Below are 72,089 nucleotides of genomic sequence, written 5' to 3'. Positions count from 1 at the left end.
CAGTCCAACCGTAAACCCAACACCACCATACCCACTACACCATGTCCCTAAGCGCCTCATCTACACGTCTTTTAAGTACCTCCAGGGATGGTGACTCAATCACTTCCCTGGGCAGCCTGTTCCGAGGCCTGACCACTCTTTCAGTAAAGAAATTTTTCCTAATGTCCAATCTAAACCTCCCTTGGTGCAACTTGAGGTCATTTCCTCTTGTCCTATCGCTTGTTACTTGGGAGAAGAGACCAACACCCACCTCGCTACAACCTCCTTTCAGGTAGTTGTAGAGCGCAATGAGGTCTCCCCTCAGCCTCCTCTTCTCCAGTCTGAACAGTCCCAGTTCCCTCAGCCGCTCCTCATAAGACTTGTTCTCCAGACCTTTCACCAGCTTCGTTGCCCTCCTCTGGATGCGCTCCAGCACCTCCATGTCCTTCTTGTAGTGAGGGGCCCAAAACTGAACACAGGATTCAAGGTGCGGCCTCACCAGTGCCCAGTACAGGGACACGATCACCTCCCTACTCCTGCTGGCCACACTATTTCTGATACAGGCCAGAATGCCATTGGCCTTCTTGGCCACCTGGGCACACTGCCAGCTCCTGTTCAGCGGGCTGTCAACCAGCACCCCCAGATCCTTTTCCTCCAGGCAGCTTTCCAGCCACTCTTCCCCAAGCCTGTAGTGTTGCATGGGGTTGTTGTGGCCAAAGTGCAGGACCCGGCACTTGGCCTTGTTGAACCTCATACAGTTGGCCTCGGCCCATCAATCCAGCCTGTCCAGGTCCCTCTGCAGAGCCTTCCTACCCTCCAGCAGATCAACCCTCCCGCCCAACTTGGTGTCATCTGCAAACTGACTGAGGGAGCACTCGATCCCCTCATCCAGAGCGTTGATAAAGATATTGAACAGGACCAGCCCCAAAACTGAGTCCTCGGGAACACCGCTCGTGACCGGCCGCCAACTGGATTTAACTCCATTCACCACAACTCTCTGGGCTCGGCCGCCCAGCCAGTTTTTTACCCAGCGAAGAGTGCACCTGTCTAAGCCGTGAGCCGCCAGCTTCTCTAGGAGAATGCTGTGGGAGACAGTGTCAAAGGCTTTACTGAAGTCCAGGTAGACCACATCCACTGCCTTTCCCTCATCCACTAGGCGGGTCACCTGGTCATAGAAGGAGATCAGGTTGGTCAAGCAGGACCTGCCTTCCATGAACCCGTGCTGGCTGGGCCTGATCCCCTGGTTGTCCAACACGTTCCTTGTGAGCGCCCTCAAAATGAACCGCTCCATGATCTTCCCCGGCACCGAGGTCAGGCTGACCGGTCTGTAGTTCCCCTGATCCTCCCTCCGGCCCTTCTTGTAGTGGGCGTCACATTGGCAAGCCTCCAGTCATGCGGGACCTCCCCAGTTAACCAGGACTGCTGGTAAATGATGGAGAGCGGCTCGGCAAGCTCCTCCGCCAGCTCCCTCAGAACCCTCGGGTGGATCCCATCCGGCCCCATAGACTTGTGAACATCCAGGCACATGAAGGACAAAAACACCGCTGGAAGAAACCACGCTGGAGTTATGAAGGGTAGATTGTGCCTTGACCAACCAGAATGCTTTCTATATTGACAGGAATTGCTCATGGACAAGAGGAGAGCTGTGAACCTCATCTACCCTGATTTTAGCAAGGCATTTGACCTGATCTTTCACAATGTCCTTGTTGACAAGCTGATAATATATGGACTAGACAGATGGACCGCTGATTGTGTGGAAAACGGACTGAACTCCCGAGCTCAAGGGCTAGTGGTTAATGGCTCAGAGTCAAACTGGCAGCTAATCAATGGAGCAGTTCTTCACTGGTACCTGAGAATATTCAGTAATACTCTGGTAATACTCAGTATCCTGTCAGGATGATAGGATTAAATGCCCTCTTACCAAGTTTTTGGATGACACCATACTGGAAGGAGAGGTAGGTATGCTGGATGGAAATGCAACCATTTAGAGATACCTCAACAGGCTGGAAGGTTGACCAACAAGAGCTGCATGAGGTTTAACAAAGATAAGTGTAAAAACCTGCACCTGGGATTGAAACAGCAGTACAACAAGCTAAAGCCTGACTGCCTTTGGGTCAGCTGCAATGGAAAAACTCTGGTGGTCCTTTGCAGACCCCTTGCATGAAAGTGAGTTGAGCATGAGTTAGCCACAAGGACCAGTAGCACCCTGGTCTGAACTGGTATAAAGATAGCCAGCAGATCAAAGGATGTGATTATCCCACTCCACTCTCCACTTGCCAGGCCACGCTGGGAATATTGTGCCCATTTTTTAGTCTCTCCTTTCAAAAGAGACATCAAAAAATTGGAGAGGGTCCAGCAGAGGGTCACAAAGATGATTAGAGGATTGGAGAACTTGGCATATAGGTAGAGAATGGTTGAAGGACCTAGGTTTGTCCAGCCGAGAGAAGAGAAGGACTTGGGGATAGAGGAATCTAAACCCAGTCTACCCATATTTCAAAGATTGCCATAGAGGAGATGGAGGTACTTTCTTCATAAAAATGCACACTGTAAGAGTGAGCACAAGTGACTTTGGGAGAAATTTTATCTACATGTAGGAAGAAAGTTCTGTAAAAGGAGAACAATTGGTTAACTACATTGCTTTTTTTATTTTCTCATTCATGTAGGGGTATATATGCCAAATAATCACAGGAGTAGTATTGTGAGGGTATTTCTGGAGTAGCAGTGTAAGGGTATTTCTGATCTTGCTTGAAAATGAGGTATCTCAAATATCCTGATAGTTGACTGAATTTGGTAAGAAGAAAATAGAATGCGTTGATGAGCTTCTGGATTTTCCTTTACTATCTGCTATTTATTTGTTTATCAATAATTGTTCAGTTTCACAGACTCTTAAATCGCAATGAGAGAAAGCTATTCAGCCATTTTTAATTTCATTTGGAAATCTTGTCAAGGCAGGTGTTCCTGGCAAAGCTGAAGCTGCTTTTGGAAAGGCTCAGTGGAAGAAGGGAAAATGTTTCTACTCTTGCTGATTGTGAACTCAGTCTACAAGCTCCAGAAGTTTTTGAATTTCATAAACTTTTGATATGTTTGGGCTGAGTGTTAAACAAGCCTGGTGGGAACAAGATAAAAATGTATATTTAGATTTTTATCTAGTTTCCATCATGTTGGTTCAACAGCTGTTGTGGGGAGATTTTTATGTTTGTTTGAACATAAAATTCCATGCAGATCTTACCAGGTTTGAACCTGCAGGAGATTGCTTTATTTTCCCAGTCAAAAATAGGATACCCTGCTGAGTGAAACGCCAGACTGAGCTGTCTTTGAGAGATGTGTTAGTAGAATATGCATTCATGGGGATTCAGATTCCTTTTGGACCTTAGCAGGATCAAATCACTGAATGTCATGGTGAGACTTTGACAGTTGTCCCTGTTATGACTCAGTCACCAGATGGAACAAAAAGCTATTTTCCTAAGTTTTTTTGAAATGCAGATGTTCAGTCACATAGCCATTACTTTTAGGTTTCTTGAAGACTGAATGGGTGACCAGGCAGGAGAGTGTAAGATATTCTTTTAATGTGCATTAAGAGCTAGAAGACACAAAATGCCCTTCACTTGTCCAACAGCACTGCTATAGCATTTTTAGACTCAAGGAACTAGAGTCTTTTGGTACATTGAGCACACTAAAGTTTGCAGCCTGCAGACAATCCAGTCTAAAAGCCACCAGAAGCAAAAGGATGTTGCAAGCAGCTTGTACTACTGTTGGTACGAGATCCCTGGTTGATACCAGTTCCTTGGGTACAGGTAGGGTAACAGCAAAGTTCAACTTTTCAGTTCAGTCTGACAGAGTGCATTACATGGTCCTCGCTATCAGATCCTAGGACTACGGTCATTACTAATTTAGCTATGGAAGAGACTCTTACAGAATAAAAATTAAAAATACAGGACTCTTAAAGGGACTTAAAGGTCTCCACTGTTATTGCGATTTGAAAAAACTTCAGGGTGTAATACTCTCAGGCCTTTTAAACATCTACGATTTAAGCATTAAAGATGTGACTGCTGCTGCCTACTGACATTCATTGAAATTAATGAGCCTGTAGGTAGACAATATACTGTATAGTATGGTTAGGATTGCAGAAGTGAGTTTAAATGAAATGGGAAACCATTAGCAATTGCAGCAACTGAACTATTGTATGTTGTCCATTTTCTTGTGTTTTGTAGTCATTCTTAGCATTGATGGCCATAAGTCATATTTCAGAAGGAGACCAAACAGAGCAATTTGGCATTCTTTATATGCTCAGTGCAATTGGGTGATTCTTTTCAGCAAATACATACAATTATGACAGCATATATTTGGAAACAGGGTATTCCAAAGTATGTATGATAGGAAGTGGAATGTGGGAATTATTTTTGGATGCAAAACTTGGAGGAAAATATGCCTGATTTCAAAATTTTTTCAAAATATTTTCAGGAAGTCTTTTGTTTCTGAAATGCATTGGTCTTTTCAAACCAATCCGTTACAACAGAAGATGAAAAAGGATATAATAACCTAAAAATTAAGCAGAATACTTTGTTTGAACTAAAAACCTCGTGGTTTATCTTTACCTGGTAATTGTATCTGGTCGTTCAATTTCACCTTTAATCTTGCCACTTGTTGGACCAAATACAGCTCAGGATTGCCTGGCACATATTTCCCAAAATGCAGCTTTTACTCGGTAGAATTGGAGTATCTTATCATTGGGTGGGAAGGATTTGGAAAAAATGCATAGTTGCTATAGCACATGCATGGTCTTTAAATGTCTTGTCCACTACCATTAAAAATCAAGTATTTGCACCAAAAGAAGCAGCAAAGACCTACATTCAATGCATCTGATTATTACAGTGCAAATACTTTTCTTCAAATTTACCTGTTATTTGCAAAGAGATGGGACTAAGAGCATCCAGTTATCGTTAGGCAGAAAGTCCCACACTTCTCACTCCTTTTCAACAAAGCACTATTATCATGGACCTGACCTAGAGTCCCTACTTATTCCCATTAGCTTCAAAGATGCTTAGAGCTGCAAAAGTGTTCAATTATGTCATTGAGTCAAGGTCCACAGGAACGTGTAACTGTTATTAACCTCACTGTGGGTAAAATGCTCACAGTCTATGTGATGCTGAATTCATTCTTAGATCCGTGATTAATTTATATCAAAGTTTTATTACTGCTGATGCTCCCTTCTGCCAGGTGTGAGTTGTCACTGAAATTCTTTTGAAGTATTTGCCAGGAATGTGTGAAGTATAATTATAAATCATATGGGACTATTGAGCCTTGAAAGAATAAAAATCTCAAGGACCATTAAAAACTAAACCAAATCTCCAAACCCTTAAAATATCAGCAGTAAAGAGGTCTGAAACAGAATGTAAACCTCTGGTTTTGAAATCTTTTTGTGCATGAAGAGCTTTACTTTCCAATGGGATGTTTTGTTATTTCTGTAATAAAGCCATTATTATTACCCATATAACTTTAGAGAGTCAATACTGTATATAGTTATTTCCTTGCTTTCTGAATTAAGTAAATGCTAGTGAAAAGAAACAGGGAAGGAGGGGATATAATTTCTTGCTCTTAACGATGTTGCAAATTATGCATATGTAAATTACTCAAAGAAACTCATGTCATGTTTCAAGGCACCAAGACATGAAGGAAGAACATATTCCTTCCATCAAGGTGAAGAGGAGACAGAAGTACGTCACAATTGCTTACCTAGAAAAGCCAACAGCCAGCTGATTAAGTGGAATAGCAGTGTGTATGTTAATGAGAGAAGAAGAGAAAATGAGAGAAGAAGAGAAAATGAGAGAAGAAGAGAAAATGTTTCTCTTCTCAGCAGAATTGTTCCTGCTGTGTCTTTGCACTATAATTATGCTCAGGGCAAAAACTTCTCTTGGTTGTGTTTTCTGTTAATGTTTTTCCCGTGTTTCATCTTTCTCGGTATGAGCATAATCAGAAGATGATTGAGTCTTGGCTTCCTGGACTAGTGGATGGGTAAGCACGTTAATGATGATAGAGCACTTTCCTTAGAATTGTGTCGCACAGGAATATTACTGACTTCAGCCAGGTAGCACGATCAGCTGGAACAGACTGCAGATCTGTAGCTACAGCACAGGTAAGACTCTCACTTGATTTGAAAAACAAACCAAAATACTTGTTTCAGATGACTATAGTCTGAAAGATTTAGCTCTCAAAATATTTAGTCTTTAGAAAACGATGTTGTAGTAAGTGGTGAGACCTTTTAAGACTACAAAATCATGTTTGATCTTAAAAAAGGTGTTGGTGATGGGTTATGGACATGTCTACAGCAGACTTCTCACCATGCCCAGGCTTTTATTTATTTTCTGCTACCATAAGTAAGACTGGGGTTATTTGTGTAGTAGTTTGGGGTGCAGCAGGTCAGATGCAGGGCACGCTGCCTCTTCTCTGCACGGCTGTGTGCCGGTACAGAGACTCTGGAAGCAACCAAAGCATCTTCCTTCTTATAGTCTTTAATTTTTCTCTCACTGCCTGTGCAGCAGGGCTGTCACTTGCAGCCAGTAGTCGCAAATGTGCAAGTGCGCTGTGCTCTTTCTTAGGGATGATTTCGTTATTCAGGGTGAGTCACTCTTAAACGGCACAGTACTTTCTTTTTTACCTTGACGACAAGGATACTTTCCCTACATTTAGACAATCATATTCAAGAATCCACTAATAAAAGTTAACGGGCTCACGTGTATCCGATCTCTCTCTATGCCAGGACTGGTCTAAAGTCCTCATTTTTCCTAGCAAGAGAAATTTTTTAAGGCTACATTTTGCTCCTGTTGCCATGGTGGTCATCACCTTTCTAAACAGGCCAACTGACCCTTGGCTTCAAAGTGTGTCTAGGAGTCAGACGTTGCTGTTTGCTGGTGGTCTGGAAGTGTGTTCTCTTGCATTTGGTAGCTGGAACCAATGAAATCATGTTGTTGGATGGTGATATTGTGTGCAAATTGCTCACCCTTCTTTATTCTTCCAATACAGCAAGAACTTTGCACAACTTTCTCAGATAACGGTCTTTGTACTTCTGATTTCACTTCTTCCACCCTCCTGAAGAAATACATCTGCTGCCCGAGGGGAGCTTCTCCACTCTGGGCTCGTCCTTTCCTTTCTGCAGTGAGATTCCCCTCTCCGACTCAGCTTCTATCCAGGCTCTGGAGATCAGACATAAGCAGTGTGGCCTCAAACAGGCCTATGCAGCCTTAATAGGTACATCCCTTTGTAAAGCAGGACAATGCATGTGGCTTCTCATACATTCTGCTCCTCCTACGAGCAGGAAGAACTGCTCCAGAGGGTGGCATAAACAGATCTGCATTTACAAATGTACTGCCTCTCTTTTAGTAGGGCATCCGTTCCTATTTTGCTGTATACTGTAATCTGGAGTGGAAATATTCCCTTGGTTTAGATGGAACAGCATTCATGGTTTTCATGCTTTCGGATGCACTGGGTGAAGCTGGAAGGAAGACCACGGGTCTAGGAGGAGCGATTGCATTTATTATGCCATAGGAACAGATGTTCAGGCTTTTTGTACACACACACAACAGCATTCAAAGAGACTGGTAGTTTCCCAAGTATGTGCTTCAATGAATTTAAACCTTTTTGTGTGCACACGAGGGGAATGCATAATATCTTGTTCAGGATACAATGCAGAATAGCAGGGATAATAAAAGAGTTGCAGTGAGCACCCCTGCCAGTTTTATCTTCCTTCCAGGCTTAATCTTCAGAGCCTTTTTGAAGCTTTCTGTGGCCAGATCCTTGGCTTGTGAGCACTGGCATAGCTACACAGATCTGGCCTATTTCTTCAAGAGGTGCAGGGTCTTATCACATCAGGTACTCTTGAAACTTATTCCGTGTCCGACCATATCAGAATTTTGAAAACGTTTTGGATTCCCCCATCCTAACCCAGACTATAGTCTCCTGATGCTTTTGCTTAATTGTTTGTTTGGTTTTTGAAGACAACTATAAAGCAAGTGTTATGAAAGAGCTATTTGCATTATTTATTATTGCCCAATAAAAAAAGAAAAAGGGATTGGAGAAAGGTGTTTCCCTCTTACTGGTGAGAAGGGGAACTATATGTCACTGTTTTTCTCTTGAAAAAAACACTAACCCTTTTAAAAAAACACTTTTGCAGATCTTTCCATGTAAGTCCGTTATCCCGTGCTGCGGCCTACAAACAAAAACGGAGCTTTAGAGCATGGTGGTCTTCAACACCCTGCAGGTTTGGTGTTTGCCTTGGGCCCTAAGGCAGCTGGAGGCAAAGGCTCTTCACAGCCGCAGGCAACAGCCCGTCTGCACCAGCACCGTGCCTGGTGTGATTTCCGCAGAGATTCCCATGCTTTCCAAGGATTCAGGCAGCCTTTCTAAAGCGGACTTTGTTGTTCTCCTCTTGGAATTGTGAGGCTGAATTATTGTTTTGGAAAGCCTGTGCTGACGAAGCACCTGCAGACTCTGACCTAGCACGCGTGCAGGGCAGGAGGCAGCACTGTGGGGAGTCTGGGCAGCACAGCACAACCAGCCCGCAGAAGGACAACACGGCAACGATGGAGAGTTTTCACCTTGAGTATTTGCATTAATTAGAATAATGTACTAACGGCTACAGGTAGAACCTGCTCTTACCTCATTTTCTGTATATGCATGTCCTGCAAAACACAGGTACAGCTCACGGTGCCAGTTAATTCACCAATTCCAGACCCACTCGTGCATGTCCTGTTTCCCAGAGCCGTAGCAATATGGTTTGGAAGAGTCAAAGCGATCCCTCAGTGGCCTGTCCTCTTTGGGCTTGAGGGCACATGTAGCCTTTGATGCCACAGTGACCAGTGTTTGAAAATCGCTGGTACTGCACCTGCAGCGAGTAATGAAGATGATTGATTGCAGCTCATGTGCCCACAGAGTACCCATGCTCACAGAGAACTGAATCTTACTGGGAGTACATTGTCTCATGTGGAAGTTCTTCAATTTTCCTTGCCTAAAAAGTTAATATAAAATGATAGGCTTTTTTTTTTTGTTGTTAATCTCTACTTTTTTAGCTAGTAAATTATTTTAGGTAAAGAAGTATGGAAGTGCATTAGATATATCTATAATCCACTGAACTTACTACACTCTAGAGTTTCAGCCACTTCCAGTAGTGTGTAGATTAATTAGTTCTTGAATTAATTAAACTTTTCAGGCAAAGGCCTTGTCAGTGTGCTATTTATTAGAATTTTTACCAACTGCTTACCTATTCTCTGATCTTGTAGTATTTCCTCAGTCATTTCTTTACCAGGAATGATGAGAAAAAGTCAGCAACGTCAGACTCTGTGTGTCTTCTGCTTATCTGATTATTTGTTTATTTATTCATATTATCATGTGATAAATCTCTGTCAACACAGGTTTTTGCTGACAACTTGGCATTTACTGAAGAATGTGTCTTTGAGGGATCAGGGACAAACTGCAACTGGGAGCCATATGCTGAGGCTTACTGAAGTGAGACTACTACCGGTGACTCCATAGGACTTGACTGTCACCAGCATTCCTGAACTAACTGGGCTGGCTGGTGCAGATAAGGCTCATTTCATGCACAACAGCATCACAGTGTTTGTGCAGCACTGGAGGTGAACTGGGATCTCTGAGAGTCCTGCAGCGCCTGAGGGTAGTTTTTGGCAGAGACTTGAGAAATTCATATGCCCAGTCTGCTGGAAGTCAGAAAATTTTCCATCTTGGCTCAAATCCTAGCAGTTTATTGCGCTTCCTTACATGGAACAATTGGGTTCCATGCATTTGATGTTAAGACATTGAATGCCAAACACAATTCTGTTTCGCATGAGCATCATAAACCCTGGAGCTGTTCCTAGCCCTATGCAGGGCTGGGAGTGCTGTGGGAAGGCACGTGAGCATTTTCCTGTGTGACTCTGCCAGTTCAGACTGGGACTGGCTTGAGATACCAATAGGTGTAGCATCATAAAGAGCAATTTTTTTCACAGCAGCACATATATTTCAGTAGGGATACAGCACAATCTCTGTTGATGCCATTCCAACTCTGCAGAGCACCAGAAGAATCCCCATAACCAATAAGTTAATGAGATCCAGATACTTTTGACATAAGTTTTCTTATAAACGTAGTTTGCTCATAGAAAAAGTCTCTGGAAAAAGATGTAGATATAAATTTTTATTGTAATGCTTTTTATTAAACATTTTTACCACTTGAATATGTTTTTCTTCTGGCATTGCCATTTACATTTATTAAATGTTTTCAATGAACCAAAAAAAAAAACCAATAATTTTGGATTTTAAAATTGTAAGGGGGGATATAAAGTCTGTTTCAAATTCTGAGATGTGAAAGCCACATTTCTCTTTTCTTTGTTGTGGTTTTTTTTTTTTTAATAAATAGAGGAAGAAAGTTGAGCGATCTTCTTTAGCTTCCATGACATCTGCAATAACAACACAGGACTTGTACAGAGTGATTTCGTATCCAGCCTCAGGAATGAAACCCATCCCCCATCCTGTTCATAAAGTCCCTTTTCAATAGAGCATTTGCAAATCTGCTCTGTCACACATGTAAACTCCCCATAAAGAAAGAAAATATTTATTTCCATGTATTTTGTATAAATATCCAGACTAGTATTAATAAAGCAGTTACAATTTAGGAAATCTTGTATGCCTGTGTGACTTCCATAGGTCCTGATTTTGTCAGAGACAGTCTGAGACACTGTGTTCTTAGTTTTCCACCAAATTTAGTGGGAAGCTGGCTTTCAACACTAGCACAGACTCTACCTGGTATTAGCTGCTCAACTCTAAACTTTATTCTTTAAAAAGTAAGCGGTGTCTGATTTGTTCCTGTCACCGTGTGTCGCTACTGGTTTGGGAACATACAACTTTTGTGATATAGCCTGCCTTTTAAAGGAATCTCTGACATTGCATCCCCAAGGCATACCTGACCTGCTCAGAGGTGTTTGCCACTGTTCAGCAAAAACGCATCTTCTAACTTCCAGTCTGAAGTGAGATGGCTTCAAGCAAGTAAGAAGAAGTTTTCCAGCCTCACAGGCTTTTCAGAGAGTGGCAGTTACCTCAAACTTACATATTTATAGAGGAAAAGCTGTTCTTGGGTAGAGACTTTGATATTTCGTTGGCTAGTTAAAAAGCAAGCATTCTTTAAACACAAGATATTCAACTCCTTTTAAAAAAATAAACATATCTAAGACTAAATAGTCTAACAGTGGTTTTGCTGTAATTACAGCAAAATGGAAGCATAAAGAAGTCAGAAACAAAACCTTATTTTCTGTTAGAGTATATACAATCTGCCAATTTCCCTATAAAAGACGGTATTATTCGTATTAGTGGTACTTTACAGATTTGAATTGCATTATACGATGAAAGAGGCAGGATACGTGTTTTTGCAAGGGAAGTGTTCTTGTACATCTATATCGAATCTGCAGAAGCGAAGAGGAGAGCTGTAACTTGTAGGAGTTTTCAGACAAAACCCTTCCCGGGGACAGCCTGCCTTGCTCTGTGCAATGAACTGGCAGTCGGTGGGGGTGAACTCCAGCCTGAAGCCCACCACAGCTTCTGCAGAAGGTGGGAAACAGTGGGGATTTTTAGGGAGCATGGATGTGCAGTCCAATCCAATGACTATGACAAGATAAGGAAGATGAGGAATGGGAGCTATAATCAGAAGTTTCAGCCCATATCCAAGTCTCGGGCCAAGCCGGGTTTCGAGATCAGAGTGGAAATATGTGGCAGGAGTAGCCAGAGGTGCACAGAAGCAGCAATAGGAGGGAGAGAGAGAAAAAGGATGGGCTGCACAGAGCTCTGCGCTGCTCACAGCTAGCCCTCTGCTGATATGTTCCCACCTCATCCCAAGTCTCAATAACAGGCATATTTCTGCTTAGTTTCTTAATGATACACACCCTGCAAAGCCATGGTCAGGATGCAAGCCTTTTTCCTGATGACATTGCAGAGCCGGTCCAAGGACGGATTAGGTACAGAAGTTTTGTAGGATTAGTCAGGGTACAGGAGCTGCACAGATATCAATCAAGGAGAGCTGCACCAGCCCTGCCACTGAATTTTCAACACAATTAGTCAGGGTACTAACTCTGCCAAACATCCAGAGAAAATACAAATGATAACACTGGAACTTCCATGAGGGTGATTTTTGAGGAGCTCAGAAATAGCCAGCAAGTGGTATGAGCATGCCATGGACAAAAACTAATAGGATCCGGGGAGAGTTGCAGTCTGTGCTGGCTTTTTGGATCCACAAAACGCAATGAAGCTCAATTCTTAAGTCTGCTCAATCGTACCCTGACTGATTGGATTGTATCAGTCCAAAATGAAGGTGACCCCTGTGCCTTTCATATCCTCTGGACTCCACATAGCAATAACAATGAAATTCTGGAACATACCACCAAGGAAATACCTCTGGCACCTGACCTCTAGCGTAGTTGGGCAGTGCGACCCGTTTGGGTGAGGGGAGAGACAGAAGTTTGTCCTACCTGCTGATAGGTATGCTGTGGTCCCAAAAATCCACAGTGGCTGGTACTGTGCTCCACAGCTTGATAACAAGGAGTAAATGCTCCAGATGCCACGAGCATTGGTCAAAAGACTGTTGAAAGTGATCGCTAAGCAGCCCTGTAGTGCGCAGCTAGCCTTCCCCCTGCAAAGCATCAGGGACATCACGGTCTGCAGCCCAGTGCCTCAAAGCCAACGGAACCAGCTTTGCAAGGACACGCGATGTTCTACTGCAGTGCAGCGCCAAAGTGATTGTTTCCTAGCTAATTTAAAATTAATCTTAATATTGCTGTCAACGTTCTCCTGAGGGGGGGGAAAAAAGTTGGTAGGTAAAAGGCTTCTTGTCTACTTTCTTTGCAATTGTTTTCCAAAGAGATATATTAAGAAGTATTATTAAATCACTTGTTCTTGTTGCTGTAGTTAAGGGTCTGTCATGGTTTCCATTACGAAACCATAATTTTAGGGATTTATAACTTTTTCTAAACCATGAAGATTTGCTTCGGGCTGCAATTTGGCATACCAAGGTCCCAAGGTAAGAACAAATTTCTTAACAAAACCTTACAAATATCCAATTTCCCTGCTTTTGATTTATTTTTCTGAAATGGAAAAAATAACACACATATATATGCATGTGTACATATCTATATATTTGCTGGTGCATTTTTGCAATTCATGAATTCAAATATTGGTAGTGTGTATTAATCATAATGGAGTCCAAGTGACCGTCCTGAGTTTCATTAATTCTTTTATTTCTAACAATATCAGGAACTTATAAACTGAAATTGTCTTATGATTTTTATACAGCCATTGTCAACTTCTGTTCCTTCTAAAGCTCCAGAAAGAAAATGTAAGTTCTCTCACAAACATATCATACTAAAGGTACTGCAGATTTGCAGTTCTCTGGGCACATAACCACACAAATTTTGTTCTAAAATTTCTTTGCATGGGTTTTAGTCGAGAGCATGTTGAAGCTGATGTGGGTTTTCTCTTTGTCTCTTACAGAGAGATGGTTTCTTTTTATCGCTCTTCTCTTAGCTAGAATTCACTAATTCTCCTAACAAGTAGCAGAGGTTACAAGACCAGTACCCTTAAATGAAACTTTGCTGCCAAAGGCTAAAACTTTATTTCCTCTGGGATGCTGTTACTTTTGGGGTTTGTGTACTCATTCATGTTAATTAAAAAGGGCTGTGAGTTAATTAAAAAGGAAAGTGAGCTCTTTGGAGCTCACTAGCACACTCTTTATCCGCTGTGCATATGTAATCTATCCCCACTCTTCTTTTCTCAAAACTATTTGTTTCCAATGTTCTTGATTCTTTTTCTTCCTTTTCCAATTACTTATTTTGAAGTTTGTTTCATAGCTCGCTATTTGCTTTATGAAATTTCTAGAAAAATTTTAGGGATGGAGATTGACTTGGGATTATTGACAATTAAAGTAGAACACATATAATGAACTTGCTTAGCAAAATAAATTGTGCTTGCACTATTCACAGGCAACATCCATGACATACTTCCATAAGCACTGGTTCTCTCAGCTACCAGTATTTTATCTATGAAGAATGATTGGCATAAGCCCACAGAATTCCTGCAGCATTGAAGATGTAGCTGGTCTTGATATGCTATCAATAAAATCTCAGGTTTTGTTCCATGAATGGTCGTGAATCCAAAGCTTGTGGATATAACCCAAATGACATATGCTTTGCACATATGACACCTCTGCTTGAAATTGCACTTGGCTTTGACAATACTGAAAGACACAAATTCTCACTCTTGCAGTTCTTCAGTCAAATACCACCTTAAAATTGGTATGAAGTCTTGAAAGAGAGTCCTGTAGGAATTACTACATCACAGAACTGTTATCCCAACTGGTAGCTCACTTTGCTAGGGAAAGAAAAGCTGTATTTTCATCAACATTTCAAGCTGATGCATTTGTCACCTCTGTTGAAGACTTAGTGTCATCACCCATTTTGAGACCAAGCTGGTGAAGTGGTTGTGGAGGGAAAGGATCTACTTGATTTAGGTATCATCAGCATTACGCTTTGCAGAGAAGCAGAAAAAATATGTGTATGCACAGAATTACTAGTGTGATCCGTGAGGAGGGAAAAAGCTGATATTCAGTGTAACACTTTTTTTATTTATTTAAGATTTGCATTAAAAATAAAACTCAACATCATCACTCTTTCTTTCATATTCACTACAGCTTGAGCTAGCGTTCCTCAGCACTCTCGAATTGCCAGGAAGATGGCTAATCATCCATTTCTTTATTCTTTCCAGCAACCGTACAGGATGGTACGCAACTGGAAATAAACTCTTAAAAATTATGAGTGTTCTCTGATTAGTGGGAATTAATGTGAATCGGGAGATTAAGAGCCAGCAAGCATATTACAGTGCAAAATGTTTTCAAAGGGAACCCGATGTCTGATGGGGAAAGAAGACATGATAAATGGTGAGCCTTGGACTACCTTTGCAGGAAGATCCTCCAACCTCTGAGCCATGGGAGGTGTCTGCTTTGTTTTCACTCATTCCCCAGGGTCTCTGCAGAGACCTTCGGGTGTCAGTTCCCAAACTGTGTGTCAGACCTGGAGGACCGACTTCATTTTGAGGACAGAGCCCTAGGGATCCTGGCTGAGTGGTGCAAGCATCCCCACATCGTTGGGCTTTCTGCAGCGGTGGGGGAGCGGTCCAGGGCCCGGCGCAGAGGAGGGTGCAGTGCTTCAGGGCTTAGGTAACCCCAACAGTCGGACTAACACATTGTTTTCCACCCGAGACCAAACTAAACCACTGCATTAAGCACACACCTTTTCACCCCAAACTTGTGGCCGGGAGCAACTCCACCATCACGTTTTGCTGTTGCCCTTGGTTCAGTTTCTGTGAGATGTTTGTGGTACAGTAATAGAGCCTGGTTCAGCCCATGGGCCATCGGAGGCCATGGAGGCTGCTGTTGACGTTGGAATAGGTGATGATATCCTGCTTGGGCACATGCGGACTAACAGAGCTTGCGATCGCTGGTTTAGCAGAGTTTTTGTGAAAGCGGAGGGAACAGCAAGATTTCTTGTTGACTGCTGTATTTGCCATCCTGTTGCAGTGGTTGTTGAACGCTATGAGTTACTTGGCAACAGGAAGTCTGGATACAACCATAATAACTCGTTTTAAAAATAAGTAGATGGAAGAGTAATGATGAAACAGGATAAAATGTTTCCTGAAAACACACCATCTAAGCAACCATTTGTCAGTTGCTTTCAGTTTCTTTTGTTAATGAGGCTTTTGTCTGGAATTAAGTGCTCCCCCGAGCTCAGAGTTGGCACTGGAAAAGCTGCCAGTTGGACAGGCCAACATGTGAGGTTAAAGAAATATGTTATTGCCTTGCACTACAGTTCCTGGGAAAAAACATGGCAAGTAAATCAACAGGGGCTAGACAAACATTCAGGAAAATATATCCCAGAGCATTAGGCTTCTAGTGCCGTCGGGTTTTTTCCTAACAACCTTGTGTCGCGCATCCAAAATGATCACATCAAATTCTGCAGAACATTTTTTGGTTTTCTCTTATTGGCAGCACGCACGTCCATGACTTGACAGTGTGGCTGACATGGGTGAGTTCATACGCCTCAGGTCACGGGCATTATAAGACAGGTCATTGTATTTTACAGCTGAGGAGCTTGGTCGGTCCTTGGACCACCTGGGTGATCCACTGATGTCAGTGGCACCGGCTCATAAAGCTGGTGGCAGCTCCTCTGCCTCCATGTCCCAGAGCATGGGACAAGCTGCAGCGTGGGGTGAGGACCTGAGCCCCTGGCGTGTTAGCTGCTCCTCAGAGATGCCTCGTACTTGCTCTGACTCCACACGGATGGCAGGTAGCTTCGCCTGGGAGGAGAAAGGGATGAGCTTCTTCAGGTTTGCCGGGGGCTGGCGACTGGCACGGCAAGAGGAGAGCTGGCGTGATACACCCACACGTCCTACCGTGCTGCTGGTTCAATGGTTCTGCTCCACCACCAGCCCTACACATCACCACGAGCGAGAGCCCCTGCTTTTGCCAGCTGCCTTTTCTCTCAAGACGGGCTGTTTGGTTAGGACTCAATCAACCCCCCTGGCGACCCACAGGACATCTCACTCCAAACCACTAACCACTTCTGATGTCATTTCTCTTTATTAGGGAACCGAGCGAATAGGATTAGTGAGAGGTGTTTCCCCTAATGAAAAAAACCTCTGATTTTTTCTCCTATTTCTTCTTCTTATTTTATTTCATTCAGCTACTTTTTTTTTCTTACATATTGTTATTTTGCCAATTAATAAAATAAAACACAAGTAATATTCAGAATGGTTTCTTTTTGCAGTTCGTCCTTTTTTTTTCTGTCTGAGAAAGAAAAAAAAAAAGATTAGGAACATTCACTTCCCAAACAAATCTTCCTTACTTATTCTTTTGCAGTTAATAGCAAATAATCAAGATGAAGAGAATAAAAATACAATAGATACAGAATTTAAAAAAAAAAAGGCGAACGTATTTGCATTAAAATGTATAATATAGATATATTCAAAATATAATTTTATTTATGCAGGTGTAAGAGGCACACTGCATATGCCCATGATGATACCAAATGTCACTTTTTTTTTTTATTGTGCCTATTTATTTTATAATAAGCATATGTGTGTGTGTGTGTATGCATATATAGGGACAGATCCGTACAGTGCTCAAAACATAAGTATCTAGAGAGATACAGACATGCATTTATATTTGGTTTTATGGTATCTTAATTTTTTTCCTAAATGATACATTTCATTACTACTTATGGAACAGAGCTCTTGTTTCAATTTTCTTGTCATTCTAAATGTCTCTTCTGCTTCCAGTTTCTGTCTGCTGTGCAGCATGAAACCAGTCTCCAGAGGATACTCTCCTTAAAACAGATGAATGTACAGCAAGAGGAACAAAGCTATTTAATAAATTAATCATAAAAAGATGGTTAATAGTCAGATACTATTAGATAGTATGTTTGATTTGGGACACTTTTTCCATGAGATTGTCAGATTTTTCATTAATTATTTAAATCCCTCTAAAAGAAGTGAAAGATCAAGGTCAGATTTAAAACTGTTTCATTCAAAATGCAAATGCTGTTTGACTTTTCTCTGCACTCGGTTTGTATCAGTGTAATTTCACTGGTTCAGTTTTACTATATTTGTCTCAAGATGAAGGTGCTGAAAGCTTGGATAATCCAACTGGTGGATTATCTTTTACTGGTATCTTTCTTCCTCTTCTCCACTGTTTTTTAATAAGTTTAAAATTAAAATACATATTAAGGGATAATCCAAAGGCATGTTAAGGAAATTAATGCATGCCTCGTACATTGAAAGGAGTTGTGTAGGAATTGTTTCACTTCATAAACTGTGATGACTTGCACTAGCAACTTTGGACTTAGCCACCAACTGGTAGTTGCATTTGTGTTATATATTTGACTGCTGAAAATTACCTTCTGAGAGCTTTCTAGGATTACTAGAAGTAGCTGTCTCATCACTCAAAAATGATGATCACTGCTGTATTTTATAGATTGCAGTCTACAGCTTTAAAAATCACACGGACCAATGTGATTCCAAGCTATCTTTTACTTTCTCTTTTTGAATCACATTCATGTACTACTGAATATTGATACCCGACTACAACTCTCCTTGCTGTGTCTTTAAATGATGACGTACCGCCTCAAGAAGCTTTGCTTTAAGGTGTGCCAGAGAGGCGTGATCGCTTAAATTCCCAGGCAGTGCCATCAGGGATGGCAGCATTAGGCTGGGGCGTCAGGAGGATCCAACTGTTCTGCTCAATGTGTCTTCTCCTCAGTTTCTGTTGGTCTGTAGAAAACTGATGGTAAAGACAATATGAGAAATACGCACAAATATTAGCGCTTTCACAACCTGTTTTAACATGCTGGGTTTACTGGGATATTTGGGGCCTTTTCTTTGACTGGCGTTGCTTTCCACCTGTCCTCCAGCCCACCGTGAACATTTCTGTAGCGTGACTTTGTGTATTCTTTTTTTTGTTTCACCTCTTCACAGTGTTGTCACTCTCCAGTTTTCTCCAAATCAAAGTTCCCTTGTCTGCCCGGTCCTTTAATTTTCACTCTCACTTGTTGCAGAAGGTCTTAACAACATTTTCTCAGGTCTGTTTGGGGAAAAGGGAAATTTTGGGGGAGAGTATCACCATCCTGATTTGCTGAAGGGTTGGCATGGACAGCAACAGGAGCATGTTCTGAAAGATTAAAAAATAGAAAAAGGAAAAAAGGATACTTTTTGTTTGTTGAACAGAGGAAAAGGCCAACTACAAAATTGTTTGTGAAACAGCAATTTCCTGTATTCCGAGGTTTTTTCCTTGTTAGGAAAGACCACCTCTGTGGCATTTCAATAGCGCAATGACTCTGCATTGCAAAAAACAATATTTCAAGAAATTGATAGATTTTAGTTTGCATTTTATAAAAAATACTGTTTTATCTGAAATCGCTAACCGCAAGGGGAGGGTGCAGATCTGCAGGGCTGCTGAATGGCAACTGCCCAGACTGGCACCCAAGCGTGCTCTCAGAAATTAGAGTTTCCTGGAGAGTCAGGGAAGCAGGATCCCACTGCTGCGTCATCTCGCTCAGCCAGCATGAGAAGAGATTCAAAGGATGCTTAGCTACTGGCAATCGCTGGAAACACACAGGGAGTTTTAGGGATGCTTCTTTAACTTCCCCATCTCACAAAAAACCCGTTCATACCTGCACAATTGCCAAATAACGTGACACAATTATAGACACTGAGAGCTTTTCAAGTATGGTGTCAAAAAGCGTGGTTTATAATAACCACCTAGTAAGAGATGGTGGGGCTGAGCTCCTTGATTTTTAGACCTACTCATGCTGCTCTTTTTATGTGCAAGGACTTGAGTGTCAATATGGAATCCAGCTCTAAACATTCTGTGTTATACTAGTGAGATGAAATTGTTAGCCTTTGTTTTCAACCTGTTCTTATTTTGAAGCAGATTTTTAAACCAAAAATAGAACTAAAAGCAAGACTAAAATATTTTTTTAATATCTGAAGGAAAATGTGAAGCTTATTTTTTCATTATTTCCTATCTTTACATGTATGTGTGTAAAATTCTTCTCAGCTGGCTTTTCCTTTCAACAAATTTTCAACAAATCCATCTAAATGGAAGACTACCAGCCAATCATCAAAATGCAATACTGAGATGACCAATTTTTAATGGCAAAGTTTGAGGTGTTTATGTTCCAAAACAGTCTTCCTGTGTGTACCAGTTCACAATTAACTATTGCTACACTACTATTCCACAAAAGCCTGAGATTTCAGTGGATATTTGGGATGTGTGTTGCAGCCCATGTCCATTGCTGCACTGTTACTGAACTGTTGCCCAAACCAGTCTGATTAAAGCCGTCATGTGGTTATATTTATATATTTATGATATATTGACAAACTGAAATACTTACAATAAAATTTAAGTGTTTCCTGGTCGGAAAGAATGCCATGTAACTCTCAGATCCTTTTGTATAATAAACCTTGGTGTCGTGGTTTAACCTGGCAGGCAGCCAAATACCACACAGCCGCTCGCCAAAACCAGGACATTTGGAGAAATGTTTTCTAAACTCCAAGCAGGAATTAATTCTCAGTCACTTCAAGGTAATATGTTGTAAATGAAAGCACTGTCATATACTGAGTGCATGGGCCACAAAGCACTTTTCAGCCTCAAAAAGAAAGGTTGGGGGTTTTTATTTCTTTCTTTTTCCTTTTTTTTTTTTTAACCAAATGGGAATATAACCAGTCTTGCTAGCTATTCTGCTTTTTTATTTTACTTTACTGAGCCCTATTACACACCCAGCATTGTTTCCATATGCTGTTAAATTTCAAGCAGGAGTGAGAGGTAGTGGTCGATAAAGTGTGAGATCCCTGGCAGAATGCTTAACGTCTGTTAGAATAAAATCACCTGCACTCCGAGATGCATATATACATTCATCAACTCTGAGATTTGGAAATTGGCTTTGCTCAAGCTGGTGAGGCCACATTTGGAAGACTGTTTGCAGTTCTTCACACCCAACTCTGAAATGGCTCATATAGCAAGAGGAGAATAAAGCATATGGCAATGAGAGAGGTACAGGGACCAGAAGATAATGGATCTTTGCAAAAGCCAGAGAAAGTACAGTGACTTGACGTTTCCTGGGAAAGTAGGAAATGCAGCAGAATCTCAATGAGGTAACGGTGTGCAGAAGCCTCAGTGAGTAGCTATAAAGCTGGAATAAGCAAGTGCTAAATAAAGAAGCAAAGAAGTTAGGCAGCATTTCCTTACAAGACAGTGAATACAGTGTAAGAGATTAAGCTGTTAAGATCAGCAGCAGAAATGCCATTCAGAAAGTTTGATGGTTGGTAGAAGGGCACAGACATTAGTGAAGAAATAGAACAAAAGAAGGTAAACTCAAAGGGCTTGTTGTGTTTTCCCCTTATCCATTAAAATTCCCTTCCTTCTTTAGACAATCCATATGCAAAATACATTTTAAAATATTTGGATGCTGATTGACATGCACATTGAGAAAAAACAAAGTTAATTAATTGTTGAGAACTGCTCTTGTGTTTTGATTTCAAGCAAAAAATCTCCCTGAACTCTGAAAACCTACTGTGTCAGTATTTCCTCCCAGTTATTATTCTGACTTCTCACCACTTTGTAAAATGAACTAAATCTGTCGCCTCTTGGCTTCCTTATGGTTTAGATGCCTGTGCAATGCTGCGCACAAAGTAAATGCTGAGCTCCTAGCTCCCTGATATCTGTCTTAATGGTTGTATAAATGTTCTGCGTTATATGTGAAAACCTCAACGAGCTTAAACTCCTGCGCTTTAAGAAGCCTAAGCAGCAGAAAACAGAGTGTTATTTCCAGGTATGGATCAAGCGTGGCAAGTCATGGTCTTACCAAGTCATGGTAATTAATATCCACAGAAGTTCTTTACGTTCATGTTTTTTCCCGGAATTCAGGTCGCACCGCGGAAGTGCTGTGGCTCAGCGTTAGACATTTTGATCTCCTCTTCCCGGTCTTTCAGAGACCGCTGCCCTCGGTGCTCCGTTCGTTTTTCAGAAGCTTGCTAACCCTTTCTCGCCAAGCACGAGCACGGAGCTGGAGCACGGCTCAAGTGCCAACAGCTCATCGACCCGAAAAATCCAGCGTGTTTCTGAGGTCTTGCGAGTGGTCAGCCCTGAACGGGCCACCGCTCCTGGGCTGACAGCACGGGGGAGCCGCAGGACCTGGTCCAGGGAAGCAGCTGCAGTTGTCCCAGACCACGCTGCCTGCTGGGTGCAACGCTGCGCGGTCTGACGGTGCTAGCAGGGCTGGTGCCACCAGCCGGTCTCTGCCTGCTGTGGACCCTGCAGTGACCTGTGCTCCTCAGGGAGCTGCTCTCATTTCTTTCCCTGTGCTGGGGTTTTATCATGCAAATCTCAGGGGAAAAAACAACAAAAAGGGCTTTTTGCAAATCTCTTTGGTCACATCAAGGGAGATGCTGCGAACTTACACATATTTTTGCTCTGGCTAGCAGTCTGTCTGCCCATCTCACCCGGTCTTTCTGTCTTCCTTCCATTGCATCTAGGACTTGGGGCGGGTGAACCCCGACTTGCACCGTAGCCACTGCCACTGCAGCATCCAGCACCGGAGAGGGTAAGACAGGTGAGACAATGCTGCAAATGCAACTGGAGAGCCACCAAGTCAACTAAATGCTCCAGAATTCATCTTTTAGAAGCCTTTAATATTTCTGTCTTCAGTTACAGCAACAAAGTCCAGCTGCTTCAAAGTGGTCTGAGACTGATGTCGCCAAGTCGGTTAGGTGAGAAACATAAAGGCCTTTTCCTCCAGCACTGTTTCTCAGCAATGAGAATGTACAACGCTGAGTAACATACACCCTTAAGTATACGTTACTACATATGTTTACTTACACTATGTAAGTAATGTACACCCTTAAGTAATGTACACCCTTAAGTGTACCACACCTTACTGTGCACCACAGCATGCCCCCTGGATGGACAAAGTCTGCGGTGGAGTCAGGACCATGAACAAAAATCCGGCTGGATGGACGGTAGACATTTCAGATCCATGTATGTGATAGGTAGTTGCTAATGGGACCCACACAATTTCCCAGGAGAGCCTTGGGATACTGCTTTGTTCCACAACAATTCCAATGGAAATGGGTGGTGAAAAGGCAATTTACTTCCAAAAACACCCTCTTTAAAATGAGAGTGTCGTGTCACACAATTTGTCTGAAAGGTAGAATCAATAAAGACTTTTTCCCTAATCTTCTGAATATAAGACAGGTATTTAACAGGGGTCTTGTTGCAGGTGGTTTCTGGGTTTATCCAAATTCTGATGCCAATTGTCCTTTTTTTCTTACACTGGTGTCTGCATAGCCATGTTTTGATCTTCTTATTTGTAAAAAGAAGGACTTCAAGTCTGGTATCTTAAACGTGTCATGCGAATGCCCAGTGAGATACAGTTTAACTGGCTCCTTGGGTATGCAGGAACAGAGAAGTATTTATCATGTCTGGTTGTGGCCTGATAAACAAATTAAACTTCACTATCCTTTGGGGTATAGCTTAGTTTAGGATAGTTATCACAAACAGCTTTCTGGGCTTAAAGCATTCTCCAAACAAAACAAATCACAGCCTGACCGTGCCAGAACACAGCCTGAGGTGGGGCACTCCTTTCTGCATTACGCACTTGCATGAGGTGAGGCTCACCCTATTTTAGAAGACATGGGCAGTCAAAACTAGCGAGCTGCAGTCTCAAGAATGGAGCGGACACCCCGCCGCTCATCGGTACTGTCATTGCCAAAGACGAGTTTTCTTCCTCCTTGCAAAAGAGAGACTGTGGGTGACTGCTCTGTGCACGGGGTTTCACAACGTGGTGGTTGCTGCTCCAGCTTCTCTTGCAACGGACGTGTCTGAGGGACCACAGACAGTCCTCTTCCTCCCTCTCTGCTCACAACCATTTTTCTCTCTCAGGCGAAACGCTATTGAATTGTCGACACTCTCTGAATGGTAGCACTTCTTCCTCCACAAAGCACCACAAGCCCGTTTCTCATCTCCGTTATACGAGTGTTTCTCACAAGCAGTTCCAGCAGAATTGCACCAGAATAGATATGAGGCAGTGGAGTGGAGAAGCAGACCAGAAGTTGTCATCACGGAACACAAACAGACAGATACATCACCAGGCAAGTGAATCTCATAGCTTCTGGGAGAAGGAACGGCTTGGAAATATTCCCCAGGCTGTGATGAGATAAGAAAGATTCATCTGAAACTTGTACGTGTTCTTCAACAGCCTGGACTGGGATCCCGGCTCAAATAAGCCAGACAGGAGTTTTCCATGAGCTGTGCCATAAGCGACGGTGGTCATCCTGGCTCAGCCATAGGCTCCCCTTTTGTCTTGAGAACATGTCAGTGACTGGAACCAAGTTAGAAAAACCCTTGGCGCTTTCCCCCTCTTCCTCACTGTGCTTCGTATTGTGTTCAGTAATTAGCTGATAATGAGATTCAAACCGAGGCATTATGTAAACTGCATGATGATTATTTTGTGCTTGGTGTGATAGACCTAATCGTTGTCTGAAGCAAGAACGTACTCCTTTTTTCCATTCCTGTTAGGGTTTGGTTATTGTTTGCGCGGCTTGGAGGTTCAGCAAGCAAGCTGCTTTGAGGGAAAATTGGATAAAAATCGCTTTTTAAGACGTACCAACTTTGCCAGCATTGGAGAGTAAGAAAAATGCCAGGCTGTTGGTAGCCTGCTTTTGAAACCGATAATGAAACCTGGTAATTCTGAAAAAAATCTGAAATTCTGAAATCTTTAATGAGCTATAATTTTATGGATTTTTCTCCTGTATGCAAAAATTTCTTCTATGCAGCACAACATAGAATGAAGTGCACAGCTTAGGTCTCCTTTTAGCTTTCTGGGGCTGGGTCTAAGCAATACAGCATGGACAACTTCCATGGCTCGTTTGGTTCAGAAACCAGATAAATCTAACGTGGAGAACACAGGTCTGGGAACTGGATCAGCCGGGCGTCTTCCAGAGTGTGCCATCAATATGATTCATAAAACAAGGCAGCAATCTTTTTCTCAGTCTCTTTTATTAAGATAAATTTTGGTACTTTCTAGGTAAATGTCTCAAACATGAGTAAAACATCATTTTTCTTAGCAGTGCCTCTGGCCTTTCTGCAGGAAACCTTTGAAAATCAAGAAAAATAAGATCAAAATATGGTATGTCCAAAACAAACTGACCCCTGCCCCTGGTCCTGCTGCTGGTTTCCAGGAATGACTGGGAATGGGTGTGTGAACAGAAGTCAGGACCAAGCAACCGTGTGGCTGCCTGCCATTCGGAGATGTGAACCCAGCTTTCCCCAGCGCAGACCCCGAGAGCCGTCTGCCGGCTTGGGGCAGGTGCACCTGAATGGTGGTCAAAATACATAGCTGCAGTAGCGTGCCACATCTGCTATGTGGCATGAGGAGAGGCACGTCTGGCAGATCGCATTTTAATGGGCGCTTTGGGGGTTGAAGCGGCAGCACGGTGGAGGAGGGTCCAGGAGGTTTGGCTCCTTGTCAAGGCAAAGACTCCCAGGGGTCCTGTGGCTGTTTTTAAGAAAGTTTGCTCTGGACTACAAGTCTAAAAAGTTCAATCACATGTTTAAAGCTGAGCCAGGTGCCCTTATAGTCTTCTCCAGTCTTCTCTGCTTTTGCCCAGAGTAGTTCTCAATTGCTTTGATGAAGTAGGTGGAGGAAACATTGAGGGAAACGGGGAGCCTAAAACACTTCTGGATGTGAGCTTAATTGTAAATGTCAAGAAGCTGAGTAGCTTAAAGGTTACAAAATGAGAAAAATATACACATAATGTATTGCGAGAGACCAGCAAAGGCATCAAGATACAGGCAGCATTTGCTTGGCGAAAGGCCAATTAATCTGTGAAGATCAAAATTTAACTTTTATTCCCCTTCTCATGTCCATCACTTGTATTCTGTAATGCAGGCTGAAATAAAAGTGTACAGTGAGAAGTACGACACACGCTGGAGCCCTCTTCTCAACTCAAGTTTGTGTTTGGTTAAGCAGCTACAGGAAAGGCCATTAAGCAGGCTGGATGAATACTGGCTTGCCTGCTAAAGTTCTTGTGGATACAGAGCTTTATTTCACTTTCAGACTAACTTTTGGTCTTTGTCATTTATTTGGGGGATGGGGCTTTTTTTAAAATTAAAATGATCTGTGATATGCACCAGCATTCAAACCCCTTCTCCCCCTAATCTGTAATTCTGTAATCCTTTGTGAAAAGAAGCAAGTTTAAGGGCAGGTTGAGGCAGCACGTACTGACGTTAAACCAGAAAGTTTCTGCTTTCAGTTTCAGCTTTTGAGGCTGGCTCTCCTTTAAAAGCGTTTTGCCCTGCTCACCAGACACCGTCTGGCACAGTTGCTTTCTCACCGTCTTTCGGCCACTCTAGGGCTGAGCTGGCTGCAGGTTCCTTCCCCATCTTTATTGGTTTCGTAAAAAAGACGACTGCATTGGGATTTGCTGCCTGAGGAATTGCATGTTCCAGATTGCACCTCTGCAGGGAGGGGAGTGATGCCGGAAGCACATCCCTGCTTTTCCCAGTTAACTCACTTGATTACCCATCCTCTCACCTATCGCATGGTTTGGGATGGCTCCTGCGTGGTGGGTCTCACAAGGGTGCAGGGACTAAGGACCCCACTACCTCTAAAACCAACTGAACTGGAAAAGGTTACTGGAAAAGTGCTAAGGAAGAGGTAACTGACTTGGACTTCACCGTTGAAATCTCTGGTGCAGTGTCCTCTGTGCTGACCCTTCTCACTGGCAGCCTGACATAACCAGCGAGGTGACTCCAGGAGGACCTCTCTGAGGGCTTCAGAGCCCCGCTGGGGGATAAAGGAGAATCATTTTACACCATAGTAAACAGTGTTTCTCAAGTCACTCAGTTTTGCTTTACATCTGGGCCCTTTTGTATAATTATTGTGGCACGAAAAGAGTTGTCTTTTACATGATCCAGCTAGGAGAACTGATCTCTTCTAGAGCTAGGAGAAACTTGGTCTTATGCAGGATCAGGTGTCTTTTTTGCTATTTTTTGTGTTCTAGTGTAGTGGGTGGTGAAGAACACATTCAGCCAGTTCTGAGGCCCCAGAGAATAGGAAAAAGCAGCTGATATTTACAGATATTTTGTCCCACATGACCTATCCTGCTCCTCTTCTCCACAGAAAAAGAGAATAATGTTTTTCTTCAGCCAGACACATTAAAACCAGCTTTGACATATTGTACCTGTTTATTACATTACATTTTCTGTATGTACATTTCAGCAGGGTTAAAATGAGAACAACATTACGAAAGTAATTACTCCTCCCCAGCAGCCCTGGATTTTGACTTGCAACATTACGACAAAAATCAGCCCTTTCCTGCATCCTGAAATCAGTGATAATCGCACGTTATTTTTCACAATAAACTGCTGTTTAGAACAACTGCAGTATGAGCTGACTCTAGGTATGGACGAGTCAGAGTGGGAGGACGATTCATCTGCAATTACTATTGAAAAAGATCATAAATCAGTTAGGAGCAAAGCCAGACTACCTAAATGTTCCTTCTGCTTTCTTAGTAGAGTTTAATTTAATTAGCAATCATACCCAGGATTATTTTGTTTTCTGGAGTTTTGTGAGCCTCCGGGACCACTCAAGCCAATTTTTAATAGGCTCTCATTTAGTAAGTGTATTTGTATTGGAAAATGCCGTTACCGCAGCAACTCAAAAAAAGCTCAAGGTTTTCCAGTGTGGGATTGTGGGGGTTTTTTTAAAGACACTTTTTTCAGTAATGTTTTCTCTCTATTTTATCTCCAAAAGCTCCTATAAACTCTCCACCAAATCTTCACTGAAATTGGAACATTGCAGCAAAATAAGTAATGAGATGGGCTTTTTCTGAGATAAAAGGTGGCTTACAGAAAATCAAGGATTTTGTTAGATCATTTCTTTCCCGTTTATGTATTTATTTTTGTTTCATAGCCACTGTCTAAATGTTGTGTGGACATTATCCACTGTTTTGAAAGACAGTAAGAGGTTTACTGGTCACATAAATAAAACATGAAGAGGCAGAATGACCTTCAGCAGGTCTGTGTCAGGCCTCAGAGGATGCTAATTGGCCTTGATTGAGGCTCTGACAAGCTTCAGCTGGGACCTCTGCACAGGTCCCCTGACCCCACCTCTCATCCACCAGCACAGAAGCTGCACTGAAGCCCAGTCCTTGGTTGATCTGTGCTGCGGGTGTGCTTGTTTTCAGCCCTGCTCCTTTTTGCCTGTGCGGGTTCTGGATATGTGGTGTAGCTTTATTTCCAATTCTGTCCCTGGCCAAGTTGTCTGCTGCTCCTGGGTGGACCCAAGCAGAGAGGCAGACGTTGTCTTGGTGGATTGTTTGCTTGTTTGGGGGGTAGGAGGGCTCAGTTCTGTGCACCTTCATAGTCATGTGTTTAACCCTGGTCTTGGTACATTTGTTGGTCTTCACAGAAGTGTTATGGCATAGAGAAAGTGAACCATGTGGAAGATATTGAACGAGCTAAGGGTTTGGCTGGAAAGTGTAATTGTGGGAATTGTGAGAGCTTATGACTGTTAAAAACAGGAAAGATGGGATCCAAAAGTTGTTTATAACCTGAGAGCATCAAGGGGAAAATTTTAAAGGTTGACTTAAACGAGAAGTTCAAATGTTGTTGGAGGCCTACAGGGTGTAAGTGTCCCATCCATCACCACTGATGTGTCCCATCCATCACCACCAGTGATCTCTTCCATCACCACTGGCCATGAAACTATGGGTGTCGTGCAGCTAAGGTTCGGGATGGGGAAAATACCAGGCCCTGCTAATTTAAAAGTGCCCTGCAAACCTTAGGTTACACATGCCTTAAGAGCACCCTGTTCTCATCCTCACAACATGGCAACTGTGCTGCCACTATCCAGGTGGTTTTCTGTACCCTGATAACTCTGTTCAAACTTTGATCAGAAATAAATGTGCCTAATGCTGACATAGATATAGTTATCACGGTTAGGTTTTGCACACAAGATTTCAAGGGCTGACTGAGGGCTTTTCTAGTAAAGGGACTGTCTAAGGTGATAGCATTCAGTGGTCTATTCGTTGAACTATTCCAGTGAAACTAAGGGAGGAAAAAACAAATGCAGCCTACTTTTACTACAGAGTGTAAAACCAGGCTCCTTACGCTTCTTTGGAGTCTTATGAAAGAAGCCACCAACCTCAAATTACTATGTCTTTTACTAATTTGACTTTATGCTACCGAGTATCTGAAAAGCACAATCATCATAGTTGTTTCTGTGAGCATCTGCTCCTAAAATTTCCTGTTTCTCGACTACTGTAAATTAGCTAAGAAGACACATTCTGTTACTTGGTTTTGGTTCCGAAAAATAATCAGTATAAGAAAAGGGAGAGCTGTTTCTAAACTCTCCTCCAAACAATGGAGGTGTCTGAAGCAATGAAACTTGCTCAGGGTGCAAACCTTGATCTGTCCAAAATTTGGTGGTTCTTTGTCTGGTATTCATGATAATGTCTGTATTTCATGGCAATAAACTTGTTTTATGCTAGCCTCTAAATACAACAGTAATGGATCAGCAGCTAACACGATTATTGATTTTTGAAAGAATCACAAAAATTTCATCATCTAATCCTCCCAGCATTGTTTGATACCAAGGTAGAAAAATTGCAGGAAGCAACTCATAAGCTATAAGCTTTTAGTTGCAGGTCCCATGGTCTAATGTTTTTGCGATGTCTAGCACAGAGTCTGTTTATGAATGGGAGCTCAATCTCTCTGTCAATAAAATTAGATAAAGATATCGAAGTACTTGAGTCTTATGAATTCCAGGGAAAAAATAGTCTATAGGAACATTCCCAAAGGAATGAAACTGATGTCATCAACCTGCTAAGGTTTTTTCTATTTAAGAATTTGAGTGGGAATTGTAGGCCATGAGGCACAAAGATAACTGGTTAGGTAGGATGACCCTCTGTGAAGTCTGGTTAAATGGCAATTAAAATTTGAGGAAGCATTCTCTTCTCTCCCATTCATCCGTGGTGATTCATGGCGGCATAATAGCACTTTGAGAGGAAAGACTATAAAGGCAGGCAGAGAAAAAGTTTTCTGGACCTCATGTAGTTATTCTGTAAACAGCAGAACGTTAAGGTTGGCTGTTGGGGGAGAAAAAGAATGACTTACAGTGTAGAAATTCTGCATCATGAAACTTTTCAGCCTTTGAATTTTGGTTGAATTCTAGATTAAAGACTCTTACCCTCCCTTGTTTTGAAATTCACTGTAAATGAGAAAAAATAAACCATGTGATTGCTCTCTTTTTGTTGAAGTGTGGCAGTTTAAAAGTTAATGATGAATCAAGATGAAAGATGTAGGAGTATTTTGTCCAGAAAGTGTTAAGATGAGGCATTTTGGGGACCACTGAAACTCTTTTCCAAGTCTGCCCTTCAAAAAGACCAAAAGCAAAGAAAGCCAACATGTGTTTTGCTTTGGGTAGATTGGCATTTTCCAACGAATGGTCCTAACAATGTGTTTTCTGAGCAGTCCTAGAAATGAGTACCGTGGGGCACCACCCTGGCCTCTAGCTGGGAGCAAAAAGTGGGACCTCAGAGGAACTCTAGCTGCCGTAATCATCTCTGATGTCCTGTAGCAGAAAATTCAAATTTGTTTATGTTGGTACAAAGCCTGACTTTAATTTCTGTAAAGGCCTGGGGAGCCAGAATGACCTTTTTAAAAAACCTCCCTATGATTAAACTCTTCAAAGGATAATAGCTAGTATATAAATAAAACTGTAGAACAGGCTCTTGAAAAAGTCCCGACTTAGAAACGCTCACTTCTTTCTCACATAAATGACTGTGCAGAGCCGTAGAGAATTGAGCGGATGTTGAAGCCAACATGAAAGAACTTCAGAGGTGTTTCCAATGTTTCATTGGACTAAGAAACACTTTTTGGTTGTTGTTACAAGTGTATAATGAAGCAGGTTGTGGGAAGTGGAATTAATGAAGCAAGGTTTCCTGTGCACCTGTGTCCTGTGATTGAGGGAGTTTGACAAGAGATGAGCTGTGAGTTTTCCTGTGAGGGAGCACTAATGGAGCTTTTGTCCTCTGCCTGACCTTCTGGTTTCACAACATTTAGGGAGCTGAATCATTTAGTCACACTTGACTCAACAAGTTTCAAACCCATTAGGAAGAGTAGGTACAAACGCCGAAACCTGACTGCCTGTAAGAGGCTCCACGGTGCTACGGACCAGCCCAGGCTCCTCACTTGTGCAGGCTGGGCACTGCACAAGCCTTAAGAATTTGTGTTGACGTTAATATGTCTTAAACTGCTCTAAGGAAAGATGGAGTAGCACAAGAGGTTCACTGTCAGTCCTTTGTATGACAACCTGTACCAGTAAATAAATAAATGTTCCTTGTTCTAAGAGCTTAGTCTTGTCTGATGCGCACAGCTCTGGGAGGCGAAGCAGGATTTCACCCCTCCATGATCCCTCTGCCCTGCTCCTCCCCACGGCTCTGCTGTAGCTTTCTCTGGGTCTTCACATCCGAGCATCAGGCAACAAACCCCACACAGGAGCTGCAGGTGAAGCTACGTACTACTTGGTGGTTCGGGCCCACTGATGGGGAAAAACCCCAAAAACGCTCCAGTGCAACCAGCAACCGTTTTCAGAGGCAGCACTCTCTATCTTCAAAAAGGATCAAACACCCATTTCGTGTCAATTCCTCCGCCTGTCACGAGCGTAGGACACACAGAAGTTTCTTTGCACATTTCTACAAGGACTTGCAGACATTGCAACCTCTGTCTGGTTAAGTTTTGTTTTGTGGGTGAGGTTTTTTTAGCACAAGCAGGGGCTGTGTTTCGCAGGAAATCATAAATAATTTTTAGGGTGCTTCGTTCGTTTGTTTTGATATTGTCATACACGAGCATTGTGCTGTTCTGTACTGGCAGCAATAGAAATAAGTGAACAGTGGAGTTACACAGTGGCTTTATCTCTAATTGTTATGAATCCTTCTCATCTGTTCTTTCTCCAGATGAGATATGTATCTTATTTAAATGGAGCCAGACAGAAACAAATGGTCTCTGATCAATTTAATACAGCTGATTTTTTCCCCTCCCTTTAGCTAGTTTCCATAAAGAAAATGTCCTTTGGCGTAGCAATGACTGTGAAATAATATTGCTGATCAGCACTTGAACAGGGAATGGTTTGCCAGAGCGACCCAAATGGAAACCCAAGTGTCAGCTCTAGGATTATGTGTTGGGGTTTATGGCCCTAGAGGTCCATTTCTGTGACGTTAGAAACCCTAAATGTTGGGCAAGATAGATATTGTAAAAGAATTAGAAACCAGAGGGTTTTTTAATAGGTTGATTTGAAGGCTGTTGAGTAAATGAGTTCGTCCCTATTTTATGGCCAAACTGTGCCACAGGAGATTTGGCGTAGAGGAAAGGGCAATTCTGACCTTTTGCTGCTGTGCACCTCTGTCCCCTTTCCATACCAGCAGGTCCCTGTCAGTAAAGTCTGTGTCACAAGTTTGTCCACTGGCACGTCTGCAACTTGTTTGTTGTCGGGGGGGGATTTTTTTTTTGTTTGGGTTTTTTTATTTTTGTTTTTCCTGGAGTCGCACAAAGGATTTTCAACGAGGGCCAGGATAGGCCTAGATTTCCTAAAAAGGCTCTGAGATTTCTGGAAGCTGCTGCAGAGCATCAGGAGGACCATGATGGAGCTGTTATCTGTGGGGGTGGGAAGCGGTATTTACAACAGACCAAAAAAACATCAAGGGAAAAACAGAATAAAAACATTTCATTCAGACATATCTTAGAAACAGTCATGTAGAGAGGAATAAAAAGCAACGGTAGGAAAATGTCCATATACATACGCACCCCACAGGTGTGGAGTTTACCTTGGTCTGTCCAGTGGCTGATGGTTATATCACAGCACTTCTTTCTCATGTGAAATCCTGCTGTACTTAGTCCTTGCTCTTTCAAAGTTAATGATGTTTTTTCATAAATTTGCTTTATGTGCACAAAAAAGTTTTTAAACAATTTTTGGTTTATTTGCTCCCTCAGAACTTCTCCATTAGGTCCAGCAACCTGAAGTAAAACCACTGAGAGTTTTTAGTTTTCTGTGCCTTGATTTCTCTCTCTTTTTTTTTTTTTTTTTTTTTTTTCCCTTTTTGCCTTGCCTAGGTGGGATGATACCACTGAAAGCCAAGAATTTTTAGGGATAGTGTTGTGGTAAATTTAGCTTTGTTTTAAGATAATAAAATACTTTCTGAGTGGGAGAGCATAAACTATTTTAGGTAGATAGTAGCTCTTGGACCTTGCCTAGGGACATAAATGAACAAAAAACCCCACGTGTTTATTGTTTTTTAAAAAAAGAAGTTATGATCTCCATTGTAAAAAGTACTCTGTAAAATATGACATTTCTTAAGCTCCTTAATTTAATTAAAATAAGTTACCCATTGCAGTAAATACAGCTGTGGGAGTAAGAAACTAAAGCATCTTAACAGTAAATGTATACTGTTCAGGTCCATAATAAACTTTTTTTTATAATTAATTGACACTCAGAGCAGGATTGAGTTATTTCTACCATCTTCTGTCCTGTTTGTTAGACTGGACAGGCATAAGAGCTGCCAGCTACTATGCTTTTCCAGGATGATTGGGCAAAACACTGCTCAAAAGGATAGGCAAATCAGTTGTGAATTTAGTATCTCTCCGTTGTGGGTCTTGTTCAGTAAGTGTTCAAGTCGGTAAAAAAAAAAAAAAGCTCAGCATTTCAGTGTGAGAACCCTTTGAATTACATCTTACAACCTAAAAGAAAGTGAATTGCTCCAAGAAGATAAATGTTGGCCTATTAAGCCAAGATTAATTTGACCGTAATTTTTTTTTTAAGATGTTGAAAAGTCTCCCAAGTAAATGGTAAAAATACTTGGAGAATCTGTCAGTTTTGCTCACACTGTCTGTAAGTACCCCTATTGTAAAAACTGTGCTGTGGATTGTCAGCCCCACAATATGTATTTGCAGAAAAGAGGTGTGGGAGCAGTGCCAGTGAAAGCTGCTGTCTGTTTGACGTAGTTTCTTCATTAATTCATGATGATGACAGAGACCCTAGAACAAGTATGCAAAACAAATTCTGTAAAGAGGAACCAAATAAATGGCAATATTTTATTTTCACATGAAACACCATTCTTAGCATAAATTAATTCTCTGATGTGTTCATTGACACTGTGGTAACAATGAGGATCCCGTTCACAGGCCAGGCTCGTGCTTGGAGCTGTCTAAACACGGTGCAGAGGTCACCCTGCCACAGAGTTACCCTAAATACTTTACCTCTTTAATCCACTTTCCCTATGAGGTATTTTCAGTAACCCAGTTCTACCGGCAAAAAGTGCTTGCAGAAGGCAAATTTCAAAGTTATGCATTCAAGTTGTCATGGAAACCGCCCTTTAAAATTTTATGCACAATTATTCTTGATGGAGGCATATGCTAATCCAATCAGAGCAGAGGAGAAATGTTGTGTGGACGTCTGGCCTGCCACAGGCTGTTAGTCCTGAAGCTTGAACACAGGCAATGAACCCATGGCGGGTAAAACAATAAAACAACTCTTAGAAAAGAGCTATATGTGCGATGAATTGACTACCAGCTCTGGCTGGGTGCAGAAGCTGTTGTGACGTGCTCCAGCGTGACCTCGTTCTGCTGCTGAAGTCACAGCACCGTGGTGTCAGCCACAACACCCCCTTCCTGCAAAGTGCCTCGTAGCCGTTGTGAGACACCGCGCTCCCCGGGGCCCTTGGCAGCTCCATCCCCGGGGCACCGGTGAAGTGACTTGTGTAAAGTTCCTGGTGGCTCAGGGCCAGAGCGGGCGGTGGGATCCCTGCCTTCCCAGCCACGCAACCATCAGGCGTCTTCTTTTTCAGTGGGGGCAAGGTGATGTTGCAGAATTCCCCTGATTTCCCTGATTTGATTATTCCTCATGGATCTTTCCATAACTTTGACTAAAATTAGGGCCATTAAAGCCATGACAATCACTAACAGTGAATTGGTTTCCACTCATAATTTTGAGAGATTCCTGCCTTGCTGCTTCTGCTGCAGTGCGGTTTGGCCAACGCTTGGCTCAGGCCTTCGGTGGAGCAGCAGGGGCAGAAGAACAGGCAGCTGAGGAGGGCTTCAGGGAAAAGGGACGCGCACTTTCAGGACCGCTGTACATCGCAGATGTCCTCTCGAAGGGTCCTACCTCCAGTTTCTTGTTCATGTTCTCTTCTTTCTTTTTACCAGTGACCCTTCAGTTTTGTCACCTCCAAAATCTGTGTGGCAGCAGTCTGAAGGGACAGAAATGGGTTTTAATTTTCTTTTTTACTTTTTTTCACCCTGTTATGGATGCTAATTTTGTTCTGTGGGCACAGAACACTGACACAGTACTGAGAACATCAGAAAGGTCGTATCTTTTCTACAAGTCGCAATCTGACAGAGCTTAATGTACAGGTGTAACATCAAGCCGTAAGACCATTTTCATAGACAACACCTTATTCTTAGCCACACTTCCTTCCTTCCTTCCACTATAATAAACCTGGGGCATCTCAGCTTCTCTAGATTGTTCTCATTGAAGTTACAGTCCATCAGATAAACTGATGAGCTGTCCTCTGCTTTTCTGGAGTCTGGTGGTGAAGCTCTACCGTTGCCTTTGGATTTTGGCTTAAATTCTGTCCATCGTTATAATTTTTTAATTATAATTCATTGTGTGTGGCATGTGTATGCTGACAGGAAAAGGTAATTTTCCTTTTACCTTTCTCCCAACAACTTATTTTGTACTCTTCCAGATCATTGCTGTCACCGACTGTCAGCACTGAACTGTGTTCAAATTCTTAGGGGGATTGATCCAAGGCAAGCCATGGAAAAGCACGGTGGATTTCTATTATTTGGTGAAAATATTTGGAAATTTCATCTAGAAGAAAAAGAATTTCATCTAGAAGAAAAATTTGTGTGATTTAAAGAACATTCTCATTTTTTTATTGATGTCTATTAACATTTATTAAGAAAAAAAAAGTAATTCTGCGATATAGATGGATAAACACCATGGCAACTCAAATCACTTTTACCTGGTGGGGACCTTAACAGAAGGCACATGTGTGCACATGCACCTATGTATAACAGAGTGGAGGTTTAAAAGAATGATATCATGTGAATCAAAAACAGCATAGGCTACTCAGTATCAAGATGATGTCGACAAGATGAGAAAAATGAGTTTTACATCAGAAAAAAAAAAAAAAAGAAAAAATTGGTCATGACCTTGCAGGGGACCTTGTAATAGTCTCCTGTGTGCCCCTTCACACTGTTAGCCTGCGAGGCCAGGCTCCCACCTCTGCCAGCTTGGGGACAGCTGAGGAAAACTCCATTAGAGGATTTTGAAGAGCTGCACAAGTGCGTGAGAAACCTGCAATGTATTTTCTGATGTGGTTTTTCAACACAAAATACCTATTTTATTCAACTTCACATGGAGAGGAGGATGAAGCCCATAGTTATACAGTCCTTGCCACTCACCTCATGAAAGAAGTGACAGGACAGGCGGTGGGTTGAGACCTTGTAGCTTTGCCCTGTGTGCTGCTGGCACGTGTGCTGTCCGTGCTTAGTGCAAGGGCATGCAAGACTCATCAAAGTTGCACTCAGGGATATAAAATTCTGGTGCAGATTAATCCCACTGTTCCCAAGGTAAATGGTGTCTCTGGATGAACTTTTGTCTTCACTCTATTTGATTCAGTGAAGTTTTCGTTCACTGAAGAGGGAGAGAGATTAGAGACTCTGATGTAAATCTCTTACATCTGGGTTTTGATTTTGTGCTGGTTTTGGCTGGGATAGGGTTAATTTTCTTCATAGAAGCTAACATGACACTATGTTTTGGATTTGTGCTGAATACAGTGTTGATAACACAGGGATGTTTTAGTTGTTGCTGAGCAGTGCTTAGACAGAGTCAAGGCCTTTTCTGCTTCTCACACCACCCAACCAGCAAGTGGGCTGGGGGTGCACAAGAAGCTGGGAGGGGACACAAACAATCCAAAACCTGTCATGGTTTAACCCCAGCCGGCAACTAAGCACCACACAGCCACTCACACACTCCCTTCCGGTGGGATGGGGGAGAGAATCAGAAAAGTGGGAAAACTCAAGGGTTGAGATAAAGACAGTTTAATGGGTAAAGCAAAAGCCATGCACACAAGCAAAGCAGAACAAGGAATTCATTCACTACTTCCCATCCACAGGCAGGGGTTCAGCCATCCCCAGGAAAGCAGGGCTCCATCACACGTAACGGTGACTTGGGAAGACAAACGCCACCACTCCAAACATCCCCCACTTCTTTCTCCTTCCCCCAGCGTTATATGATGAGCATGACATCATACTGTATGGAATACCCATTGGCCAGCTGGGGTCAGCTGTCCCAGCTGTGTCCCCTCCCAACTCCTTGTGCACCTCCAACCTGCTCACTGGTGGGGTTGTGTGAGGAGCAGAAAAGACCTTGACGCTATGTAAGCACTGCTCAGCAGTAACGAAACCATCCCTGTGTTATCAACACTGTTTTCAGCACAAACCCAGAACACAGCCCCATTCTAGCTTCTATGAAGAAAATGAATGCAGAATAGTATTGACACAGATAACTTCTTGAATATACTGGCTTTAAAGTGATGCAGTGTGTCATCAGATTCTGCTCTAGTGAGATCCATTAGACCCTGTCTAATTCCACTAACTTGATTGTAAAATTCCTATTAGTGTGTCTGACAACAAAATCTCTCAGCCATGAAAAGTCAATAAAATTCCTACAGTCAGTGCGTGAACAGTGGCTTAGTTTTGAGCTTGATGGACATCACTGTGAGGTCTTTTTTGATTGCACCCTTCTGTGCCCTCCTCACAAAACATGAATTTGTAGCGGTCAAGACTAACTTCGTGTCTTTGTTAATGTTTTCACAAATTTCTCTATGGCCAAAAAAGGTTCAAACTTAGAATAAAAGAGCCAACTTGGAATACAGGAGCCATGCACTGTAATGAATGCTGGGTTTATAATACTCACAGATATTTTTTGAGCTCAACATTTGTTTATTCAGTTTTATTTATTTACTTATTATTTGGAATTGGAATATAACGGGATTCATGCCAAAGCATAAATCAGTTCATTATCATGTTTTATGTGACAGAAAGATAAATTATATTTTTTGAAGCAAAATGAAGTTCAACACAATGTACGTTTCTACACAGAGTACAACATCTATACGCAGTTAATTTGCAGTTTAAATGGCCAGTAACTTACAACCTCCTGTTAGGTTAATTTTCCTTGGACTCATTCAGGTGAGGCTATATAGCATAACCCATCTTTTTATATTTTTCATTGCTGGCAGAGAATTTTGGGTTGGTAATTCAGGGAGTGTACTCTGAAAAAAACTCTGAAATTAAGACAAATTAAGTTGAACAGAGTTGTTTAAGCCTGAGACAAAAAATTACCACAAGTCTTTTTTAAATGTCAATTGCTTCAAACTGGCACAAACCTGCCTTCACAGCCTTGTCATATGTTGAATAAGAGAGTTCTCCTCTATCATCTTCTGGGTGAAAACGTCTAGTTTCCCAGATCTTTTGCTATCCTAAAAATCTTTCTTCTTTTCATAGCTACATAGTCAAAACTTATCCTTCTGCAAGCTGCCATAATACAAGGATTTAAACAGAAACATTGCCTCTGAGTAGCAAATAAGAGAGTATTTCACTTTTCATCTCCATTTTCCGAGACCACAACAGACTTTCCAGTGTTTTAGAGATTCCTTTGTGTAACAACTCCTTTCCAATCTTCAGTCCCAGACCCGCAGGACTGTTAGGGTCCTGCCATCGTGTGACCAGGTAATCAGGTAATCACTCTTTAGTAAGAGGATCTGAGCCTGGGGAGGGGCTGCATTCCCTGTTCAGCTCCTCGAGAGCTTTTTGCAGAAGTAGCTTTAATTGCAGGTAAGCTCTAGCCTTATTGATACTGACAGTGCTCTGAATTCTTGGGAGCCTGAGACATGGCACAGTACCCAGGTTTCATCAGTGAGTTATGGCTCCTACAGCTGCAGGTGAGCACCTGCATCTCCCCCAGCAAGCGATGGAGGGGGATGCATGGAGCAAACAGCTCTGAGGGTGCTGCACCTCCCCACGATGGGTCTGCCAGGGCATCGTCCTTCAGATGGGCTATAGTCCAGGCCTGCAGACTGAAAGTCGACTGCGAGGTGAAGCCTTTTTGGCACACTCCTGGAGCTCATCCTTTGGGTTGGTGTCATCTGGAGGGAAGCCAGTTCACGTGCTCGGAGACCACTTTGTGATGTGAGTGGAGATGATCCAGAGATTTTCTACAGAAATGCTTCTCCAACCCAAACAAACATGCTGCTACAGTCACACCCCAAGTCTCCTTGCCGGTCTTGCCAATGGTTGGCTTTGAAGCGACCAACGCACGTGTATGCAAGGGTTTAGCTATACAATCGCTTGAGGCTTTCATTCCCGTGTCAGTGGCTTGTAAAAATAACAAATTAAATCTGGAACACTGGTATCAGAAGAAACAAAAAAGCCCTTTGTAGGAAGTAAGAGGAGCAAATCTTTAGGGAGATGAGTCTGGAACACGACAGCTACATGTGGAATCCATTCATCACAAACTTACCAGGCTGCCAGTTGTCTTTCAAGTTTTAAGTATTCTACGCTCGTTCTTTCAAAAGTAGTTCTGTACTGACATTTTTATCATCTGCCAAATGTATCCTGTTTTGCTCTTAGCATTCTGCTTACTTTTTTCTGTTCTTCTATATTTCTGATTTTGCAATCTATAAATGTGTTCCTTATTGACAGCTGTTTTACACCGTTGTAGACCTCGGGTCTCTGCGCCTCTGCCTCCATTCCTCCATGCAGTGATATATTACAATTAGATGTATGCCTGCTCGTTTAATTTTCCCTCTGAAATGTGGGAATTGCAACACATTCGGAGAATGTAAAAACATTATTTTCAAATTTATTTGATAGTGGTACCTAAATTAATGAGTAGCACCCCTTAAAAGTGGATTAAATTGTCAACAAGACCACTTACTTGATTGACTGCACTGTTACCCTTATTGCCTATTTTTGCACAGATCAAATAATGCTAATGAATTTAGAATGCAAAGAGGGATGTTAAATAAATAAATAAAAACATCCCTGTATTATCAACACTGTTTTCAGCACAAATCCAAAACATAGCCCTATACTAGCTACTATGGGGAAAATTAACTCTATCCCAGCCAGAACCAGCACATACTGAACTAAACCAAACACATACTGAACCAAATGCTATCCCAACATTAGCAAACTGGAGATGAAGACGGGTTCACTAATGTGGAGTAAATAAATAAAATTCAGATCCCTATGCTTTACCACCTACACTGCTTTTTAAATCTTGTGCAGGAAAACTCTTAAGAATGGATTTTTCTTGAATCATTTTTAGTACTTGTAATGTGAAAATACAAGAATATGTAAACTTGCTTTTGTTAGTCTAGATCTACTGAGCACCAGAATGTGTGGAAATACAGATGCTTAGTTTAATGGGTTTCTCTTACAGTACATGCCTTGTCTTACCAATTTTTTACTATCCAAGTACAGAGGAAAACCTTCTTCCAGCTTTATTAGGAATATATTCTTAATGTAGAAATATATATATAAAATATTCAGATTGTTACATTAATAGGAAGGGTTTAGGAACCAGCCACTTGGAAGGGTGAGTTTTGTTTCAGGGTTTGTATGCTGATTGGTTTCCTTGCAAAATCTCGTGTGCTTTGGACCTACAAATTAACAGAGGAGAGAACACTTTCTCTCTCATGCTCATGGCACAAGACACAGAACGTACGTTTAAGCATTGCCCTAGATTTTGCACCTAACTTTAAGAAATTCTTATCTCTCATAACTTGTCTATTCTTTGCAGCAGAAATTGAAAAAAATAATAACAGTAGTGATACTGTGTTCAAAATCCGAGATGATTTCTGCTTGCAAGTAAAATACTGTAAGAAAAGTGCTATACCAAAAGATTTTTAAAATCTAATATCATTTACGCAGATAAAGAGGTTTTCTTTTGTTGGGGGAGTCTTGTTCTTCAAAGCCCTAAGTTCCCCCTTTCAACAGATACTGTGCTTAGAATTCACGGAAATGCAGTTGATCACTGTGCTTTCTAATCATTGTCTTTCTGTCTGTCCCGATCCAATATCGGGGGAGGTTTCAATGTGATCCCAAGAGCGAGATTAAGACACAAACGAGGTCAAATACTGTATGTCTTAAACAACTTTTATTATCAGAAGTAAAAATTAGTAGTGATAGGATAGATCAGAACAAAGATAGAAATCAAGCAAGCATTCGGGAAAGAGTTGCAAGAATAGTCACCACCATGGATCCGCGACGTCTTGGAGTCCAAGTTTTTGGGTGCTTCAGTAGTGCACGGTCGCTCCGGGGCGGTGGTCGATCTCTCTGGGGTCGGCGGTGGTCGATCGACACGGGGGTCGTCTTGTCAGTCCCCTTTATTCCTGTTCGAGGGCTGCAGTTTCCATGGCAACAGTACATTACCACATTCCTAGACAACACGGAGTCTTGCTCAACCGGAGACCTCCGTGGCCTTGCAGCTGCTCTTATCTTTGAGGCAGATGTTTTATAGTTCTTAGGTAAGCAGACAAATGTTTTATAGTTCAGTTTCTCCCACTCTGCAGCGGCTCTTCTTAGATAAGCAATCCTTGAGACAAATGCCAGGACTCTCTGACAAATGTTTCAGTTCCTTACACTGTCCTGGTGCAATGAATGTTTCACAAAGCTGCAAGCACATAGGGAGGGCTCTTGGATGTAACTTGGCCAGAATCCACAATAGTAGGATGATTGTCTACTGTAGAACTATCAGAAAATCCTGATAATATATACCCTCTCAACTCCCATGAAAATTCCTACTCCTTAAACTCTCATTTAGTTTAGTAATCTCGCAGTATAAAGGTGGCATTAAAGGAGGTTTAGAAGTTTGGGGATTATAGTATACATACTTAACATATTTTGTTGGTAAAAGGTTCATGGTAAGGTTCAATACGCAAGGAAAAAATAGGTGAATAGTGGTAAAGGAACTGCATTTCCTTCTGTTTAGAATTCTACTCATTCCAATAAAGACAGGTTTAAAAAAAGATCCTTCTGAACCACTTCATTCCTGCTGAAGTTCTTAACATTGGTCTGAAGCAGCAGATGAGAGGTTATATGTTCTCTTTCCTGGGAAAAACATCTGGTCTCATGGCACAGAGCCAATGGGAGACTTGCTGCATCATATAATCTTCATTCAGATCTTTAAAATAGGACTAAAACAAGACCTAAGGGCTCAGTAATAGATCTCCTCCCAGTTTTTAAGCATGAAAAGTGGCTTGATGATTTATGAAGAGATGACAGTGAAGGCTAAATTTTAGATATAAGAAATACGTGTCCCTTAAAATAATCAGGCTAAGCATAAGTGGAAAAATATAAAAAGGTTTAACAGTACAGGGGTAAAAAAGGAGAAAAGCTGCCTGTTTATGTATTTCTGATATTCTCTTATCATAGCTTCAAGAAATCTGTTTGCTAATGTCTTCACTGGATAATAATTATATTCAAATGTTAATGTAAAAGCTGCCTTTTATTATGAGCTCAAAGCTCCTATTGGTTTTGATGAAACGCAACCTATAGGACACCTACTTGTAACTGCCCAAATTACGTGGTTGAAGGGAAAAAGGTATGAAATATCCAAGTCATTTTTTAACCAGCTGTAATGTGGCTTCAGTAATTGGTGTCTTCCAAAGGCAATGGTAATGTAATGAAAGGATAGTCTGCTTATTTGGACCTTGGACACGTTTGGACATCTTACCAGATAAATTAAGACTTGTAAATATTTAAATTTTCTTCTTTTTTCTTACTTAAATTAACCACTTAGCCTACAGCACTTTGATAATCTAAAAATGATTGCATACCCAATCATTTAAGTAAACATTTAAAATTTAAATCCAGTTCATGGGGGTGTTTTATGTTTAAAGTAAGGACTGAAACTAAATCCAATTCCTGGTATTTTAGATCAATTCATTTTGTGAGTGAGAAGAGTGAAAACCTAATTACAGACGAGTGTTGCACTTTTATTCAGCACAGAGGATGTTTTCTGCTGTCCTCATTTACCTGCAGTAGGAGCCTTAGCACAAATTTGACACATGGTAATAACCTGCATGCATTCAGCCGTGGAAGCACCGGATGCCTGTTTATAGTAATCTGTTTTAAAATAATTGATTGGTTTCAGACAGAATCAAATCCTGCTTTTTTCATTCCGTGTCTCTTTTGAGTTCAGTGTGGTTGCCCATGTGAATGAAAATAATTGGTCTTAGCCTCCTGTAGGGTTTTGTCTCATGGTGTTGACGGAGATGAGAAGGTTGCTCTGCTCACAGCTCTGTGCCATCCATCACACGTTTGCGGTTCTGTTCACAACCAACTTCATTTGAGCCAATTTTCTGAGCTTCAGATTTCAGTGATGAAAGGCTTCCTACTATGAATTAAGCCAATTATATAAAATTCTGTGGCTGCTTTCTCTTTACCTCTTCTTTCTTCAACCCTGGAGGACAGAGAGTTCAGAATCTGTAAACACAAGGTGGTTTTGAAGGGCAGTGTTGCCACAAGGCGAGAATATTTTCTTTGCATCAAGAAGTATACAGGACTAAAAACTACTGTGGTGGTCCACATTCGGTTTCAGGCAATCCAGAAGGGGTAGCTATACCTCAAAGGGGTGAGAGCTCTTGTTGGAGTCCTGCCTCTGAAGCTTGCTCTAACTGCTGCTCCCCCTGATCAGGAGGCAGGATGCTGTCGAAGGACATTTCCTCCTCAGAGCTCCCAGCCTCCATATAAAGCTTTGTTTTTAAGGAGGGCATCACCATTCTGCCTCTTCACACATGTTAAGCAGTGAACTTGTTCCTCCTCAAGAGGAGCATAATGCAATCATGACAGATTGCTCAAAAATATTCCCGTTCTTTCCTGTTCTTTCCAAACAGACGCCTGGAAGAAGTCTTCTTCCAAAGCTGACTTTCACATCTGTCCCCACAACTGTAGCCAGGACTTGAGAAGATTTGTTGGGAAACACTAGAGTCAATGTTTCCACCTGTAAGTATTTGATATATTTTGACCAAGCACTTGTTATCCCCTCTGTGTGATGTTATTTGGAATAGCTAGGTTAAAATGATAATCTTTGCTGTGAGTAATTTTCAATAAAACTGCCTTGCTATCATTTTTGTTTTATTTTTCCATCATGTTAAGATGTTTTGTCACATGGCACAGTGTCACCTCAACTGAATAATGTATTTTTTCACTCATTATGCTCTTGATAGGTTCAAAATCTCAAAGAAGGTCAGGGATTACTTGTTAAATCCTTCTAATGCATATTGCTGACTTGTCAAAATAAGGTCAGCTCCTGAATGCTCAAGGTAGGTACCATCATTTGAAAGCTTTTGACTCTGTGCTTCACTTGTCTTGTTCTATTTTCTCTTTCCGTCTAAACATAGAATGTATTTCACAGGTCTGGAGCTCTTGTGAGGATAGAAAACTGGAATGTTACTATTTTTTCCACTTCCCATCTCTCTCTTGCACATCTTTAGCTACTATAATTGTCTTCAGCCCTTCTGTGACAGGCTTTTTTTAAATTGTATGACAAATTGATTCTCTCCTGTTTGGAGAAGCCTGTATTAGATCTTAATTTGCTTCCTTAACTTTTTGCTTGCTTGCTTGCATACAGACATATGTATCTATGTGTGTGTGTATATATATATATCTCCCAGGTCCTCAACAAACATGGCTGTTTATGAAAATCCCATGGCAAAACTTTAAAGAAAACTTAAAAAAAAACTTTAAAAACTTAAAAATTGTGCGGAAACACAAATGAATCAGTTCTGTGATTTGTACGTAGCTATTAAACGTTGAGGGGACAGAGTGGGTACATGGAAGAGAGTGTTGAAAGGTGCAGGAAAGTCTGAGCCATTTCTTGAGAGACAAGAAATGCGACAAAGAGCAGAGCCTTTTCCCCAATGGCTCACGAAAACTAGACAGCTGAGTTTTTTCTCCAAGAATGAAGGGGTATTTGGACACATTTTTTCTGCAGTTTATTTTCAGAAAGTTTGCAGGTAGTCCACAGCCTCTACGCCTCTGCTATGTTTGAATATCAGTGGTCAAGGAGTTGAGGGTATTTATATGAATGAGGGGGCAATAGACAGACTGGAAACAAGCATTTAGCAAAAGTGACACTGATTACAAAAGCTTTGTCTTTTTAGGCTTAGAGGAAGGCAATCCTGACAATGTATGGGGTTTTTTCCCCTCCATCTATATTTCAGTGTGTTAACTTCTATTTTCGCAAATTTCTGGGTATGCTGACTCAGGTTTGTTTCTTTGGAAAAGGGTCTGCTGTAAAATACATTGAAACCTGGCAGCGTTCATTCAGACACAGATGAGCAAGATCTCCAACCTTCAGACAGATACCAGATATTGTGGAAATCATTACAAAAAGAGTGAGAGATTACAACACTGTAAGATGGAAGTGGAAACACAAGAAACAGGCACCAAAGAAGAAAGCAGATAAGAATGCCTGGAAGAGATTTCCAAGGGTGGAAGGGCACATCAGATTTACAATTTCATAGAATCATAGAATATCTCAGGTTGGAAGGGACCCATAAGGGTCATCGCGTCCAACTCCCTGCTCCTCGCAGGACTGCCTAAAACTAAACCATATGACTTAGAGTGCTGTCCAGATGCTTGAATTCTGACAGGCTATGTGCTGTGACCACTTCCCTGGGGAGCCTGTTCCAGTGACCAACCATCCTCCCAGTGAAGAGCCTTTTCCTAACGTCCAACCTGAACTTCCCCTGACACAGCTTCATTCCATTTCCTCGTGTCGCTGGTCACCAGAGAGAGGAGATCAGCACCTCCCCCTCCGCTGCTCCCCTTGAGAAAGTTGTAGACTGTGATGAGGTCACCCCTCAGCCTTCTCTGTTCCAAGATGAACAAACGGACGGACCTCAGCTGCTGGTCGTAAGTCTTGCCCTTGAGGCCCTTCACCATCGTGGTCATCATCCTCTGGACACATTCTAACAGTTTGATGTCCTTCTTATATTGAGGTGCCCAAAACTGCACACAGGACTCAGGGTGGGGCTGCACCACTGCAGCGTAGAGTGGGACAATCACCTCCCCCAACCACCTAGCTGTGCTGTGCTTGATGCACCCCAGGACACAGTTGACCCTTTTGGCTGCCAGGGCACGCTGTTGACTCATATTCAACTTACCATCAACTCAGACCCCCAGATCTGTTTCCACGGGGCTGCTCTCCGGCCTCTCATCCCCCAATTTGTATAACCAGGATTGCCCTGTCGAAGGTGGAGATCTGTGCACTTGCTTTTGTTAAATTTCATACAGTTGGTGATTGCCCAGCTCTCTAGTCTACCCAGATCTCTCTGTAAGGCCTCTCTACCTTCAAGGGAGTCCACAGCTCCTCCTAGTTTAGTTGGCAAACTTACTTAATGCACATATGATTCCTGCATCTACATCATTTATAAAAACATTAAAGAGCACTGGCCCTAAAATTGAGCCCTGGGGAACCCCGTCAATGACTGGCCACCAGCCTGATGTAACCCCATTTATTACAACTCTTTCAGCCCGACCTGTCAGCCAATTGCTCACCCACCATATTAAGGACTTGTCTAGCTGTATGCTGGACAGGTTATCCAGAAGGATACTGTGAGAGACAGCATCAAAAGCTTTGCTAAAATCCAAAAGCATCACATCTACTGGCTTCCCTTGGTCAACTAGATGGGTGAAATTAAGTTGGTTAAGCAGAACGTTCCCCTCGTGAATCTGTGCTGGCTATGACCAATGACTGCATTGTCTCTCAAATGTTTTTCAATAACTCCCAGAATAACCTTCTCCATAATTTTACTAGAGACTGACAGGCTTGTATTTACCATGGTCTTCCTTCTTACTCTTCTTGAAAATTGGGACAACATTTGCCAGCTTCCTGTCAACTGGGACATTTGGCTTCTCTTCGGGAAAATGCTTATATTTGTGTAGTTAGGAATTCTGAAAAATATATAAGCCAGGAGACTTTGTCACATTCTCAATAGAAAGAAATTTTTTTTCCAATGCAACAGAAAATCTGGGAACTGTCACACCATTTTCTAGATCATACCATTTCCAAGAAATTCACTCAATTATGGATTAATGAAATAATTGATATCAACAGCTGTGTGCCAGTGTGGTGGCTTCCGAATTGGTCTCAGCAGGAATTAGACCTTTCCGTGGCACAGACGCTGTTGGGCTTGCAGAGGCAGACTGAGCCCCAGCAGCAGGCGCTGCCTCTGAGCCCTCGTCCTGCAGCCATGAGAGAGCACAGAAAGCCACAGGGCTGCCCTGCAAACTGATGGCTGAGGTGCCAGCTCTTGGATTAAATCAGACAGATAGACACTGCCATTTTCGTAATAGCCCTTGTGAGAAAATGCATGTTTTTCAGGAGAATTTTTCAGCCTGAAGAGAAGAAATTACTCTGGGAAAGGAATATTCCCCAGACAGCTCAGGGACCAGCTGCTTCATATAACCAGCAGCCACTCGTGGTGTATATAAAATGTGGTGCCTGAAGTGTTGCTTAAACACATCCTCGCTAGCTTTATATCAACAATTTCGGGTACCATCCAGCTGACACAGCAGGACATTGGAGGCAGGATGACCTGCTGAGTTTGAGTACTCCATGCTGGTCACGCTTTGCAGCCCCTGCTGAGCTTTCTCGCTGTGGTCCAGGTAGCAGCCAACGCACCAATTACCCACATGACATTGCATTTGAGTAAAGGATACACTTATTTGGTGCTTCTGAATTTTGTTCTATAATATCCAAAGTGCATAAAGTACCTGAGATGCTGAGGAGAAAGGAAAGGAGCACGGAAACAAGTTTCTCTTTTTTATACTTTGGGCCCTTAAACACAATAGATGCTGACCTCTGGGCATCTGTTTAACTCTCTTTCCTGCTAAAAGCCTCAAATAATTTAGTGTAAGTGGGGAAGCAAGAGCTTGTGACAAGTCTGTAACGATGACTGAGTCTGCCCATACCAGTATGACATGGACTGAAGCCACAGTAATTTCTGATCTCTAATAGAAATAAAGCAGTAAAATGTAAGAGTAGCGATTACTGAAAGATTGTTTTCCAGTCCTGCATCTACACAGCTCAAAAGTATGTTGCAGCAGTTCTTACGGGAAGCTGTGCAATGCCGGTCCCGTGACTCTGTGCACGTCTGCACGCGTGTGCACGTGCCACGTCCCTGTCGCTCAGACACTGATCCGTGTCCAGACGAGTTGCCTGAGACCAGCCTGGCACATCGGTGTCAGAGCAAGGAGCAACGTCTGTGGGTCTGGAAGGAGAATAAGAGCCATTTGGCCACACTGCTGCCTTCTGCAGGTAGCTGCGGGCTGCCTCTACGCCTCTGGGGAAATCAGAATAAAGTATTTGCACAAGCATTTGTAGCTTGGCATGTCCAGCCCCACAGGTTTCCTTGATGTCCTTCTTAGCTGAGGTGAACCTCCAAGTTTCATGTGTGAGCTGCTAGAGGAGTGTCCCTTCACACTGGATCAGCTTCTCCAGACAGCTTCCAGCGGCATAAAAGGACATACTCACATTTACAGACAATCCTCACGCCCCTGACTTCTGATCTCCTCCTGTAACCGTATTGATGTTCCTCTCTCCATTATGAAGCCACTCTCCTCCTTTTCCCTCATATTGATCACTCATAGTGTATGATCAGCAAGTACTTTTTGTTGACACCTGATTCCATAAAAATATCGCTAATATTCTGGATATATGTAGCTTTACCCTACAAATAAGCAGGTGGCTTTCACAATGGGCTCAAATAAAGCTATTTCTTTCCTAGTGCCACTAGCTGCCCCTTTTCTCTCCCCTATGCAAGGCAGCATTTACGGTACAGCAAACCTCTGTGACACAGCAAAAATGTTTCCTATGAAACTGCCTGTCCTGCATATTCCCTTACATTCGCAAATGAAGATAATGTTTGCTGTTTCAAATACTCCTTCGCCAGGTTATTTGGGAGCATGCCTGGTTGTAAGTCACTGAGATTCTGACGCAAACTGTAGGTCAACCCCCTGAGTCCACAGCAGGCTGCTTACCCTGGGAGATATGAGATACTCACTTACAAAACCGTTAAACTTCTGTACCTGTGGGCAAGGTCCAAGCCAAGGGAGAATCTGAACCAGTTTCCTCATCCTGTGTATCTACTTCATTTGCCCTTTTTTTCTGTATTCAATTTATACCTCTAGGACTAGGAATGTAGTCTTTGCCTTAGAAGATATTACGATTATACTGTAAAAGGAGTCCCTAGTTCTGGCAGATGTTGTACAGATTCTGGGAAGATAAATACATTTTTGAGGTGTTCTTTTTTTTCCTTTTTTTATGTCCTTGCAACATTTGTGGGAATTTAATTCAGTGACCTGTGTATCAGGTTGCTATTTATTTCTGGCTTTTGATCTTGTGTGTCTGTTTTACAATTTTTATTCATGTATATTCAGTCTAAGTGTCAGGCTGAGCTTCTAAAACCTCAGGGACAAAGTTATACCGCGTGGTGGTATGTAGATATATTATGGTTAACCAATATACAAAGCAAATGTTGAGGAAATTGGCACTTCCCCATCCTCTCTGTGCATAAAGGAAATGAATTATATCTGCTAAGGGAATCGCTGCAGTGCATTTTTGGATATTTATTGGTCTCAGTTATGAATTACCACACACTATTAGCATAGGTTTCTCAGCTAAACATATTCTGAAGTATTTTTTTGCCTACTGACCTTAAAATACATTTTTAAAAGGCAGGGGAAGTGTTGATATGGTTGTTTTGCTCCTGTAAATGCACCAAATTTCTTTTCACAATTGCCATAACTGCACATAATGATTGGGTCTTTGGGTTCCCAGTATGTCTATATAGACAAATAGCATGGGACTACATGAACTTCAATGTCCTTTTCACAAAAATTATGGTGGTTTGTATATGAGCTGAGCATGAGATTTGAATTTCATTTTTGAGAAAACATGCTAATCTTAGCATAACCTGTTGGCCACTTCAGTCTTGCCCAGCCTGTTTTGCCCCATTTGGCACAACCAGGTGGGTCACACTTACCCTACACTGCTAGTGCCTGGGCTAGGAGGAAAGTTCTGCTACGTCCGCTCTTATCAAGGAAGAGATTGTGTGAGACACCAACAGATACTCAAAACAGTCACTGCTCCTACCCCGTGCAAAGCAAGCAACGTAAATGAGATGTTTAGAAGCCAACCTTGATCTATTCTTGGGCATGGCGTAAGCAATAGCAAATGCACATCTTCTGGACTTTATTTCATGCTTTTTAACACACCATAACCATTACAAAGTAACCCGGCTATTTGTAGTTAATGTCTTTTCTGCAGTGAGAAAATTGCCTTACTGTAATTTCTGTCATAAAAGGTAGAGGACTTCTCTCATTCTGGAAGTTACGTAGAATAATTTAATTTTTATTTTCCATGGTGAATATCATGATACTGATTTTCACAGCATCTCTCTGTTGGGGCTGCAGTGTGCTTTGTACTTAAAATGGTATCTCTGTGAGTGGTCAGTGTTTGCATGCTTTATTGGTTCTTAATAAGAATTCATCCCAGGTGAAAACAAAGGTTTTTCTACCTATGCTGTAGGTGCATAATAGCAAAATGGCAACCTACAGCATTGCTAGGCAGGCTCCTGGTTGCCTTCTGCTCATCTCCCAACAACTTTGATTTTCTGTAATTTTGACAGGAGTCCTGAAATTTTGGCAAACTGCAGCCAAAGTTCGGCTCAGTGCCATGGAAAGAGCAGAAGTCCTGGATCGGTGAAAAAAGCAGGAGGCTGATTCTTCCTGTACGGTCAGGAGCGATTGCAGCCCTGGCTTCCCAGGGGCAGCGGCTGCTGCTGTGTCGCCTGACGTGGTTTAAGAAGCCATCCAACAGAAGGAGGGCTGAACCTGCAGGCACAAGGGAAGTCGAGAGAATGTGGTCTGGGAGACTTGCTCTATCACTAATCTGTTTAAGTCTATCACTCTGTTTAAAGGCTTTGGTTTTATGACCATTGCACACACCAGATACATTTTGTAAACTAGGCTGGATGTAAAAAAAGTTGGGATGCCATTCAGTGCAAAAGTAAAGTTCATGTTCAGCTTCAAGTTTTGTGTGAGATATTTGTCATGTTTTAAGTTAAGTGACATTTACCTGCTTGTGTTTTATGAAAGTATTTGTATTTTATTCTAACTTTTTCCAACAAATGTGTGGAAAAGGCTATTTATGTGCCATCTGCTACCCCTAGACAGCACGGGAGTTTCGCCATTCAGTTTAACACAAAATCGAACTTCAGAAGTATCTGTACTTTGCAATAATTTTGTCAGGAGTGAAAGAAGTGCTTCCCATTGTGCTTCCCGTGGAGATCAGAGAGGGGCAGCCCGACTCTGTCTCTCCTCGGCTGCATCCTCAGCTCCCGCTCTCCTTGCTCCAACAGGGTTTTCCCACCCTGCCTTCAGCCCACAGCCCGGCCCCAGGCATCGGCCCCAAGAGCAGGACGTTTGGTCCCTCCTTGTCCCTCCCTGGGTGCAGGAGCCAGCGCGCAGCGGGGGACCGGCGGAGCGGCCGGTTACTGTCCCCATCTGCTGCACCAGGCGCAAAGGGGCTCGGCAGGACCCTCGCACAGCCCCGGGCACGCCGTCAGCTTTGGTTTATATCCTCATCACCCTCTCTCGTATAAACAACCTGTACCCATTTTACTTCTTCTGCAGTGGCCCCGATTTTCCTGATTTTATGCCCTTTTTTGCTAATTTCAGCCTTGCTTACTGATCTGGTAAGCCAGAACCCCTTTAATCACACTCAAAGAGTGAGTGACAGTGTCACTCGCACTGACGCTCCCTTTTCTCTACCTTTAATGTAAATCATTTCTCCTGGCGCCATTTTATTCTTTCAGCCCGGATTGGGATTGATCGACCACCTTCCCCCTCCTCTTTTGCCCAGGATCCGACACTTCCCCGTGAGCACACATCGGGCGAGGGCTGCCCGTCTGCAGGCATGCTCTCCTCCCTGCGCAGCTGGCGGGTAGTTTCTCTGATTGGCACAGACAGAAAGTTCTTTCCTTCTGAGGTCCAAAAGTCTTTGGAATTGCATTTTAAATTTTCATGTTGCTCGTGGATGATAGGTTGGCAGTTCGGAAATCCTTTATTCTGACTAGCTAATTTAGGCCATTTTGTTTGTTTGGAAACTGCTTGTGAGCATCGCTTCAATCTGCAGAAATAACAAGTTCACAGTTGTTTTAATTTCAGAACAGTTAAGCTCTTGGATACATTTTATGCGAGTTATTATTGACGCTGTATGTTTGATCAGTTAAAGACAGATTGCAGTTTTGCTCTCAAAGTAGAAATTTTGCCTCTCTTGAAATTATAGTATAATAAATAAACATTACATGTGGTCAATAATGAAAAAATGCCATGTTTCTGCCCAAATATTTTCCTGGTAGAAATATTTTTATGGAGAACAGCTATTCCCACACATCTTTATGGAAAAAAACATTTAACAGAGATCATTTCCAATTTGAGTCAAAACCACCTCACATGGCAAAACTGGAAAGTCTCTAGGATTTGAAAGAGAAAACATTGCTTTTTCAGTACTCAGCCATGTTTGCTGTTCTAAGAAGGGCATATGGAATCTGCTATTTACTTTATAATTACAGGCATGATGCAGAAAACATCAGAGCAGTATATTAGACAGATTTCGATAAATGATATAATTATTGCTTCTCTTCAATTCTGAAAATTACGAAGTATCTACTTTTCTACTGCACTCATTAGGTCTACAAAGGGGTGCATCATGCTTAGGAGTCAAGTAACTTCACCTTGCTTAATATCATAATGAATGACAGATCTTGAAAATATAACTTCTATTCAATTTCTCCAAGTGTTTCAACACCTCAGTTCATAATAAATGTGTAGGCCAGTCCTTTGTATATTGAATTTTGTATGCTTTAGTTTCCATTGTCAGCAGACACTTCAGATCTCCCCAGGATAAAGAAAACATTGCCTTTTTTGCAGTCTTCAGACAAATGAAAAAATATTACTACCGAGATTGACGACTATATTTCCATTTTTGTCACAAAGGAAACGAAACAACTCAGGGTGTATGGACCACTTTTCTTGAAATTAAATATTCCATTTACAGGATAATAATGAAACTGTCTCATTTTTAACAGAAGTAGAGCTGTAGAAATGAGTGGAGTTGTTTTGAGCATCATTTTTCAAAGCAGCTGGGGCAGCAGAAGGGGAAAGAGGGTAGGAGTCCCACTTAGGACCTCAAAAATCCAATACCATTATTTCCTGTACCTTAAGACACTTTACACAAAATGCTTTTGGGTACCTTAGAACGTCATGTTTTAGGATATTTTAAACTGAGGTTCAAGAATTGAAGGCACATTCAAGTTGGAAAGGCTCAAAAAGTGTTGTGCCCAGGAAGTGTTTGAAATTACTCATGCTCTTCAGAAACATATTTGGTGCAGCATCTGAACATGACCACCACGTAACTAATAAGAGGGATCTAGAAAATTGAGCAGTTCTTCAGATCGGCAGCAGACTGTGCAATTCAATCTTCTCCCTTTGGCTTGTTGGACATAAAATTCATGAATGGAAGAGTGGATCTCGATCACCTTTTCTGCTGCTACTGTTGCTGGACTGTCCCTGCAGCCTCAAGAAAAGGGTAATTTTAATGACTAAAACCCTTACAAGAGCTGACAGAGGAAGTTTGTGCTGTACATCTTTGGAATTATTAGCCCATGATCGGTTTTTTCTTCATCTGAGCACTGCAGTCCCAGCGCAGAGAGCTGTTTGTCCTGCACCCTCCCCTGAGCACGGGGAGCTGCCTTCTGCTCCCTGCGGACGTCTCCGCCGGGCAACCTTGGCTGGCTGGGCACGTCCCCTCTGCAGATGTAGTTACAACATACACAATGGTAGGGAGGGCTGAGTTCTGCTGAAGACGATACTTGGTTTGTGTAGCTGAAGGCAATATTTGAATAGCACAATGTTTTACTAAGGAGAAGGAATTAAAACAGATAAAATTTCTCACTTCCAAAATTGCCGTTGAATGATGAGGAGCAAGAGCAAGAAAAACCACAGAGACCAAATTTAGCAGAACTGCACAGCAGAATGCAAAAAATGCCATGGCCCTGAAATTGCTTATAAAAATTGTTTGAAATGGTTTATCTACTGCAGCACTAAGACACCTATTCCAGGTATTTTTCAACCCAATGAAATCCATCGCTCTGTTGTAGACACTTAAATTACTTATCTCCTGCATGGAAAAAAAGTTTCCATGGCATCCCCAATGCTCACATCCTTCTTTGCCTCCTGACTACCTCAAGGCCAGGTTGGATGGGGCTTTGAGCAACCCCCCATGACAGGGGAGTTGGAACTAAATGCTCTTTAAGGTCTTTTCCAGCCCAAATCATTCTATGATTCTATGAGTACCAGAACTCGGAATAAAAATGTTCCCTCACAGGTTTTCTTGCTCGCCTGGCCCAGTGGCCGGTCTGTAAGATTTGCACCTCTTGCCCTGAGGTAGTGCTACAAGCCATTTAGCTATTTAATTATTCCCCAGATTGCCAGAGAAACATGGAGCTTGTGAATGTGATAGGAATCTGGACCTGCAACAGGTAGACCTCTAGGAGATTTGACACGTAAAACCACAGGGAGCACGACTTGATTCCTGGTGCGCAAGATGCTCTACAAACTCGCTGTGCCTAGTGAGCTCAGCCTGCTCTGCCTCCTTTCTTAAGAAAAAGAGCTCCATGAATCTTGCTATGAAAAGGATATTTTATCCTTAATCTTATGAATAAACTGCTTTTATCCTTTTTTTTCTTCTTCTTTATGGTTAACCCAACATCATCGGAATACAGTCTGTGCCACAAAGACTACACAAGATCACAGCTGTTCCTTTCAGCGTGTGCCAGCTCCGAGTGAAAGATCAGCAGATTTTGTACCCATGTTTTAGTCACATCAGCGCTGTTAAATGGTTTTGAAATGGCTTTGATGCTGCATTTGTAATGGCTTAGGGTTTTAGCAGCCAAAGCCTGAGACCCACCCTCTCGGGGCTGCCTGTGAGTGTCAGTGTGGTGGTGGTCGGAGGTTCCCGATCTCTGAAAACAGCCACGATCACAAAGAAAATGGCAGATTTTTTGGAGAAAAGGCAAAGTAAATTGGTACACGCAGTACAAGGACAATACTTTGACTTTTGTGACCCAGCTGTCAAAGAAATGATCATTCCTTTTGCAAGGTCAAAACAGCAGTTTAAAGAAATACGTGGTCTGCTTTCCTGGAGTTACTGGATATACATCAACCTGTCCAGACATGACTGCAAACACGAACTTAGCAGTTCTTCCAAGCCATGGTAGCCATCGTGTTTCTAGCTTGGGGCAAATACGAGGTAGTTTGGCTTAGGTTGCTCCCCTTTTAATCACTTCTCTATCACATGTGTTACCCTCACAAAATTCCCAGGGGCCAATCCAGCCCACTTTCCATCTCGCCACCCCTCAGCAGTTCCTGACCCTTTTTTCCCTTCCATTTCCACAGTTACCAAGGCTACATCGCATGGTAGAGAAGCAAGTTATCAACTTCTGTTCAGTATTGCAATGTCCGTATTGCAGTTTGATATAATTTTGACAGGTACATATGATTAAAAACTTAGTCATTGGAGCACACGTGATGTTTTTGGCACTGATTGATGGTCTTGCTTGCAGGCATTTCAGAAAGCCCATAAACGTGAGAAAATAGCCTTTTGTACTAGGTAAATGACATTGCTCTTTTGGCAAAATTGAGGCAGGTGTTCATTGGTGTGCAGCGGGTGGCGGATAGCGGGAGGAGAGAAGTCAGGGAAGTTCTTTCATCCTTATCCAGCTTTTGGCTTAGTTTTCTCCAGCAGTGCCTGGTTTAGCTTTCAAAAAGAGTTTAGGCTTTTCAAACTTGCAGGGATGCCTCCTTCCTAGGAAAAACATTCTGATAATCTTCTAATGAGTGATAATGGAGTTCTGCTCTAACTGTCCCATTACTGTAAGTTTGTTTCTTGCTTAACTAACTCTCCCAGAGTTTTGTGTAAAGAAAAACACTTATATTGGTTGATTCCTCATTGTTGCATACATCTTCTTTTATCAGCATGTGTTTGCTGTTTGGGTTTCTTTAACCACATGGCTTCATTGAGGAATTCTCTAGCTTTTCTCTGGGTGGCATCTCTTCTGTTTCTAACTGCCTGGAGCAGGATACCTTCTTTCACTCCTGAAAATAAAGGCAAATTTTTACTGCAACAGAATTAATGCTTGTTTATTTTTACCAGGCCATGACAGCATTGAGCATTAAGAGGGTCCCTGAAGCATTTTTGCAAGGACTTGCAGGACAACGATCCATTTTCCATATCCACTAACGTTGTCAGCAAGAGCAGTGATCAGGGTCACCTGTGTTTTTGCATTGACTTACCCTCTCACAGCACTTTTAAACTCATTAAGTGTGGTAAGATATGAATATAATTTGCCACATCAACTTACTATGAATATCATGTAATTAAAAAAACCCAAAACATTTCCTTTTTCCATTTTAGAAAATTTTACCTTTCAGTTTTCATTAACTGTGCCGTTTCTAGGAAAAGTGGAGCACATCCTTTTTTGCAAATTTCCCTTTCATTCACATTAAGACCTTAATCATTTTCAGACCTGAAGGAAATCTTGTACGTCCAAAAGCTCATTTACTTCTTTACACAGCCGTAGAAATCATAGTGCTACTTCAGCAGAGAAAAGTGGCTGAGAGGTGATAGGACAAAGTTTGTAATCTAAATGTTTCTGGGAAAGTATTCTGGTTAATATGAGATAAAAATATGTATGGTTTTTAAACTAAACCATCTTCACAGCCTGAACACAGTTGCACTGCCGAAAAGGTACCTTTTAACTGCATGTATCTTCCAGGGAGAATAGCTCTGCAGTGTGAGCACCCTATAGTGCCGTAATGTCTCTTTGCTATCAGCCAATTGTTTTAATTATATCCAGTTTTAATTATATTGGTATGTGCTTTACAACTATATGGCTTTTGTGTTTTTGTTAAGTCATAATACGTATGTGAATTGCTCTCTTCATCAGGCAAACAGACAGATCCTCATTTTGTTTATCTGGAAGAAGCAGTAAAACGTGTAGACTGGCATAGAAACATAACCAACTTGCCTCTTCCTTTTCATTCCCAGCCAAAAGAATGAAGCATAGTTCAATGCTTAGATAAATAATAGTAAACAAGCAAATAAAAAGGCTCGGTACACATTTATTTAGTTATACTGGGGGAGGAGAGAGAGAGAGTAACAGAGAGAGTAACAGATGAGATTATTGCTGCAAGCTCTTATCAAAATGCTCCTAAATTTCAGGAAGATTTATCTCCACAGGATTTGGTTTGTGACTACATCAAGTCCTTTATGAGTTGCTATGGATCCAGGATTGTTAAAATTATTCTGAGGTTGGTTGAAAATCAATTGGTAGGAAAGGAAGTTTAGAAATCTTTTCTTCTCTTGATTCATAACTACCATCACCGAGGAAAAGGGGAAGCACAGAAAAGATACTGGTGTGTCTCCCCAGAAGAGTCCAGGGCACTGCAGAGGGAGTTAATCTGATCTGCAAAGCGTTCAGTGCTACAAGCGTCTCACCTTCCGTTGATGTTGATACCTGGACTGTCAAGCAGGTCTCCTTTGGTTCATGTCAGTTTAAGCTCATCTTTTCATGCATCTAAATAGTCTAGGTTTATTTTTCTTTTGAACATAAGAGGGTTTAGCAGTACAGAAGTCTGAGGCTTTTAGGTGTAATCTACTCTTTGGGGTTTTTTAAGGAAAAAAGCTATTAAGAAGCTGACAACCAGCGTGCACTTCTGGAAGTATTTCTTTTTGTTTTCTTCTTTTCTCAGCCATGTGCTTGTGACAGACAACTCATGGCAGTGGTGTAACTCAGCTAAGAATGCAGCCTAGTCATAAGTGTGCATCTACCCTAAAAATGGGTTAAATGTGCACCAGTTATAGTAAAAACTATTGGTCTGAACATGTGTTACAAATTACAGATTTTCTGAGCGCACCCAATAGAACAGGCATATTTCTACCTCAGTTCTTGTCTACAGCAAAGCTCCTCGCTACAAAGGCAAGGAAGGAATGAATAACTGGTATTCCTGAGCATCCTTTAAGTCTGTACGCTTGGCTGAGAGCCTCTTGAGGCCAATGATGAAGTATGAGTCCTGTCCTTACCACGTCACTAAGTGAGTTCCCTTTGAGGTTAAAGAATATAGTCAGAACTGTGAAATGTTTTGATTCTGTGATAAAGTTGTGCATCGACGTATAAGACAGAAGGTACAAAAATGAATGATCACTTCCTGATGTTAGTTTTATTTCTACTGATAGCATAAGTGTTTCACATCTGCTGTATATTTGTTTGCCATAACATATCTCTACTGACAACTATCTTCACATCACTGGTGTTACTGGTGTGTAGTAGATGTGTCGCTGTAAAGTACAGGAATCTGTTCATTTTAGCAACAGAAAGAAGAAGAATCTGGGTACAATTAATTTTCATGATGGTTTTATTTTAGGAACGCTTACAACTGAGTCTGTAAGGAGAGGTAGAAATGTGAATCCTATGTCACACATAGAAACTGAAGATTCAGGTGTTTTTCTCGCCCGCTCTGACATTTGAGAATTCCCATTGTTAAGTGTTGATATGCTCAGTTTCGGATATAAATGGCCATCCTACAAAATTTTGCTTTCTGCCACCCAGCACCAGGAACTAAGCTGTCCACAGGAAGAATGAGATAGTGTTTTCATAGCTTCTCACAGGACAAAGAGTGTCATTCCCATGCAATGGACAGGTCTTTTGCTGCGAAAGCTTCCAAAGTGACTTTGAGAACCTCACTCCAAAGAGCACCAGTGCGTGCCCCACCTGACAAAGGAGCTGCAGTTGTTGAATGACCCGTTTAATTGCTACCCACTTATCCAATGATGTAAAACAAGTCTGTGTGAATTCGTATCTTGGCTCTGGTGGAGCAGAGAATTTAATCATACTATAAATACTTTGCCTGCGCATCTGTGGCAAATGATGCAATTGCCAATTCCCTAGCCTTCAGGCAGCCTAGAAGGGACTCATTTTGGTTTCTAGTGAAATATCAGCATTCCTAATTTTTCAGGGAAAGAGAGGCTGTTCTGCTAGTCAGGAAATTCCTTCAAAAGCACCTGAGAGCACAAAGCTGAAGTGAGAGTCTTTAAAAATAACTTCTTCCAGTATGTCATTTGAAAAACATTAAAGATCAGCGTTTGACCTTGACTCTTCCCACCTCTATGTTGCTATTCAGCTTCATGAGACGAGCACAGTGGCACAGAGACGAGTCGCAGTGGCAGCCGGTGCCTCGTGTGCCGACTAGCGACATTTCCCCCGCCGATACGGCTGGAGGCGTAGCGGAGCCTCCGCTGCCGGTGCCTGGCACTCTGATGCATGCAGAACACACCATCCTTTCAGACCTCGTGTCCTCATGCCGTGGGAGAGGAATGCAGTCTCTACCGCCTTGCGCGGTCACTTGCACAAGTGCAGGAAAGTCAGGACGGGATTTACTGCTTCGCGCTGACAGTTGCGAGGGCAAGACCGGGGAGACTGTGGACCACCCCTTTCCCGAACATTGCCCGGGGTGATGCAGGAGACAGGCAGAGCCGTACCAGCCAAGCAGCCCCCAGCCACAGTACAAATAGGCACTGAGCACTGAGCTGCGCTCCCCTGGGAACTGCCGTTATTCCCGGTCCCTCTGCTGTTGTGAGGACAGACCTTTCAGGATGTTTCAGGCGTGTTTGATCCTGTTTCTTTACAAGGGGGGTGGACTGTAAATGGTCTCTTGAGATCCTCTCCACCGGTGCTTCCCTCAGCGGCAGTGTAAGAGTGTTCTCGTCATTGCCAGGTGTAGCCTGACTGTGCTCTGGCTCAGTCTGCAAACTGTATTATTTAGGTGGGTATCTGATACATGTTTAGACTGGCAAAGGAAGACATTTAAAAATTAACGGTGATTATTACTTTTTTCCCAGACCTTTCTGCAGGGAAACAGGCTGAGATATTTCTAAGCTTCTGTCTGCTGCAGCAGACACAACAGAGCATCTTTACAAGTCAGCCATTTACATTAGCCCCAACGGGGCTCCCTGTGCCCTCCTTGACAGCAGAGTCACAAAGTGGTGTTCTGCACAGAATACAGCGAGAGGTTTTTCCATTAGAGAACATCAAAACATCCATTTAGCAGTTTCAGAGGATATCTTTGCTCCAGTGAAAGCCAAGTTAAAAGTGTGGTTTATTCTTGTTTCAAGAGATATTTCCTCTTCTGTCGCCCCTCCTTTCTTTGCTGCATTTACAGCCTGAGAAGCTGAAGTCCTCAATTTTTAACCCATCTTGACACAAAATGTGTGTTAGCTCATCCACCCTGCTTCACTGCTTTGTCTCCATATAGGGGCTGATCTAGGGCTAAGAGAACAACTCTAAGCACCCAGCCCATATATATTTTTACTTCTTTGCTGGTGTCTTCATGTAGAGCTGACATGCAGACACACACCGGCCATGTTTTTCCTCTAAAACCCTATCCATGACTATACCGAACAAGAGAGGATCAGCTCAGCCTCTCCTTCTGTGGCACTGTCAGGCTCGGATCCTCTCCCCTGGACCTCTGTTCGGAGCAGAGCCTTGTGTCGGTGGTGTAACGGGACCCTGGGGTTGCCATCTCCAGCATGAGCTGCAGACATCCTTCTGCTGGGCTCTCACCTCCTGATTGCTCCCGTGGGACCCAGAACTGAGAGGTCGATGGTCAGTGCATCAGGCTCCGTTACAAGTGCTCTTGACCCTTTACACTTGTATTTTTTGCTTCTTTAGGCCTTTCCTCTGCTGTATTCCACACCTTGTTTCTATCTTGCTCCCTACATTTCATAAATGGAAAGGGACACTTTTTGGTTGGGTTTTTTTTTTTAAATTAAAAGGCGTAACTCCCTCCTTTCATAACACAAGTGCATGCCAGCTCTACTTGTGCTTCATCAAAGCCAGAGAGCAATTAATTTAATTCTTTCTGCATTGACTGCATTGCCTAGGTGCTAGATTTATAATTCCCGGTTCTGGTATCTGAGCACGTTATCAAACAACTTAAACGAAGAGCTTGAATATTCTGTCTGAAAGTACGTGACTTTGTAAAACAAAATAGGATTATATTCTCAGCCCCACTCACTGCTTTGCGAGCTGCCTGCCATGCCAGGATTGGAGACATAGGTGGAAGAAAAAATTTTACTTACAGTAATGGGAAGATCTATGTCTCTTATGCAAATAGTAGGAATGATGTTGTCTTGGAAAGCAGATGTTTTTGGCAAGTGATCAAAGCTTGCTCATACAGCACATAGTTTCATCACAGTTTCATTGGAGTAAAAGCTTCCTCTCATGCTTCTAGCTCAGCTGGCATAAAGACCTGTTCCCACTTTTTATAGTTATTTGCAGTATTAGCACTGGGCAACATACCAGTATCGTAATTGTATCTCAATTCTAAGGGAACGCGAAGCTCAGCGATGCCGATATTACGGTGCTATATGGGATGGTACCTTCGTTCCCTGCTTTTTTCACAGTCTGGCCTTGTCTTGCTCCATCCAGCCCTGTTACACCTTTACACCTTCTCCTCTTCCCCAGAGCTGGGTCAGACCAAGCTCCCTGTGAGGCTTCTTGGCCTCAAGAGTGAGGAGGAGGGGAGAGGAGGTGGTGGTGGGCTCTGCTGGTGGCCACCGTCGAGGCTATCTCCACTCGGCTGTTGTTACCCAAAGTAGATAGATTAAAACCAGCGCCAGCAGAATGACACCTCCACTGTGCTGTGCCGGCATTCCTTGAGAGTGGAAGGCATAGCTCATTATTCTGAGAGGTTTTGTCCTGTGAAACAGTTGTTTACAGGGAACTGACTGTCTCCGTGTTGCCAATAGCTCAGCAGTGGCAGAACTGGGAACAGAATTCAGCTTTTCACCCTCTGTCTCCAAGCACGTTCCCAATGCAATGAACATGTCTTACAGATATTACATACATTTTAGGGAAATTTCAAGCAGGTAAAACCTATTTTCATCATGGGCATACACAATATCTAACTGGGAGAGATTTGCATATTAATATAAATTGACGTACAGTTATGAGTTGAGCTGATGATGGTTCTGTTTGGTTTGGCTGGCTTTGTTTTTTGGTCTTACTTAAGACAAATCTGGGAAATGACTGGGCCATGTTAGCAATATTATGTAATCTGCTAATTATATCCACTTTGACAGACAGGAATTTACAAAGATGTATCTAAAGATGTCAGTTTATTTTGTAGCAAGAACATAACTGCAGAGGTGACTAACTCTCCAGGTCTGAAGCTTCTCCTAGTTTAGGATAGAAAACATGCGGCAGTGTAACACGGCATGTGAGAAGCTGGTACCTAAGAGAGCAAAGCTGTACCCATGAAAAATAGAAACTGATTATGGAAGTGAGCAAAGTGTGTGACTATTGGATAGCCAATGTCAGGATCTGTATTCTGGAAGAGGTAGATGCAAATCCCTATTTTCGTTTTAGGCAAAACAGCATTCAGAACCTTGAGAAATTCCTACTGATTGAGGTAAACTGATACTTATCTCTTATTGACCAAGGATGCTTTCCTAAACCTTTGCTGAAGCTGATATATTCTTTCAGCAAGTTACTTTAAAGGAATCTAAATTTTCCAGTGAGGGGAAAAAAAATTCGCTGTGGTGGCTGAAAAGTAATCTTTATTGGTTTTGCTTATAGAAATATTCTGAAAGAAAAACCCTTGCCTTGCTTGCCTTGTGTCATGGCACAGGGGTACGAACTGGAGGTACCATACTTCTGTTTGGTCTCTCTTCTCCTCCTGCAAAGGGAGTCTGTGTGAAGCCACCAGTTACTTCACTAAAGTCTCTTTCAGGTAGACGAATACACAAGATCATTGAAAAATTGAGTCCCTCGCCAAGGATCCTGGATCCCATAGCAAAACACAGGCCTGTGATGCATTAAAAATCCATTAATCAAGATGGAATTTGAACCCATGAAAGCATTGTCTATATGGCTTTGAACCCAAATATAAGCATACTAAAGTTGTGTAACCAGCAGCAGTGCATAAGTATTTTGCAACACTGTCATGACATAGCCAGGAAAATGTATAAACATTTTAAATAAGTAAGTGAGCAAGGTGTGAACTAAGACACGTATGGCGGATTTTGGGAAGCACCGGCATGATAGAAGTTGCATGATAAAGAACAAGATAGCGCAAGGGACCCCAGATAGGCAGGACATCCTGCTTAATACAAAAGGAGGGTGACAAAACCCAAAAGAAGATAAATGTTATTGGGAGCAGATAAGATCCCTTTTGGGAGTGAAAGGGCCCAGGAGTAAAAAGCAGCAAGCGATAGTAAGGCGAGATGGGGCAGAAAGAAGTTCTTCTTTCACCAAGGAGCTTGGTGAAGTTAAAAGCGAACACCTCGACTGCCGTGACAGTGGCATCGCAGCCAGGGCACCGAGGGCCGCGGCCAGCAGTGCTTACTGGTTTGTGCCCCCACAGCCAGCGGAGGGTACAAGCTGGAAGAGTAGCAGTTGGGTTTGTGGGGTGAGAAATGGCGAGAAGGTGTGTGCACAGACCACCAGCAATCGGTGTGGTGTTAACGCGTGCATGCAGTCTTGTTTAGAGCTTGACATGCGGCCTGAGGCGTCAGCCGTCTAAACACTCCCATCGCTGCCATCTCCAGTCCCCTGGCTGGTGGATATATGGATATATGTACTTACATCCGTACAATACTGAGAGAGAGAGAGTCACTCATTCGCAACAATCTATTGCAAAATCCCATCTTCTTCCAGGTGAGCTTGCCTTACAAGTAGATGGAGAATAAGGTTGATTATTTTATGGATCCTCTGTTAAAAATGAGATTCACAGTCTTTGCTTTGTATTTCTGTATTTTATTTTATTTATTAATTATGTACTCTCCCATAAGGTTTTAAGTGGAAGATTAACATAGTATTTTCTAATGTTTTAAAGTTTAAATGATTGGGCTGCATCCAAGGAGTGGATTAAATTGTGGCCTGGCAGCCAAAGCTAGTACATGGGCTTGAGAAAAGAATTAAAATGTTGATACCTGAAGCCAAAAGGAAAAAAGATACACAAGGGGCTTTTTTTGTTTGTTTGTTTTAATCAAATACATTTCCTCAAACTGCTTATTGCAAGACAGTAACTGCATTTCATCTTTGATTTAAAAATAACTGGTTGTATTTTTTAATTAAAGAGTAGCTGCACGCCTCCTAGAAAACTACTGCCTAATATTTGGCTTGAACAGACTGCAAAATGCTACACGAAATTTGCACGCGCTGCCTGATTCTATTTTAAGGGAACATTTTTTTCTAAGTAAGCATTTTAATTTACTCTCCTACAGCTTTTAAAGCAACAGCTTTTATCCTCCATAAGACTTGGGTATCTCTTGTGACCTTATTATAAAAACAATACTTGAAATAAAAGAAATTTTCAAATAATGATAATTTGAAATAGTGACAAAACCCATAGGTTAGACCATGATAGTGCATAAGGAAGCTGAACTCGCACTGGTGATTGTGTACCCAATTTCTGGTAAATATGGATTCGTTGGTAGCTGTGGCTAATTAGAGGAAGATGATATTGGAAGATGGGAAGAAATTTATTGTCAACAACTCTGAATTTCATTTTTCATCCCACTGTAACTTTTTCTCCTGTTACTGATGGGAAAATAATATAGGGGAGAGAGACCTTCATTCACGCTGCATGATTTTACTTACTTAGCTGAGCCATCAAACTTCAGTGAACTGTGAGTTGCTAAAATTAACTGCTGGAAAGCAATGACAGTCTTTCATCCTCTCTGTGGAACTGACGGAGGGTGACTCAGCTCTCTGTGGGCCGGCGTCGTCTTTGGGGAGTGCCTCTCTCTGCCCTTCTCTGCAGAAGGAGCCGGTGGCTGGTGCTGAGAACCTTAATTCAAGCGCCGCACTGAGATGCCTGAAGGCATGCAGGATTAATCTGGACCTAAGTGTCCCGACAACTGTCAAACAGAAACACTGTGGGCTGCTCAGGAGCTGAGCCAAGATCTCCTGATGGACACAAAAGGGACTTCTGTGACAGTCCTCTGCCGCACTGGCTTTGCAGCAAGGATTGCACGTCAGGGTCATCACCTGGAGATTGTGGGATTAGATGTTGGTATTTGGGACACAGAGTTTGCCTTATTTTTCTCAGTGATGAAGCCATAGAGTCTGGAAAGCAGGCGATTTGCCTGATTTATGGTCCCTCTAACTCTTTGCCATGCAGTTATTTTCTCAGAACATAAATTGAAATCAGAATTCTCTATTCTGTTTTCTTCCACCTGGCTGCAAATACTTTGTTCTATTTTGCTGCTTTTTTTGTTCTGCTTGTTTCTTTTGAGAAAGTAATATGTGAAACCCTATGCCGGCTGCTGAAACCTCTTAATCTGTCATATCTCAAAGGCCCCTCTCATGCACATCAGTGTAAGGGAACAGTTAAAATCCGTGGTGTAAAATCAGTACAAAGGGTCAGAGAGCCAAACTCAAAAAAGCAAAAGTAATTTATGCTGAATGATAACACGGTCTGTGTTTTTACCTCCTTAGAGAAAGTTAGTCTGTTTTCTGGGTCCCTGCCAGCTCCTGAGGTGGTTTTATATATAAGATCAATACCAGGGAGAGAAACAATTATTTTCTCCTGGTGGGTGTTTCCTGATGTAATTGTGGCAGCTACGGGAGATCATAAGGTGGCAAAGCCTCCTTCTGCTTCTCCATGAATTGTAGAATTCTTGGATTTACAACTTCCAGCAGTAGACTTCTAACCTCTAAGTTAGTTCTGTGATTTTAATCTTCTTCTAGTCTTAATATCTTTGCCTCTTACCTGCAAGAGTTATCCTTCTATATGGTGAAGGGACTGAAAGTTGATTTAAGATCTCCCTCTTACCTCTTTCTAATAGGTATTGCTATAAATTTGCGGATTCCTACTTCTAATGTTTTTAAAAATGTTAACGAGATGACAAATAAAGAAGTTTTTTTAAATTTTATTTTCAAATTCCTCCTGAAGCTGAAGTTATTTTTTCTCTAATGGTATTCACTGAGTCAGTCTCTTGTTACATAGTGTTTTGTTTTATTCATTTGCTTTCATGTGCATTTCTTGCACTTTATGCGCTACCGCACGTTTTAAGGATCTGATCGATGTAATAATATCTGATATGGTACTAGTGCTGTATCACTTTCAAGCTTCTTAATGTGTTCAAAACACAGTAAAAGCAAGGGGGGTTGATACCAAATGGTATCATTAGCTAGACTAACCTCTGCATTTTGGTGGAGCTCTTCTGCATGAAAACACAAAGAAAAGATAAGCACATTTGTCTCAAAGAAAAACATTAAATATTTATCAACCTTTATCAATATTTATCAATGCAATTGAACTTTTACAACACAACAGTCTAAAAAGGCTTCCACTACATCCTCTGCACTCAAGTTTTTCCAAAACTCAGAAAGCTTGTTAATTAGGTGTATGTAACTCTTTTAATATTTTTAAAAGATAAGACAAAAAAAAAAGATCAGACGAGTAACGTGTTTTCAGAATAAAAACCACTTTCACAATTCTGTATCTTGTAGGTCATGATGAGGATGACCAAAATTTTCATTGCAAAATGTAATTATGTTCATTCTTGACTCAAAATAAAATACCTTATATTTCAAGTTAAATAGGCTATACCATCTGCCTTGCAAAAAATAACGTCTTTCAGTTAACTTCTCGTCTCTACCTTTCCTTCTGTCATGAATTTCTGCTTGCTTTCTTGCTCATTCTAATCAACTTGCAAGAAGTTTAATTTCATAGTTTGAATTCAGAACGAGTGCTAGCATCAACTCTAAATCTACAAGAACGTAATAACCTTTGGCCTCTAATTGTTCTGTTAAAAAAGAGTGAATTTATAATGAATCTTAAAACAAAGACAAGAAAAAAACTGGAACTAAATCTGCTTAATATCAACGGTGAACTTTATTGGAAATATGCAAGCTGAGTTCTTTTTTTCCGAAGAAGCCAGTTAGAAGAATCTCATTAGTGTCTGTATCAAATACGATGTTACTGTTGAAGTTTTGATTGCATTTGCTTTTTTCCTCAGAATTTCTTGCAAACTCTTTGATATTGCTCCACCCACCTAGAAAATATCAACAAGAACAAGAAAAACAACAAAAAAAAAAAAATGAATGTGCCACATTAGGAAAGTAAGCTCAGCTGCTATGGAAAGTTATAATACAATACATGATCCTTTGTTCTCTGTTTTTCTCTGTAGTCATTGACAATAGGAAAAATCGGGAAGTAGGCTGCGACTATGATTATGTAACATTTTGTGGAATGTTTTTTATTAAAGAGATTTACATTTTACAACATAACACAATGTGTTTTCTCTGTAATTATTTTCAAATTGTAGTCAGAATTTAGGTACATCTACCAGGGTTTTGTGTATTGAATGGTTGCTTGGTGAATTATATTGATGACTGCTTAAGCGTGCTTTCCAATCAGTCCATTTTACTGCAGCGATTTAATCTTCCATACCCAATGATTTTAATCTGTGCTGCATTGCCAGCCTGTTTAGCTTGCAGAAATCAACACCTTTTGAAGGCTTACGCAAACCAGTGGCATTTATCTGAAATCTCAGCAAGCAGAATGCTCATTTAGTGTGTTAGGGTTTTATTTCTGTTTTTACAAAGTGGTAGCACAAACAAGGCTGATGATAGTCATGGTTTTGTTGTGAGTTGAGCCTGTGAGATTCCTGGAATCCTTTCTGTTAAGGGCTTACTTATTAAGGGTAGTAAGTGGAATTTCTTCTAAAAAAGAATTCTTATTTATACCGTTTATGTCTGATTTTGTTTCATTGTGGGGTTTTTTTTGAAATTTCAGAGAGCTGTACTGTGAATGAATTGTTCTCTCATATTTATTCTGTCCATAACAGTAAGACAGCATCATGATTCAAGATCTGTACTTTGTGCTTCACAAACTCAATCACACAAATAATTTCTTCATTATTGTTGTATTCTTGCTGATGGTGATGACTTTGACCATTATCTGCTTCCTCCCTTCCTGCTTGCAAATTGAGTTTCTCACTCCTGTTCAGTGAGCCCTGATTAAAACAGGAAGAGTGAATAAAGGAACACCAAACCTGTTAAAGCCACCTACTCTTGATGCTCGCAGCTGCTCAGGTCCTGGAGCTGCTCTTAGAGGTTTCAGCCCATGGCAGACCCACCAGGAACCGGCACGGTGGAAGTACGTCCCACCCCGCCTCGCAAGCAGAGGCAGAAGGTTTCGCTGCTCCTGAGCTCACCGCCACAGGCCGATTATTAACTGCACAGCAGCAGAGTCCAGCTTTTTTGGTTGCCCGAGCACTGCAAATAAGCAGGAAGGTGCAGAAGGACCACAGGGTAAACCCCTTTATCCAAGAAGGAATTATGACAGGGCACAGAAGTCTAGCTGTCCAGCTCACAGGCTGTCCAGCTTCGGTGTGCAGCTAAACACAGCTGCAGGGGTGTCGAAACACACTGTACTTGCTGTCCAGGACAGGTTGTAAAGGATCCATTACGCGGCATTATAGATTTTGCCACTAGAAAAAACAAAACTAACAACAGCCGCCTGCTGCTACAGTTGTCAGCTGCAGTGTAGAGTTGCCTTTGCATATAAGCAATAAATTGTTATATGATTTTATTGAAATGAGTTGAAGGTTGATCGTCGATAATAACTCTGCAAATATCTTGCAGGGAGAAACAGCAGATTAATGCTGAGAGCAACCTTGTTTCACCGCTTTAAATGACTTCTAAAAAGTCTGATGAAAAACAGATTGTTGGAAATTTCTTGCTATTAAAAACTTAGTGTATTCTGGAGAGGTTTGTTGGGTTTTTTATTTGGGGCTGGTTTGAGGATTTTTTCCTCCCTGATTTAAGACATTAGCGTAATATTTGCTTTTATTTGCTCTACTAATACCAAGATGAATGGAACTAATTTTATGACCAAGAACTATTCACCTGACTGCAGAATTGAACTTGTACTTGCTAGAAACCATGCCAAATGTTGAATTTCAAGCTTGTTTTCGTTAGTGTCTTCTTCTCTGGGTACATGAATACTGAAAAGATCATGCTAATTCCAAATAGAGTCAATTGGAAATTTGCTTTTGCTCTAGGTTGGACCTAACTTTCAGCTCAGATAAGAGATTTGTATGTAGTAAGTAGTTTGATTTAAAATACTGTTTCCTTCTGAAATTCAGTTGGTTCTTTCTATCTACTGTGAGAAACAGTTTTGCTAGTCTGCTGTCCGAAGGTGCCCAGAAAAGATATGATCTGGAAAGCAAAGTCTTTGACAGCCACTCATAATTCTGGATGGATGCCTTGCTGAGTATCCAACTTGCAACCCCTGAAGGAGGCTCCATTAAATAGCAAAAACTCTGTCTTCTTACAAAACTAGCTGTTTAAACACCTGAAGTCAAACATTTGAATTGCTATTCATTTTAAAATCTTGGCCTTAGAACATAGTATGTGAATATTTATTACTGCATTTTTTCTTGTGAGAAGATTGTTGGTGGTGTTGTTGGAGTTCATGCAACTAGAAACAGCAAGAGTTACAGCTCAGAAAAACAAACCACAATACTACATAAGGATCTAAACCAACCACTTGTGATTCCGTGTATCTTCAGGACTAAATAGGTGCTGGAATTTCAAAACGAACTGGGTATTTATGGGGAAGGGGAGACATTTACAGTTACAAAAATTTTACCATACCTCCAGAAAGAAAAGTTTACTTTCTCTAGAAAATGGAGAAAATACTTGCTGGTATCTTATGTAAAGTGCTATGAAAATTTTACTCTACATCCAGAAAGAGCAGCTGACCTCCTCTACAAAATGGAGAAAATGTCCCCTAGTATCTTATGTAAAGCGCTGTGAGATCTACAGATGCACAACAGTCAGGCGCTATATCCCTCTCACTGGTATTTATTTTCTTTATTTTTCCTAGTGGAAAAACTTTTGTGAACTTCAACAACTTTAAGAATTTTACTCATCTCATTCTTCTGAGGAAGACAAATATCACTGGTCGCATGCAACAAGCAGAGAAAAAAGCTGGTGAGATCAGGGAAAAACATTCACCACACCTAAATTTAAGCACCTGCAGTAGGTAGGTGAGGTACTGTGAGAGCCTCTCCTTTCTCTGCCTCTCCCCTCTTGCGCTGATCACATAACCCTGATGTTCACAGGGAGTTAAGCCTCACTCTCTTCTGCTGCAATAGCTGCAACCATAAACACCAGGGCTGCGTCCCTTATTTTTCTAGTTGAGAGAGGGAGTTGAAACACCAGCCACATTTTCCTTACGGAAGGGTCACTCCACGGCTCTCCAACAGCATAGTTTCTCTCACCTTCCTCTGAAGCGTCTGGAACGGGCTGCTGACAGGGATGTGATCCTGGACTTGACAAAATACTGGTCTGATCCAATGTGGCAGTTCCTTTATTTTGTTTTCTGTCTCGCTAATGATCTCTATCATACAGCTGGCAAAAGCATTGTTTAAACCATCGTCTGTGGCGTCCAAGGTCAGCCTCGACCGAGTGAAGAAAGCAAGCATGGCATTTTTTAAACAGGGACCTCAGACTGTAGCAAGGACAGTCTGACCCAATTACGGTTGAGGTGCTGCCCTCCAAATGCACCGAAATACCCTCACCAGTCGCGCCTGCAGACACGTGCGTGTTGCGGATGTTTTCGTCATGCGTGTCTGACTCAACGAGTCAGATTATCTGGCTGATCGCTGAATGTCGCTTATCTCCTTTTGACTTCTGCAGAAAATCTTCTGGGGATACTAACAGGTTTTCTAATTAGACTCTGTTACATCAGTGCCAGACGAAGTGATGCGACATACCTCCCACTTGCTGCTCTGCCGCAACAGGAGGTCAGTAATGGTTTAGTGCCACACAAAGTTTATTGCATGAATATTTATCGAGTGTAGGTTTGTGGTGAAAGTGCCTATATCTGCACTCTACTCTTTAGTGGTTTCTCTGTTTGCTTTTAAACCCCTGTGCATTAAATTGCTTACGCCAACTCATTAGGAGAGGGAGAAAGAGACGTTAGGAACACCTCCCTGGTTGACATTTGGTCTTTATTTGTGTTTATTATTAGTTGCTTTAAATCAGCCTGTGATGAGCTTTTGAAAAGAGAAGGAAATGCACGGAGATACACAAAGAAGATCATTTACAGCTTTGTAATAAAAATCTTAGCACACATTATTAAATTTGTGATTCAACTGGCTTCTCATAACTCCTTAGAAAATAGAAAAGGAAAACAAGCAGTAATCTTTTATTTAAAATAGGCTCGTCTGTGACTCTGCTCCGTCGAAAGTAGCATCCATTTTGTTAGCAAAGTCTCATTTCAAAAAATTCTGTCTTTAAAGTGAGACACGGTGCATCTTTATTGCTAAAACCTTTCTAGAGCTAAAAACTCAGATTTAAGAAAAGCACAAGTTTTCATAAATTCCACTTCATTTCCTCACTTATTTCAAGAAAAAACAATTTTTCCATGGCTATAATAATTTTTAAAATCTTCTTTAAAAGTTAAGTAATTTCATTTTTTTAACTGGAAGCAACATTATTTAGAATAACTTTCAGTTTATTTTTACATACATAGGATTTGAGAGTTTTAAAATTTTAAAGTGCAACTCAGTAATTTTTAAACAACTTTCTAGGCAAAAAAAAATTGCAAAAACAATAATTCTGAATTGGCCAAGAGATTTTAAGGGTGCGAAAACATTTCAGTCATGACTCAGTTTTATGTTACCTAGAACAGATAAGCTTCATGTTTAGAGGGCTTGAATTTTTCTGCACATCATGATACACCAGTAGTTCTACTTTCCACTCTAGATGTGGTTTTACATGAAACCTTACCACCTCAGTCCTTGATCTAGTACTAAGAAACAAATGAATCACACATGTAAACCAGTCATAAAACAAAGCTGACCTATTAAAAGTATAAAATATTTTAGGATATTAATTTCAATTGTTTACCGGGCATTTGTTTGTATCTGAATTATATTTGTGTTAGAGGGACACATCTGTGCATCATCCTGACAATGATCTGCCAAGATGGCAACTACTTCATTGTCTGAAAAGTTGACCAGCACTACATTAGAACGTAATTTTAAGTCTATTTGTTGCCAGGAATTTCCATATACAAATTGACATTGACAAGCAGAAATTGCTAGCTAACTAATTCTAAGTAACTATTTATTTTGATCAAACTGCAGCTTCTCTTTGTGATGTTATTGAACACTGCACAAAGTACTCAGAGTTTCTACACCATGGGAAAACCTAAGAGCAGCCAAGTAGAGTAAATTTTTGTACACTGTGAAAGA

The sequence above is a fragment of the Calonectris borealis genome, chromosome Z (genome assembly GCF_964195595.1).
Source record: "Calonectris borealis chromosome Z, bCalBor7.hap1.2, whole genome shotgun sequence".
NCBI classification, from domain to species: Eukaryota; Metazoa; Chordata; class Aves; order Procellariiformes; family Procellariidae; genus Calonectris; species Calonectris borealis.
Note: the sequence above shows the minus strand (reverse complement) of the source record.